This window comes from Dama dama, chromosome 19 (genome assembly GCF_033118175.1).
Source record: "Dama dama isolate Ldn47 chromosome 19, ASM3311817v1, whole genome shotgun sequence".
Lineage (NCBI taxonomy): Eukaryota > Metazoa > Chordata > Mammalia > Artiodactyla > Cervidae > Dama > Dama dama.
The window spans coordinates 25,232,522-25,304,610 of NC_083699.1; the positions used below are offsets into that span (position 1 = coordinate 25,232,522).

The 72,089-nt window shown below is 41.0% G+C and overlaps 1 protein-coding gene across 1 annotated transcript; it reads right to left on the minus strand.

Moving 5' to 3' along the window:
* Nucleotides 1–10,428: 10,428 nt before the first annotated feature.
* On the minus strand, nt 10,429–30,015 carry TNFSF10 (TNF superfamily member 10). The gene is made up of 5 exons (XM_061168348.1): nt 29,798–30,015; nt 22,234–22,371; nt 19,227–19,269; nt 14,954–15,055; nt 10,429–13,118 (listed from the first exon to the last, which is right to left on the minus strand). Exons 1-5 carry the CDS (start codon nt 29,924–29,926, stop codon nt 12,667–12,669), a joined length of 864 nt encoding a protein of 287 aa, XP_061024331.1. The 5' UTR covers nt 29,927–30,015; the 3' UTR covers nt 10,429–12,666.
* Between the last annotated feature and the right edge of the window lie 42,074 nt (nt 30,016–72,089).

Sequence of the window (72,089 nt, forward strand, 5' to 3'; positions counted from 1 at the left end):
ATGAAGAGCTGACTCATTTGAAAAGACCCTGATGCTGGGAAGGATTGAGGGCAGGAGGAGAAGGGGACGACAGAGGATGAGATGGTTGGATGGCATCACTGACACAATGGACATGGGTTTGGGTAGACTCCGGGAGTTGGTGATGGACAGGGAGGCCTGGCGTGCTGCGGTTCATGGGGTCGCAGAGTCAGACATGACTGAGCGACTGAACTGAACTGATGTAGAATAGGGGTCTTTAACTTGGGAAACCCACAAAGGACTTGGATAAATAATTCTGAACAGCGAGTGTGGAAGAGTTTTGCTCGGTCCTAAAAAGAGATACGAGGTAGCTTTTAGTTTTGTGAAGGACCTGAGTCTACTGCTGCTATCCTGCAAACCAGCAGTGGAAAGCCAATATTATGAGCAAAGTGCAGCAGAAAAAGGAAAAGACCTGGCTCTTCAGTGATGACAATGAGCCGCTGACTTAACCAAGACCGGAATCACTTTACCTCAAGCTTTTTATGTTATTGGTGCCAATTGAGGTCGTCTTTTGTTAAAAGCTTCTGAAACCACACTAAGTGAAATGCTCACTAATAAGTTGCTTTGGGCTGATTTCATTTGGTTTCCTCCACTTGTCTAAGCAGGTTAAGAAGGAGGAGCATGATGTTTCTTCTGTATTGATCTCTCTCTCTCTCTCAGAGATGCCCTGGCAAGTGATTTTAGGGAACCTATGAAGACTCTATGGATTGCAGACTTATTTTAAAAATATTAGGCCAACCATAATAATAAGGCAGAATAAGCCAGAATGTTTTATACTTCTAGGACAAGTCTAAATTTATATATACTTTACAATGCTGGGGCTCAGTCACTTAGTGGTGTCCAACACTTTTGCGACTCCATGAACTGTGGTCCACCAGGCTCTTCTGTCCATGGGATTATCCAGGCAAGAATCCTTGAGTGGGTTGCCATTTCCTTCTCTAGGGAATCTCCCCAACCCAGGGATTGAACCCACGTCTTCTGCATTGGCAGGTGGATTCTTTACCATTGACCCACCAGGGAAGCCCATACTTTAGAGTACATGCAGGCTGGTAAATCAATCACTTTAAAATTTGCACCAGAGATTTTATTAAAATAATGAAGTCTCTTAATAAATATAGAAAAATTTTTATGAGATAATTTTTTCTCATTGTTTCACTCACATTTTCAGGTGACTTGTTGTTACTTAATTCAGCATTCCTTACTGTCAAAGCAAAATATGACAAGCAGTTTTTAGTAGAGCAGTTGTGTCCTTATTGTCCCAGCTTTATTAGCAGGAAATATTTTCAGTCTGTTACAAAGCCTCTTCTCTAAGGCTGTGTATGTCAAATAAGTGCTCTAATTCTTTTTTGTTTGGGCTCATTTTTGAGACCCCAGAATGTGGTAGCTATGACTTCATATTGCAGTCACAAAGAATAATAAAGTAATTATCTCGTTAGCATAAAAATATGGAAAATCAGATCTATCCAACACCAACGTATGTATGCTAGTACATTGCACAAAACACAGTATTTTAGATGAGGTAGTATCACAGGACTCTGTTTATGTTTGGGGGCAAGTGTCACAGAAGGAGGTTATGTTCATAGTCGAGCTGGTGGAGCTTTGCTAACACTATTTTTGTTTGTTTCCCAGAATTACATAGAGGCGCGTCTTCACCCAACTCCTTCTGTTCTAACATAATCCAACCCCACGGCAGTTCAACACTTGAGCTGTGGAATCAGACCAGCCTGAGGTCACAACCTTGCTGATTAGCTCTGTGATCTGTGTCTTCGTATGTAAATAGATGATTATCCCCATTACTATAGGAAATAAGGTTTCTATAGGAAATAAGGGAGCATACAAACAAGCGTACCCAGAATACAGAAAGTGCTCAATACATGGTCCCTTTTTCTCTTTTTTATTATCTCCCTAGAGTGAAAGCTGGCCCCAATATGAAGGCTGCCCAAGGACAAACAGCACCACATCCAACTCACACTTCACTTTCCAGTTCTGAGGGTGAAGGGCTTTTGTGCTGTATTGCCTCTCAATCTCCATCCACTTTCTGCACCCCTCCTGGAGAGGGTCTGGAGACACAAGCATGGGAAGCTTAGAGGAAAGGGAAAACTTACAACAGGGGAAGCAAAGGATGCGGAAACCAAATCATCAGCCTCACAAGGTATTTTCAGGATACCTTCAGTTCATTTTACAGAGCAGTCAGGAACAAATTCAACAAATGGAATCAACTTCTCAAGGTAGAAAGAAAACTTAGCTTTTAAGGAAGTCTGTGATGAGTCTCTTTTTTAAAATAAGGACTCTTTGGCCATCTCTTGAATTTACCTGGTTCATAAACTTGGGCTTTTGTATATTGATTGATTTTCACTCAAAAGGGGAAGTATTTAAACCCTGTTTTCTATAACACTTACATATCTATTTTATCTGGGTCATTTTAATTTTGACAAAGATACGACTTTGTAGATGATTTGAAGAATAAATAGAAACTTACACTGGAACTCAGCATAAAAACAATGATCATGAGTTTATAATCCTAGAATTTTTCTTATTTTTAACTTTACATATTTTAAAATGAACTTATTGAGTCCTTGGAACCAGCTAGGCAGGGTCTCGGGGCTTCACATATATTAACATTTCCTCACAACTCCCCATGCAAGGTGGGTGCTCTTATCTGAGACACCGAGCGCCTGCCACATGCCTTCTTGCCCCTTCACTTTGAGTTTTCTCCAGGTAGAGAATTTGAAGTCATTTGAAATCATTTAATCTCTGCCACTTTTAATCATTTCGATCTTTGAGGAAAATGAGAGAATCTCGCCACCTGGTGGCTGCTCCTGGTATGTGACCCTGAAGGGGTCCCTTTTTGGTCTCAAGAAGAGGAAAGAAAAAGCCTTACTGCTCCCATCTATTCAGGCACCTCTCACAAACCTGAGCAGGCCTCTCTTCTAGGGAATTGTCTTTAAAATTGTCTTTAAAAACCACTTGCCTTGTTCTGCCCAGATACAGCCTAGTAGAAGCTGAAGTAGCAGTTTTTCCCTCTATTCTTCAAGTGAGGAAGTTTCATGGGACAGAGTCCAGCAATGATGGGCCAGAACACCCCTGATTTTATTTCATTTTCAAAAAGATAAGATATTCAGTATTCATACTTCCTTTAAGAAGAGATTCACAGTTGGCCAGAAAATTGTCAGTCTAAAATATCTACTTCATAGCTGCCTCCTATCTCGGGTTTTACCTCTAAAGCCGAGAAAGATACATGTAGGTATGCCTTGTTTCAAACAATTCATGGAATTAAAATGTTGCATATAAATTGAATTTTGGAATTTCTCACCATAATCATTATCTGGGTACATTGTTTCCTTAAACACTTAATTAATAAATCACAGCTTTTGAAATTCAGTTTTCTCAATTCTAGATAGAGGCTCTATTCATGATTTCTAATTGTCTGTTGATGGACGTATGCTCAACTAGCTGTATCAGAGTCACTTGGGGAAATTAAAACACAGACACAAAAAGATTCCTGGGCCCTTCTTCAAAAACGCTGATTCAGTAGGTCTGTGGTGAAGCCCAGGAATCAGCATTTCTAAACGTTCCCCAGAAGGTTCTGAGAAGCAATGAGCTCACTTTCACTGACTGTAATAAAGAGTGCTGGTGCTTTACACACAAATTAGATCGTTTTCACTCACCAGGTTGGCAAACCAGAAGAGTAGGAGTCCATATCCCTTTCTAATGATGCCATGAGGAGCACAGCGGTATTGTTTCTGCTGCCCAGTCTGTAAACTGCAGCAAAAGGTTTAAAAAGTAATCAGTTATTTTTAGCATCTAAAATGTGAAATCAGCTTGTAACCCCAATTTAGGACCAAGGACAAAGAAGTTCATTATTTTAATAGGATTACTAGTAGAGACAAACAACTGGGAAGGAACTGATGGTGGACTAAATTAGGATCTAGTCGTTCAATGAGGTATTATGCAGTATTTAAGAATCAACTAGGCCTGAATGTTTTTTACACAGTGTATGTGTATGTGTGTGTGGGTGTGTGTGTGTGCGCGTGCACACATGCACTCAGCTGAATCTGACTCTCTGTGATCCGCTGGACTGTAGCCCACCAGCCGCTCTGTCCATGGCATTTTCCAGGCAAGAATACTAGAGTGGGTTGCCATTTCCTCTTCCTGACCCAGGGGTTGAACCCACATCTCCTGTGACTCCTTCATTGGCAGGTGGATTCTTTACCACTGCACCACCTGGGAAGCCCACAAATACTGTTAAATAAATGAGTTGCTGAGTTTTATATACACACTCATACATGTGTGCATATATATATGTATATTCCCATTCATAAAAGAAAAAATTCACAAAGCTGGAATATTGACTACATATACTTGTGTGAGTAGAAAGATGGAGCACATAATTTTATCATTGAAATCTTCATGGTGGGAGGAGTGCAAGGATTTTTAACTTCTTTATACATTTTTACATTTCACTCATCACAACCAACGTGAATTTTTTTTTTTTTTTTGGTAATCCAAATTGGTTTATTTGGTAAACCAATAAAGTATTTTTGTGCTTGTTTTTGTTTTTATTGGCTGTGCCGAGTGGCCCGTGGTACCTTAAATCTCTGACCAAATATTGGACCCATGCCCTCTGCAATAGAAGCATGGAGTCTCAACCACTGGCACCAGGGAAGTCCAATAAATTATTTTTTAAAAACACATTGGTGGATCAAAAAGTAGTATATTCTTCCTCCAAATTTCTGGTTTGGCATGTTTACCATTACCATTCAGATAAAATTTAAATTATAAAATACTAGTAATACATGTATACCGTATGAAAAATTACGCTATAGAGAACCAACGCTGTGAACCCATGTCCAGATTAAGAAATAGCACATTACTATTACCTCTGATGCTCCCTTGAGATCCTCTGTACTCCTTCCCCTCCCTTTTCTCTGGAGCTGTCTTCTTCATACTGGTGATTTTCTTTATGGATTCATACATGTTCACCTTAAACAATATATATCTGGCTGAGTAATATTTCATTGTATGCATATATCACATTTTGTTTATTCGACCATCTAAATAAAAATGTATGTTTGGATTGCTTCTTCCTTTGGTCTGTGGTAAACAGTGCTGCTATGAAACTTTATGTCCAAGTATTCATTTAAAAGTATCTGTTTTCAATTCTCCTGAAAATACACTTATGAGTGAAATTTCTAGGTAATATGGTAATGTTACGTTTAACTTTCAGAGAAATCACTATTTTTTTCACATCAGTTGCACCATTTTAAATTCCCAACAGCAAAGTGTGATGGTGCCAATATATCCACATTCTCACCAACACTTGTTATTACCTGTTGTTTAATAGTAGCCATCCTAATAGGTATACGTTCATGTCTCATTGTGGTTTTAATCTTTCTCCAATTTTTTATTGTGTCATCTGTCTTTTTGTTAGAGCTTCCCTGGAGGCTCAGCTGGTAAAGGATCTGCCTGCCAATGCAGGAGACACAAGAGATGTGGGTTTGATCCCTGGGTTGGGAAGATTTCCTGGAGAAGGAAATACTGGAAATACTCCAGTATTCTTACCTGGAAAATTCCATGGACAGAGGAGCCTGACTGGCTATAGTCCATGTGGTTGCAAAGAGTCAGACATGATTGAGCCTTGTCTTTTTGTTGTTAAAAGAGTTGTTTATTTTGTCCACTATAAGTCCTTTATCAGAAATGTGATTTGCAAATATTTTCTCACTTTCTATAGGTTGGCTTTTCACTTTCTTGATAGTGTCTTTTTATGTACAAAAGTGTTTAATTTGATGAAATCCAGTTTGCCCATTTTTTCTTCTGTTGCTCATACTTTTGGTATCATATCTAAAATCTATTGCCAAATATAAATAAAAGAGAAGACTTGCCTCTATGTTTTCTAAGAATTTTATAGTCTTTGATCTTATGTTTAGGTCTATGATCCTTTTAGGGATTCCCTGGTGGTGCAGTGGAAAAGAATCAACCTGCCAATTCAGGAGATGCAGCTTTGATCCCTGGGTTGGGAAGATCCCCTGGAGGAGGAAATGGCAACCTACTCCAGTGTTCTTGCTTGGGAAGTCCCATGGACAGAGGAACCTGGCAGGCATGGGGTTGCAAAGAGTCAGACTTGACTTTGCAACTAAAAAACAACAAAATGATCTTTTTAGAGTTAATTTTTTATATAGGATAAGGTAGAAGTCAAGGAAATTTTGATAGCAATTTCATTAAATATGTAGATTGCTTTAGGTAGTAAGGATGTTTTGACAATATTAATTCTTCCAATCCAAGAACATGGGATAACTTTCCATTTCTTTGTATCATCTTCAATTTCCTTCATCAATGTTTTGTCAAACAATAGTCAGTTGTTTCTTTATTGATTTTCTGCCTGCTGGTGTTCCATCCACTATTGTTAAGTAGAATAATGAAGTCTCTATCATTATTGTATTGTTATCAACTTCTCCCTTCAGATCTATTGGTATTTGCTTTAAACGTTTAGGGGTTCTGATGCTGGATATGTACATATAATTGCTCTATCTTTCTGTTGAATTGAATTTTATCAGCATATAATGACTTTGTCTCTAGAGACAGTTTTTGACTTAAAGTCTATTTTGCCTGATACAAGTGTAGCCCCATGCTGTTTTTGGTCATCTTTGCATGGGATATCTTTTTTCATTTCTTCACTTTCAATCTATGTATATCTTTAAATCTGAAGTGAGTCCCTTGGGCTTCCTTGGTAGTCTAGAAGTTAGGAATTCACCTTGCAATGCAAGGGGCATTGGTTCAATCCCTGGTCCAGGAAGATCCCACGTGCCTTGGAGCAGCTATGTACAAGTGCCACAGCTGTTGATTCTCTTGTGCTCTAGAGCTTGTGCTGTAAAAGAGAAGCCACCACAATAGAAACCTGAGATACTGCAGCTAGAGAAAGCCCTGAGCACATCAACAAAGACCCAGCACAGCCAAAAAAATTAAAATAAATAAAAATTTTTTGTAAAGAAATGGCCATAAAAAATAAAGCGAATCCCTTGTAGACCACATATTGCTAGATTTTGTTTTTTAACTCATTCAACCACTTTTTGTCTTCTGATTAGAGAATGTCATGCCACAAATTGGGTAGTTCATAAATAAATTAATTTTTCACAGTTCTGGAGGCTAGAAGTTAAGATCAGGGTGCCAGCATGGTCGTATAGAGACCCTTTTCTGGGTCACAAACTTCTCATTGTATCCCCACATGACTGAACAGGCAAGGGACCTATCTCGAACCTTTTTATAAGGACATTAATCTCATTCATGAGTGGACCCATCATGACCTAGTCAATTCCAAAAGACCCTGGCTCTAATACCATCACATAAGGTATTAGGATTTCAATAAATTTTGAAAATTACATATGAAATTTTGGAGGGAAATAAATGTTCAAATCATAGCATTATATCCCTGGCCCCCCAAAATTCATGTCCATTTTGCATGCAAAACATGATCATTCCATCTCAACAGCTTCCAAAGTCTTAATTTCTTCTAGCATCAGCTAAAAAAAAAATCTAAGTTTAAAGTCTCATATAACTATCACCTGAAACAGATGTGCATGAGACTCAAGGTATAACTGATTCTGAGATAAACTGCTCTCCAGATGTGAATCTGTGAAATAAAAAAAATTATGTGCTTCCAAAAAAACAATGTGAGACAGGCGGTAGGGCAAACTCTCCCAGGCCTAAAGGGAGAAACAGGAAAGAAGAGGGTGGCAGGTCCCAAGCAAGTCCAAACACAACAAGGCAAACATAAAATTTCAAGACTTGAGAATAATCTTTCACCAGATACTCTCCCTGCTAGGCCCACTGGGATATGGAAATGACCTTCTGTGCACACTGGGGTATACCTGCCCCCATGACTTTGCTGCAGGCAACCCACGTGGCAATCCTCACTGGCTTGACTGGCATGCTTGTAGCTGTCTCTGTCTGGAACTGCACACCAGAGGCTCTGCTGACTTGGGATCATGGGAGAAGCCATATCCACTGGGCATTTTCCTGGCAGGGATTCTCTGCAGTAACCTCATCCTCTCTGTGGTCTTCTGCCAGGGTCGAGTGCCCACAGTTCTAGATGGCTCCATGCCTTGATATCTGGGCAGAGGCAGACGTCTCTGAGGGCTCTGCTGGGCAGGGGCCTGGCCTCCACAGCTTTGGTAGCATCGTTCCCATGGCTTTGGGTGGCTCCATCCCCACAGTCACCGGCAAGGGTTGTCTGGCCTGTCAAAATCCAAGTGATACAGTCCCAACTTTTGAGACCAAAGAGGAAGCCTTAATGATCTCTAAATTGTCTTCGGGGTCCTTCTTCCCTTGTTTTGAGGAATACCATATATCCATAGCTCAATAGCTCTATGGGCCTTTCCTATAGAGTATAAGAAGTCTGACTACTTTCTTTCATTCCTTCCTATCTCCTTCCGCTTCAGGTCAAATGGACTGTTTTCCTTTTGGGTGGCTATAGTCATTATTCACATTGTTCAAAAATTTACATATGGTTCTGATACTGTATCAGTTGAAGTTGGAATGAAATTTGAGACTTCCCAGGATGTTTATTTAAACTGCCAACTGAATTCTGCACATGCAAATGTAACCTTTTCTCTTCTAAATTTTGCCTTAAAATGTCACAATGAAAGGTACTTATGTTGCACAAAGTTTGTGAATTAAACGACCAAATGCCTGGATTGTTTGGAAACAAAGGACTAAAGAAGGAGAAAGTTAAGATTTATAGAAAAGCAAATAGTAACCATTAAAGCCAGAGAGTATGATCAACAGATACATGAATAAACAAAATGTAGTATCTATTTTCCAATGCTGTAATATCATTCAGTCTTTCTTTTTTTTTCATTTATTTATATTAGTTGGAGCTAATTACTTTACAATATTGTAGTGGTTTTTGCCATACATTGATATGAATCAGCCATGGATTTACATGTGTTCCCCATCCTGAACCCCCCTCCCACCTCGCTCCCCATCCCATCCCTCTGGGTCATTCATTTAGTCTTAAAAAGAGATGAACAGCAAAAATTAATACAACATTGTGAATCAACTATACTTAAATTTTTTTAAAGAAAGTCTGACGCATACTTCAACATGGATTAAACCTTGAAGACATTATGCTAAATCAAATAAGTCAAACATAAAAGAACAAATACTGCATAATTCTACTTACATGAGCTACCTAAGATAGTCAAATTCATTAAGAAAGTAGTATGGTGATTACCAGGGCCTGGAGGAAAGGAAATGAAGAGTTATTGCTTAATGGTTACAAAGTTTTAGCTTGGGATAATGAAATGTTCTGGACATGGATAGTACTGAAGGTCACACAACAATGTGAATGTACTTAATGCTACTGAACTCTACGCTCAAAAATGGTTAAATGATAAATTTTAAGTTACCTATATTTTACCACAATTTTTAGAAAATGGATGGAATGAGTGCAAGAACTGACAACCAATCCAATGCAGGGTTGGGGGGAGGGTGGGAAGTGAGCACACAAACAGACCCCTGGGAGCTTGGTGTATGATGTTAGACCCTAAAATCAATGGGGAAAGAGTAGGCTAGCCACTGAACAGTGTTGGACAACTGGTCACTGATATGGTAAAAGATAAAACTATATCCCTTCACCATTCATGAATTAAATTATTGTTGAGTCCTACTATCAAACTATGAAACACTAAACTTCAAGATTTCAGAAAAAAAAAAATATTAATGGTGACATCTGTGTGACATCAGTAAAAAAAGATTTCTTAAACATGGTGTGGAAAGCTGTATAAGCTTCCTAGGGCTGCTGAACCAAAGTGTCAGAGCAGGTGGTTTTCAACATCAGAAAATTGTTCTCTTACAGTTCTGGAGGCCAGGAGTCTAAAATCAAGGTGTCAGCAGATTTCTGAGGCTCTGAGTGGAATCCTCTCCTGCTTCTTGAGCTTCTGATGAGGACTGTCAATCCTTGGGGCTCCTCGCTTGCAGCTTCACTTCAATCTCTGCTTCTGCTGCCACGAGGACTTCCTCCTGTGGGTCTTTCTGTTACTAAATCTCCTTTAAATAATGAGGCCACCAGTCACATTCTATGAAGGACCCAACCTATTCCACTACGACCTCATCTTTACTAATTATATCTGCAACAAACTTATTTCCAAATAAGATCACATTTCTGAAGTACTGGGGAATAGGACATTGACATTATCTTTTGTGGGGACAAAATTCAGTCAGTAACAAAAGCATTAACCATAAAGGGAAGGACTGATAATATTTTAATCACATGGTACAAAAATGAGCAGTTTCTTTCTTTCTTCTGTAAGACATGTTAGATAAAAGATACCGTAAAAAAGACATTAGAAGTTCTTTTCCCCATTGTTACTAATCTTGTTACTATAAAATGTTAAGTACAAAATACACAAAAACTACATATTTTAAAGTCATTTTTATTGAAAAAGTAACATATTTTTATTACTTTTTTATTGGAAGGTAGTTACTTCACAGGGAGAAGGCAATGGCACCCCACTCCAGTACTCTTGCCTGGAAAATCCCATGGACAGAGGAGCCTGGTAGGCTGCGGCCCACGGAGTCGCTAAGAGTTGGACACGACTGAGCGACTTCACTTTCACTTTTCACTTTCATGCATTGGAGAAGGAAATGGCAACCCACTCCAGTGTTCTTGCCTGGAGAATCCCAGGGATGGGGGAGCCTGGTGGGCTGCCGTCTATGGGGTCGCACAGAGTTGGACATGACTGAGTGACTTAGCAGCAGCAGCAGTTACTTCACAATTGTGTTGTGAAGTCTCTGTGAACTTGCGTTGGTCTCTGCTTTATAACAGTGTCAATTATTCATAATTATATATGTACCCCTTCCGTCTTCCCCCAATCCCACTGTTATTGGTCATCACAGAGTGTCAGGCTAGGCTCCTTGTGTTACATAGCAGCTTCTCACTAGTTATCTATTTACACGATAGTATATAAATGTTAATGCTCCTTTCTCAATTTGTCCCAGTCTCTCCTTCCCCTCCTGTGTCTACAAGTCCATTCTCTACACTACACCTCCATTTCTTCTCTGTAAATAGGTTCATTAGTACTCTTCTTCTAGATCCCATGCTGTTCAGTCACTCAGTCGTATCTAGCTCTTTACAATCTCAGGGACCGTGGCCTGCCAGGCTCCTCTGTCTATAAGATTTCTCAGGCAAGAATACTGCAGTGGGTTGCCATTTTTTTTCTCCAGGTTAGATTCCATATATATGCGCTAATGTATAATACTTGTTTTTGTCTTTCTGACTTACTTCACTCTGTATAACAGACTCCAGGTTCATCCACCTCACTACCATTGACTAAGACTAGTTCCTTTTTATGGCTGAGTAATATTCCATTGTATATCTATATACATCTTCTTCATCCATTCATCTGTCAAAGGACATCTAGGTTGCTTCCATGTCCTGGATATTGTAAATTAGTGCTGCAATGAACATTGGGGTAGATGTCAATTGTGGTTTTCTCAGGGTATATTCCCGGTAGTGGGATTGCTGGGTCATATGGTAGATTTATTCCTAGTTTTTAAAGGAACCTCCATAATGTTCTCCATAATGGCTTATCAATTTATATTCCTACCAACAGTGTAGGAGGATTCCCTTTTCTCCACATCCTCTCTAGCATTTACTGTTTGTAGATTTTTTGATGATGGCTATTCTGATTGGAGTGAGGTGGTACCTCATGGTTGTTTTGATTTGCATTTCTCTAATAATGAATGATGTTGAACATCTTTTCTTGTGTTTATTGGCTATCTCTGTGTCTTCTTTGGAGAAATGTCTGTTTAGGTCCTCAGCCTAATTTTTTATTGGGTTGTTTGTTTTTCTGATATTGAGCTGTGTGAGATGCTTATATATGATTAAATATCAATTACAGGAAAAAAAAACTGTGAAAAACTCAAACTGTAAAAAACAAATGAGAAAAACATCAAGCAAACAACCCAACCTTACACCTAAAGCAACTAGAAAAAGAAGAACAAATAAACACCCAAAGTTAGTGGAAGGAAATAAATCATAAAGATCAGAGAAGAAATAAGAAATGAAGGAAACAATAGCAAAACCAATAAAACTAAAAGCTGGTTTTGGGGAAGAGAAACAAAATTGGCAAATCATTACTTAGACTCATCAAGACAAAAAGGGAGAAGACTCAGATCAAATAAAATTAAATAAGACTCACATCTAAATAAAATTAGAAATAAAAAAGGAGAAGTTATAACAGACAATGGAGAAATACAACGGGATTTTCTTATTTCCAAGTTGAGAGTCCAGGACAGCTACCACAGGGTCTGACAGTATGCCACTCCCTTTGCATCCTGCATACAATGACCATGACCTTTCAGTCTTCTGGTATCTTCACAAGAGTAGATGGTAAAGAAGCAGAGATGTTAATTGCCACACAAATGTTTCTAAATTGAAAATCTTCTAGATTTCTGGTGGTAAGGTGGGATGCCCCAGAGGCGGCTTCCCAGTTAGCTAAGTGGTAGAGAATCCAGGATACCCAAAAAGCTTGTGTTGTAGATCTTTTGGTTGAAGTTGTTCTGCTCAGGCTGCCTTATTTTCACCACATTTCTGAAGTATGGAAAAGTGAAAGGTCACTCTGGGGGCACTGTTTTTTCTTTATAGATCCTTTAGCCAATTAAAAAGGCTCCGAAAAAACTGGCTTCTTGGTCCAGGTCAATCAATCGCTCATTAGTTACAGAGACAAAAATTCGATCATTTTCCTTAAGCTCAAATATTCCTCCTTGATAGATGGAATAGAGTCCATATTCTGAATCTTTAGACCAACAACTATTTCTAGCACTTTTCATCAGCAGTATAGGGTCAGGATAGCTTGTGTATTTGTAAATATATTGTACCATTTGTTTGATTTTTTTTCTGTTCTCTTCTGTTGAGACAGTTCCCAAACCTTCCTCATGTTCCTGAAATCGAAAGTATGTTTGGGAATAGATGTAATAAAATCCTGTGTATTGGATAACCAGCTCTCCATTCCTTAAGATCAATTTATTCAAGAACGAATGTCCTTTTCTTGACGACTCCCAGTAAACTATTTTATGGCCCACAGCTTTTTCATTCTTGGAGCCTGGGATGAAGTTTGGAGAAAAATAAAATTAGCTTGTAGTAAAGCAAGGAGTTTCCCGATAGCTGTGACTAGACAACACTTTGGTTGAAACTGTAAAGAATTTTAATCTAATTTAAAACTTCACACACACACACACACACACACACACAAAACAAACAAAAAAACTTCACGCTCCCTCAATCTTCCCAGGAGTCTAAATCCTAATCATATAGAAATCTGGAGGCTCCCATGCCACTGTGACCTGTTTGAAGTCCCCTATTTTGCTGTACCCTGACTGCCACACTCAGCTCTGAATGGTACCATGGGAATACTCCCGGGAAGAATTTCCGTCCAGAACCCCTGGCTCCTTGCCTGTGCTGGTGAGCTCAGATTGACAATGTAGAAAGAAACCAAAAAAACATGTCTGCTCCTCTAGCCTAGAGTCCATAAATTCCTGCTACTCTTTTAGGTCTTTTTGGATTCCTCCTTGGTCTTTCTCAGTAACCCAGTTTCACAAGCACCTTCCAAGCAGCAGGCATCTCGAGTCCAATAAGGCAAGGTACAGGATTTGGCAAAAATGCCCAGATTTAAAGATCTTCAGATCTTTGGATCTTTAAATCCTGAAAGGTTGTGAATGAAGATGGGCCTTACTGAGATAGAATATTCCTTTAAACTTTGGGCTCAACTCTATGATTGGTGCAAAATTTAGTTTTTCAAGAGTTTAAAACAACTACCGTATTATTTGATGAATCGTAAATAGGAATAGTGAAATAACAATCTCACAGATAAGCAGAACACATCAATTAACTCCAAAAATACCAGTTTAGGAATACCATGAAGGCAACTGCCCAGAGTAAAACCAGACAAAAACCAACCAGCCAACAAAAAACCCCAACAAACTCTTTATTCATTAACTGATGCCTGAAATACCTTTAACCTAGGACAAAATCTCTCACAATAATAAAAGCACCACTTACTGAGTACTTACAATGCACTTGCATTTTGCATTCATCTTCACTCACTGTTTTGTGAGTTAAAGGTTATCTCTACTTTTTATGTGAAGAAAATGAAGCTTGGGACTTCCCTGGTAGTCCAGTGGTTAAGACTTTGCCTTCCAAGTCAGGGTGTTTGGATTTCATCCCTGGCTGGAGAGCTAATCCCACATGACTCTTGGCCAAAAAACCACAACATAAAACAGAAGTGATATTGTAACAAATTCATTAAAGGCATTAAGAATGGTCCACTTCAAAAAAATCTTTTCTTAAAAAAAAAGAGAGAGAAGGAAAATGAAGCTTGATTGGGTTAAGTAATTTCCTCAAAATGAAGAACTTGGTAAGGAGAAGCTGGGATTCCCAAGTGGGTGTTTAGATTACAAGACTCACACACTAACTTCAGCAATATATGGACACCTGTTCTCCAGTTAAAATTAGGCTTAACCTATTTGGCAAAGTGGTCAAATATTGGCCATTTTTTCTTCTTCTGGTTCAATCTAATGCAAATGTCACTAGGAGGGTTTGGTAATTCATTGGAAAAGTAGATGACTGATTTAGAACCTTTTCAGAGGAGAAAGATTTGATGAAAGAGTGAGAAGTTACTTTTAAAAATAAGAAAAGCAAAAATGGGGGCATGGGAAACTCTAAGTTCTCTCATTTCAGAATTTTCTTGAGGCTAGTTGTGCTGGGCAGTAACTAAGCTACTTATCTTGTAATCTTGCTTCTGAAGAGTCAATCTGAGACTTGATTACTACTGACCATTTTCTAGATAGCCATATAAACATTTCAGATATGAGAATAAGTTATTCAGAACAAATTCTTCCCTTCCCTGCCTTTAAACCATATATTAATCATTTCTCTTACCTAGAACTGGCAACGTGCTTCTTTTCCGAGTGTTTCCAGTTATATGAGCAGCTACCCTCTTAGGACCATTTCCTCTCTCTAGGTAAGGATCATATTGTTTTTCTAAAAGAGAAATGACAAAGAATCATCATCACTTATCAAACTACTTCGTAAATACATTGCTGTTCACAGTACTTGTCAATCAAGCATAGTAAACACACTGGGCTCCCAAAGTTGATTATATGGGTTTCCATAAAACCAACCTACATTTTAGTATTATGAGTAGTCTACTTCAGCCTATGTTTAATTCAAAAAGTACTTTAGATAGGAGGAATAAGCAGTATCTTAAGCTGTAATTTATTGGCATCTCAGGGGTAAGGTTCTACTAGAATATAACAAAGTGAAGATCCTGACACTTTTACTAAACAACAATAGTAACAAAACCATGGACGCATAGTACTCCTGCTGAGGCATTAAAAGTGCACAGATATCCAGGTGCTGGCAACTTTCCACTTTGAGGTGTATGTAGGAAAAAGCTGATACTAATTTTCATCATTTCAATTATATTTTCCTCTTTGCTAGCTACTACCTACTCTAAAGGAACAGCAATTACAAAACATCATTCACTATCTCAGATGGGGTTTATGGCTCAACTTTCTTCATGGCCACAGGATTCCACGGTTTATATGTCCATAGATGCCACAAACTGGTATCCAACAGTCACTTCCCTTACCTCCCAAAAGGTATATGAAACGACATAATGATCATGATAATCAGTGTATGAGCATATAAATCATTGATTCACTAGATCACAATAAACAAATCACATTTACTGACCACCATCTGAAGTACTCTAGAGCAGACTAAATGACTACAAATTCAACAAATTACTCTTTTAAAAATCAGCTAAAACTTTCCAGGAGGCTTATGTTGGTTGTTAAGATTAATTGTATGGTTTCACCAAACAAATATGTCCACGAACAAGGCAGTGCTTCCATGGGGGATTCAAAAATTAATCACTGATAGTATAATCTAAGCCTTCAAGGGACTTACAGGGTTTAGGGAAGATACAAATTAGAAAAATTTGACCCATATGAAATAGAAAGAAAGGGTGATGAAAGGTTCCTATTTGTTGGAAAGCGGAGTCAGGGGAGGTTTTGGACTAAGGTCCCTTCATTTACTTACTCTAGCAAACCAAAGTGCCCATTACATCCATGCCAGGCACCCTTCTAGGAACACAGAGAAATAACTATAAACAAATGAAAGCAAGAAAGCATTTGAGGTGCAGGACAATTATTTGAAATGAGGGAGGATGGAGAGGCTTAAAGCCCACAACAAAGGGAGAAGGGCTTTCACAGAGATCTAGAACAGTGTCCCCAAGACAAGACACACACAGCATTCCTGGGATACAGGCATCAGAGGAGTTCAGTTTCAGGCTTGAATGAGGAGTTAAACTACAGAGGATTTGAATGTTAGGCTAAGAGATTTGGATTTTACAGACATGAGAAGACTCTGAACAGTTTTAATCAGGGAAGCAAAAAGATATGTGTTGTGCTTTAGGCTAAACTAACTCATAGTAAGTTCTGATGGTAGAAACAGAGAGGACTAGAGATTGGTGGGTTAGCAAAAGTTGTAATTGAGCAGGTCTGAGAATAGGAAGCTTCCATCTAGACTAGTAGTAGAGGAAACTGAAATGAGGTGACAAAATTCCATAGGGGAGAAAGAAATAGGAAGAAGACTTTATCTATCTGGTATTGTTACTTATTCAGGATAGTGGGCATTTGTACTATATTGAAGACCCAACACAGCATGGGGATGTATAGTCAATTACATGTTACTCTCAGAATGCTCAGCTTTCAAAGTTGATGTGTTCATTTACTTTGAACCTCCAGTGATAAATAATTCATAGTGTCTTGACTGCTCCGAGACTTTAACACTTTGCTTTAAAACATTCGGTAATGGAATCCAGTTACAAATATCTTGCATTTGAGGTCAGTGCAAGGATATAGGAAAGCCTAGATATAAGAGCAAATTTTGAAGAGAGGAAATTTCCTGCAGACTGTAGCAAACAACTCCAAGATACCCTATGAATATGCATATTTGAGTGTCATGGATACATTTTGGAATACTGAGAAGTATGTGATTTCCACACCTCACTGGGATGAATATAAAAAAGAATATTTTTCTCCCAGAACTGAAAATAGTACATACGTCTTATGTAAACCATGGATCTGGTGTTCCTCATTAGAAGAGTTGGAGGGACTTCCCTGGAGGTCCAGTGGTTGAGAATCTGCCTTGCAATGCAGGGGATGCAGTTTGATCCCTGGTTGGAGAACTAGGATCTGCATGCCATGGAGCAACTTAGCCCATGTGTCACAACTACTGAGTCCAAGCACCACAACTAGAGAATCCATGTGCTGCAAGGAAAGATTCCACATGATGCAATGAAGATCCTGTGTGCCATGACTAAGATACAAGGAAGCCAAATAAATATTTTAAGAAAGAAGAGATGGCATGTTCATCATTCCTGCTACTGCCTTTGGCTTTGGGGAAATGACCAGAACGAATGCTCAGATCCTGGGACCAGGTCTTGTCTTCATATTTAATAAAGGATGGTGGGGGTTATCAAGGAGATCCAACCAGTCCATCCTAAAGCAGATCAGTCCTGGGTGCTCATTGGAAGGACTGATGCTGAAGCTGAAACTCCCAATCCTTTGGCCACCTCATGTGGAGAGTTGACTCATTGGAAAAGACCCTGATGCTAGGAGGGATTGGGGGCAGGAGGAGAAGGGGACGACAGAGGATGAGATGGCTGGATGGCATCACCGACTCGATGGACATGTGTTTGAGTAAACTCCGGGAGTTTGTGATGGACAGGGAGTCCTGGCATGCTGCGATTCATGGGGTTGCAAAGAGTTGGATGTGACTGAGTGACTGAACTGAACTGAACTGGGGGTTATCAAGGGATGAGGAAGCTGATTGTAATGGGAAAGGATAGCTGAAAAGTAGGAATACATCATTAACCAAATATCTATTTTAAAAACATTGTTTCTTCTCTGCCAGGATGGTGTACTCCAGGACTTTAACTCTGTGGTACATGTATGGAGGCCTGTATGACCGTTAGTAGGGGAAAATGGGGTTATGGTGAGCTAAATGTGAAGAAGCAGCAAATTTAATTCATCAGTTACATTTACTTATGTCTTGATTAACAAAATCTGTATTAAGAATTTGTATGTAGACAGAGATGGTGGTGGGACAACACTGTGAATGCACCAATTGTCACCAAATCGTATGCTTCAAGATGGTTAATCACATGTTATGTGAATTTCACCTCAGTCAAAACATGCACGCGCACACACACACACACACACACACACACACACACGCACATGCATGCCAAAGTTGGTGCAGGTAAGGACCAGGGGGATAAAAGAGAATCTACTAGGTTTGAGATATAGAGGTAAGTCCAGGTATAGAGAGGTGAGAGAAATAGGCATGTTTTCAGTCTCTGTAGATCTTTCATGTAGTAAGGAATCAGAACACAGAGAATATATATATATCTTTTTTTCTTTGATTTATACACATGTACTTATCAAAGGAAACGAACAAAATAAGTATGACAGAAAAACAGGATGTGGGAGAACTTTCTTAGACAGCTGGTCAGAGAAGTTCTCTTTGAAGAGGTGATGAGGATGAAGGATGAGAAGGAGATGTGAAAATTCAAGAATGGAAGAAGCCAGGCAGAGGACCAGAGAAGCCAGTTTGGTCTTCTCTGAAAGACCCACTGAAAGGGGATGTGGGTCAAGAGCAGTTGGCCGACCATCAGTGGAGATGGCAAAGGTGTGGGGACTGCAGAATTAGAATTTTGGGTGAGAAGGATTGTTGGGAAAGAGACGATGGAGCAAAATTTTTGCATAAAGAAAGGCTTAGAGCCTAGGCATGGACAGAAGCAGAGAAGATGGGTAACTTTAGACCCCTCATTTTTTTTCCAGCTATGCTCCAGAAAGCTACACGCATTAGAAGGTAAAAACAAAGAAAGGAAGGAGTTGAGATGAAAGGTAAATCCACATCGGAAGAATAAAATTCCCATGAAATAAAGTTCATACCTGAGGTGGGCCTCAGATTTGGTTCAAATGCCAATGCCAACAGGGAAACAGACTCAAGCACCTTGAGTTACTGAGCATCACTCAGAGGTGGGATGTTTGGGTAAGAGTAGAGAGCAAAAGGATGGAGAGGTACTCACTTTTTCAGGAGGCTGACACTAGAAAATTAAAATAATAACAAAAAATAATACCTGGATTTGTAGGAATCATTTCCTCAAAGGTTCTCAAAATCATCTGCAAATAGTATTGAATAAAGCTGGTTAATTCCCCTAAGCATTTAAACTGATTATTGAATGTCTATGGCTCTTCTTGCTGATGTCTAACAGGAAATTTCTGCATTTAAGATATCAACTTAGGCAGCTTTAAGTTGTTCAAGCAAAGAGCATGTAGGGTAGGGTGGGAGCTGGGGTAAATACGGAGGCAGCTGTCCTTACTATTGATGAAAGGATGGTCCTCTGTCTGAGAGACTTCTGTTTCTGGATGAAGTCTTTGAAATGCCATACCTGGAGCACCATAGGAAGGCGGAGTCATTTTTCTCCAAGTGAGGTCAGCCTAATGTGCCCAGACTTCCTTGTGGCTAATAGACGTGATGGTCATGTCACCTCACTTTCTGGGAGGTATGTCTGCATGCAAGCATGTGTATAAGTGCATTGTCTGTGTGTGTCTGCACACAAGCATGTATACAAGTGCACTGTGTGTCTCTGAATGTATGTGTGTGTTAGATTCCAGAGGCTTTAAATTATTGGACATACCCAAGACAGAAGGTATAAGGCACACTCCCTTTCTCTCATGACACCCATAGACATGCACACCCCATCCAGTGGTGACCTGCTAGCACCATGTCACTCTCTCATTTCTGAGAATGTGGCTGAGACATTCTCACCATAAAGAGATCTTACCAAATTTCCATCTCTTACTAAACACCTCATATCATTTTCTTTCCCCACTTGCTAACCAGTGGGGAAAACCAGTAAGAAAGAATGAAATTGAGCCCTTCGGTTCAACGAGCCCACCCTGACCTGGCTCACCCATGGGTTTAAACTCCTCTCTACTCAGTTCTTATGCCCACCTTTCCAATCACCATTGTTAATCACATAACTGTCAGAAACCTCCTCTGTACTCCAGCCCCATATTTGCATTTTTCTTTGTCAAAAGCCCTGACCACAGATAACAGCTTGGGGCTCCTCTAGGGCAAAGGTCACTGGTGTGTGGGAGGGGAAGCAAGGGCCTCAGCACTTTAGCTCTGTCACTGGCCTTCTGAGCCAGAAAGAAAAAAGGAGGAGCAGGAAAAGGAAAAGGCTAATTCTTACAGAGTAGTAGGCAGAAAACAAGAAAGATTATAATGAGACTTCCCTGGTTGTCCAGGGGTTAAGACTCTGCCCTCCCACAGCACGGGGCACTGGTTCGATCCCTGGACAGGGAGAAAAAAGATGCCCAAGAAATAAGATGCCATGTGGCACGGCCAAAAACAAAAGCGCACAACAAAAAAACAGAATGATTAGAATATACGCAGAGGGACTGGATTAAAATTTGTTCATTACCAGCCCTGGGAAACTTTTCTCAAGTTACTGAACTGATATGGACTATTTTAATTTCTTTCTTTCTTTATTTTATTTTTTTTTTTAGAAAAAAGAAGATAATAATGATTCCTTCCTCACAGCTGTTTGGGGATTAGGGGAGATATTAATAACATGCAGAATGTCCATTAAGGACATTCATGGGAAATGATCTGTTTGTTTATGTGGTACCTGGAAATATGGGGAAGTCTTCCCCCTCCTACCCTACACTCTGTCCTGCCCTGGTTGCCCTCCCTTCTCTGGTTTGTGGCAGGATGTGAGAATGGGGGGAGAGGGGAAGAGCAGGAAAGAGACCAGTAAAACCCACCCAAACTGCTTCTCTCATCTCCCCACTTCCTGCCCCTGCATCCAGCCCCTCCTCAGTTTCCAGATTTCTACTCAACCACTGAGTTTCGCTCCTCTGCCACCAGTGGGTTTGCCAACCTCTCTGATCCCAGGGGCCGTGGGGTCCCACTCCTCAGCTTCCTCAGGACCCTTCCCCAAACCTGCATCTTCCCTGGTCCTTGTCACTTGGGGCGATGGAGTTCCAGCTGCTTCAGGACTGCCTGTGTGCAGCGAGCATCCCACCTGTGTTTCCAGGGCAGCCATGGAGCAGATGAGTTTCTAGGACAACCCGGTGGAAGTCTGATTTTACTTGTCATAGAAATAGCATCACAGGGGATGTCTGGGCTTTACTGTGAGGGCTGCTTAGGGTTATAAATCGGAGCCTACTCACCAACATAACACTGTGTCTATAGAAAGGCATACTGAGCACCAGACAATAGATTTATAATCATTTCTTTAAAACACATCCTCCTGTTACTCTGGGAGTGTCCCCAGTAACTGTTGAAATAATGATTGTGTATCATAGTTTACAGGGTATTTTCATATTCGTATTCTCGGCTGACCTTTCCAGATATGCAAAAGGTAAACATTACTAATGCCATCTTATAAGTAAGAAAGCAGCCTGAGAAAAGAAACTCTGTTTGACCTGTCATGTCACTCAGAGTATAATTACATAATCACATCTAGTGAAATAAACTGTTAGCTACCATAACGTTTCTGCTAGAGAACCTATGTAAGCAATTTTCACAAGCAGAAAATAATACTTTGTATGTGTAATTTACTGTGAATTGAGATGTCATCACCTTCAGTTTCTCAAAGTATATCTTTTTTCCCTTTTCCTTTCCTCTTTCTTCAGCTCTATGTGTGTACAAAAATAAAAGACTTAATTCCAGAGAACAACAATGTGGGAAAAATATAAAATATCATTATTTGGGTTTCTTTTGTCTTCTGAATAACAACAACAAAAAAAAAATACGCACATCCTTTATTAGTGTGTGACCTTGGACATATTGTTCTGTCCGTGTCTCATTTCCACAAGGTAAGATAAAATATTTAGACTAGATGAGGAAGCTCTCTGGAAGAGAGGAATAAACTCTAGAGCAGGCTTCAATCAGGACCCACTGTGGGGTGGATCCCACCTTTTCCTAGTTCTGTGAATTTGATGACAGTCACTTTAACACTCTGGGTTCCAGCTTTCTCCTTTATAAAATGAGGACTCTAGACTTCATGATCTAAACTATTCTTTCTCCTCTGACCTCCTATGCCCATTGGTAAAGTGACACCATGTTTCACCTACCTTTTTAACAAACAGATGGAGCTGTGACTTTAGTTCCCAGCAGGGATTGATCATACTCTCATCATCGCTGGAGTCCCAGGAACTGTCAGCTTCCTCCAAGAAGCAAGCCAAGCTACTTTTGAAGTATTTGCCCTGCATCTGGGTTGAGATGGATATAACATAGTATTACACACAAGTGCTTTTTCTTTTTGCTCATTTACAAGTTAAAATAACAGGAACTGATGACATGTTCAGAGAAGTCTTAGTACCTCGGATGAGCTCGTTGCCTGAAGTAGAAGTAAGCATGCGGTCTTCCATCCTTTGAATAAAGGTAAACAGTTGGATGTGGGAGAGAGGAAACAGGTGTGGGCCAGGCATCTGGGGTCACAACGCCTTTGCGGCTCCTGCCTTTGGATAGCTGTGTGTCCCTCAACAAATTGCCTCCTCACTTCAAAATCTCTCCTTCATTTGCATTTCAAGCTGGTCCCCTGTGGTGATCTCTGAGGTCCCTTCCTGCTCGGACATGGTATGACTCCCACTCTACAGTTGGAAACCCACGAAGGTACAGAGTAGGCAGTGGAGTCTGTTTACATTCCAGGATCCCCCACCAAATTAATCAGCCCTTTAGGGCACAGGTCATGTTCTATTTCTTGATCTTAGCTTTGACCGTCTTGGTTGTTTTTATTGTTGTTCAGGGTGACGAAGTTGGGTCACCCTCTCTGCAACCCCATGAACTGCAGCACGCCAGACTTCCGTGTCTTTTACTCTCTCCCTGAGGTTGGTCAAACTCATGTCCATTGAGTCCGTGATGCCATCCAAACATCTTATCCTCTGTCACCTCCTTCTTCTCTTGCCCTCAATCCTTCCCAGCATCAGGATCTTTTCCACTGAATCAGCTTTTCACATCAGGTGGTCAAAGTATTGGAGCTTCAGCTTCAGCCCTTCCAATGAATATTCAGGGTTGATCTCCTTTAGGATAGACTGGTTTGATTTCCTTGCTGCCCAAGAGACTCTCAACAGTCTTCTCCAGCACCACAGATCAAAAGCATCAATTCTTGGTGCTCAGCCTTCTTTATAGTCCAACTGTCTTAGCAGATTCTAGCTACTGTTGTGATGTCTGCTCCTCTGGATAGCAGAATCAGGACTACATTGCCATTAGATATTTGAATCTTGACTCATTAAAAGTTTACACCAGTTAGGGATTTACCTGCAGAGACTTGAAATACCATTTGAAGGTTTGCTCCCTCATTCTGATTGAGAGTAAACATTTACAATGACTAGATCATTGTCTGCAAAGTTTGCACTTGATATCTCACACACACACACACACACACACACACACACACACGCACAACTTACACACATACACTCCAATCCATCTGGAACACTCCAGGATGACAACTGATTAACCTCATGAAGAAAAACAGAAAGTTCATGCAAGTTCAGATGGGTCTTTTTTCCTGTTTTCATTTTTAACAACTGGAATTCAGATATTATTTCCATATACAAATCCACTGAAATCCCTTTCTCTGGAGAAATAAGTGGGGAAATAGTCATTTTATCTGTTATTTGAATGAAGGGGACTTCAAAGCTTGAAGGAAAGATCGAACGTAAGAATGATATGCTCCCTTCTATAGAAAGACAACCTTATTCCAAATCAAAATAACTTAAATACTGATGAGAACTTTCAGTGAAAGTCATGTGGGTCTATACTGTCAGCCACGTACTCCTTGGACATTTGATCAGGTCTCTCAAGCATAGAAGTTACAAACCTGACTTAATTCCTTCCCCACTGGCATAGAACATTCATTTACTTTTAAGTAAATGCTTATTTTCTTTCTTCCTTTTTAAGATTACAGGAGTAAAACATTTACCTAGGAGAATTTTCTTCTGCAATTTATGTGGGAGCTTGAAAAGCCTTTCCAAGGAAAGAACTCAATTTAGAAATATAAGAGCACGTCTAGCAAACTGCAGGGAGGATCAGAGAAAAGAGCTGGATTTAGCAGCAAGGCCTTAGGAAAGTTCCAGAAGAACAGTTTTATTAGACATTGTCCAGTCCAACAAGACTAGGTATTCCTTGGTCAGGTACTGATTTGGTGAAACTGAATAAATAAGCTTAACTGGGATTTCCCTGGTAGTCCAGTGGTTAAGACTCTGAGCTGCCAATGCAGGGGTACATGTTTGAGACCTGGTTGGGGAACTGAGATCCCACATGCTGTGGGGTGCAGCCAAAAGATGTAAAAAAAAAAAAAAAAAAGCAGGCTTAACTAACTTTTGTAACCTGTTGGGACAAAACAATGTGACTGACACAAAAAGGAGAGAGCAACTCGTCTTCTTACATCATAGCGATTGGACAGTGCCCAGGAGGTGGGGTCAGGGTTGGGACAGGGCAGAGTTGAGAGATGCTGGGATCAGGTGGTCAGGGTAGCTGACAGCCCCTGTGAGGTCTATTGGAGCTTGAGCCGGTGAAAGAGACCAGGGGCCAGCCCATATCAGGATCACCTGCTGGCCTCTGGAGATCCTCTGGTAATTTTCCAGAAACATTTTCAGGAGGTGGGGAAGGATCGCCTTGAAAACTAAGGTCCTAAGGAGACATGGGAAGGAGTCTGACAAGCTAGTGTGACTCCACTGTTAACCCAGAATTAATGAAACCTGAAGATGTTGAGGATATACAGGCACCCTGGAAAACAGAAAATTATAGAATACTTTTCTAAAAGTAAAACAAGTAAAAATCCTCCTTGATCCACCCTCATTTCACCTCCTAGTTGACCTTTGCAGTATCTCTTTTTTATAGGGTTAAGATCAGACTGGGTGTGGGCAATTTTTCATATGGTTTGGGCTTCCTTTGTGGCTTAGCTGGTAGAGAATCCGCCTGCAACTCAGGAGACCTGAGTTTGATCCCTAGGTTGGGTAGATCCCTTGAAGAAGGGAAAGGCTACCCACTCTAGTATTCTGGCCTGAAGAATTCCACGGACTATACAGTCCATGGGGTCGCAAAGAGTCAAACACGACAGAGTGATTCACTTTACTTTTTTTTTTTTTTTTTTACTTTACTTTTAAGACTATATAAAAACGTCATTTTCTTTAGATCTGTATGACAATCATATGGATGGCATAGACCGTTTTACAACATTCATTGTAGAAAACTGATAAAATATAGAAAAATAAAAAGGAAAAAGAGGGACCCATAATCCTATCATCTAGAGATCACAACTTATTTTTCCTCCTAGATATTTTTATGCTTACGTATTGATTTCTGAACAACAGAAAGCTGCAGCCACCCTGCACCCCTTCCGCAGGTTTCCTATTTGGTAGTTTCTTTCACATACCTGGGCCAATACAGGTGAATGACACATGGGCAAGGGGGTGCTGTGGCTATTCCAGGAATGATTAATGATGCTTAATCTCTCTCCCCACTTCCTTTCCACACCCATTCACACTTTGAGAAGGAATTTCCTACAGCACTTCTGTGGCTGGGACTGTTCTCTTGCTAACCACGTCTGCATATTGGGGGCAAGGGGATAAGTGTGCTTTTTTTAATTTGGACACTTCTAGAAGGAGAGACAACTCTAGCACCGGGAGCCTGCTCTCCTGTTCCGGGAGCCCTTGGTTTTAAGAAGTGGATTCCACTCAGCTGCCGGTGGTGCCATCACAAACACCGTGGTCATCCAGGCCAGGTATAACCAGCCCTTGGCAGGGCTTGAGGTCAGCCGTGTGGACTTCTTTGCTGGCTGGCTGGCTCAGAGACCTCAAGGTGGCAGTCCTGACCCTCTCTGCTGCCCAGCCATTAGTCTCTGACAATCAGTTTCTGCAAACCCCAAATAGCATAAAGGATCATTTATGGAGCCGAGGGGATAAGGGGCTCCTCCTCCTTTTTCTTTGCCATCTATGATGACACAGCAGTAGGTAATCCCCTTGTCAAACTTTCTCAGAGACATAGACTTCAGAGGCTAAGCCCATATTTATTGTTTGTGCTTACTGGCCTTGAGACTTCATTGTGACGGTTCAATCCAACATCCCTCAGCCCTACTGAACCCACACTCCCTATAATCCTTACCCACTGTATCTTCTGCAAATTTTCCCTTGCTAGAGTAGAACCTGTGATCTGATTTAGGACATTAATACTTGTGTTGAGTATGCTTTTCCAAACTCTACACAGTCATTCAAAGAGATTCAAATTCATTTTCCCTTGCAAAACTTTCTGGTGAAGAGAGTGACAACTTCAAGAGACTGCTCCATGCTGACTACAACTTATTGAGCACCTATTTAATGCCTTGGTTCAAAATTGGGTTTTACCTTTTATCTAACCTCCCTGAGCCTTAGTTTGCTCATCTATAAAATAGGATAATTATATTTACTTTATAGAATTGTTATGAGGATGAAATAAAACAATATTTTGAAAGTTTCTGAAACATAGTATTTGCTCAATATCTCAATTCCCCTGTTTTTTATACTCTTAATAAATTCTTCTGTGCATCTGTACAGAAGTGTACAAACATATAAATATTTCTGTGCTTAATTGTTCAGTCATGTCTGACTCTTTGTGACTCCATGGACCGTCGCCTGCCGGGCTCCTCTGTCCGTGGGGATTCTCCAGGCAAGAATACTGGGGTGGGTAGCCTATCCCTTCTCCAGGGGATCTTTCTGACCCAGGAGTTGAACTGGGGTCTCCTGCATTGCAGGTGGATTCTTTACCAGCTGAGCTGCCATTTATATAAACATGTAATCAGAAAAAATGTTTGCAGGTGGGAAGATGTCAAACTTTGAAGCTTCCATTTTTTAGAATTAAAAAAAAAAGTTGACCACATACACAGATAATTGCATGACTTAGATCAGTAAAGAACCAGTTGGTTCAGTCTTAAAATGAGGCCAACTTTTAATATGAGCAAATTGAGGGAACCTCTTGTATATGGAGACACAAAATCACTATTTATACTGTGAAGTAAATAAAACTTAGGACATACTGGCTCCAAATTGGAGAACATAGCAGTATTCTAGTCTCTTGTGCAGACACAGAACTAAAAAACATGATTAGAGTTATGTTGGTTTTTTCCTTACAATTACAAACTCTTTGAAATTGCCCTATAACAAAGCTGACTTTACTGGTCATCTAACAGTAGTATCGTTTTCATAATTACTTGAAGACTCATTTGTTCCCTTAATTTCCAAATGCAATTCCCAGCCAAGTGAGAGCCAAGTTTATACTCCACAGGATATGCAAACTGCATTTATTTCCTGAACAGATAAACACTGTTTTGGCACAATTTATGTTTGTCTAAGACCCTTAGCCTTGCATGTCCTAGCCAGCTGACAGATTTGATGTTGCCTTGCCACCATGCATCAGGGTGCTGTGCTGAGCATGAGGAGGAGGTAAGCTAACCCCACTGACTCCCTGCTGTGATGGGAGAAGCATTACCTATGAGCTGAGCAGAAGACCTGGTTCCAGTTCTGCTTCCACATTTCTGCCTGAGCTCAGAGAAGTCATTTCTCTGGCAGTCTCAAGCCTCCTCTATAAAATGGAGGTGTCCAAAATTCCTTCCAGCTCAAAGTTCTCGGCCATATAATACACAAGTAGCCAAAATGTACACAGAAAATCCTACATTGTTAGTGGGAATGTAAATTGGTGCAGCCATTATGGAGGACAGTATGGAGATTCCCTAAAAAAACTAAAAATAGAGCTAACATATAATCTAGCATTTTCACTCCTGGACACATATCCAGAGAAAATTATAATTCCAAAGGATATATGCACCCCAGTGTTCACTCCAGCACTATCTACAATAGTCAGGACATGGAAGCAATACAATGTCCATCAACAGAGGAGTGGATAAAGATGTGGTACATATATACAGTGGAATATCACTCAACCACAAATAAGAACAAAATAATGCCACTTGCAGCAATAAAACTAGAGATTGTTATATTGAGTGAAGTTAAACCAGGTAGAGAAAAACAAATATCACATGATATCACTTACATGTGGAAGGTAAATGGTAGAAATAAACCTATTTAGAAAATAGAAGTTGAGTCACAGATACAGAAAACAAACTTATGGTTTCGAGGGGGAGGGATAAATTGGGACATTGGGACTGACATATACACAATTGGAAGGACTGATACTGAAGCTCCAATACTTTGGTCATCTGATGTGAAGAGCCGACTCATTGGAAAAGACCCTGATGCTGGGAAAGACTGAAGGCAGAAGGAGAAGAGGGCAACAGAGGATGAGATGGCTGGATGGCATCACCGATGCAATGAACATGAATTTGAGCAAACTCCAGGAGATGGTGAGTGACAGGGAGGCCTAGCATGCTGCAGTCCATGGGACAAAGAGTTGGACATGACTGAGTGACTGAACAATGAGAAAAATGTATAAAAAATATATAGTATATATAAAATAGATGAATAATAAGAACCTATTGTATAGCACAGAGAACTCTATTCAATACTCTGTAATCACCTATATAGGAAAAGAATCTGAAAAAAGAGTGGGTATGTATAACTGACTCACTTTGCTATACAGCAGAAACTGACACTGTAAATCAAATATCTGGCAATAAAAAATACACTAAATATGTGTGTGTGTGTGTGTGTGTGTGTGTGTGTGCGTGTGCTGTGTTTAGTCTCTCAGTCATGTTTGACTCTCTGTGACCCCATGGACTGTAACTTGCCAGGCTCCTCTGCCCATGGAGGTTCTCCAGACAAGAATACTGGAGTAGGTTGCCATGTCCTCCTCCAGGGGCTCTTCCCAACCCCAGGGATTGAACCCAGGTCTCCCACATTGCAGGCAGATGGTTTACCATCTGAGCCACCAGGGAAGCCCAAGAATATTGGAGATGATAGCCTATCCCTTCTCCAGGGGATCTTCCTGACCCAGGAATCAAACCAGGGTCTCCTGCATTGCAGGCAGATTCTTTACCAGCTGAGGTACCAGGGACTATATAGAAAGCCAAAAGCTGATGTTGGCTTATTTTCAGTAATTTTGCTTTCAAAATCCACTAGAACTAGCAACATTTGGAACACACCCCAGCATTATTACAGGTAACTTAGAGCCTGTCTTTGGGTTAAGCCTTGACTGTACCCTATGTCTCTGAAGCACATTTGTGAAGGTTGGTTACTCACTGAACAAGTGTTTAGTAAACACCTGCTATGTGGGAGCTCTGTGCTAGCTCCTAGAGGTGTCACAGAAAGCAAAAGCAGACGCAGTCCTCCCCGAGGCAGCTGCTCTCTTGCCCAAGAATTTGAGCCAAGAACTCTAAAACGTTCAGCAGAAAGCACATAAGGAATGGCGGCAGTTAATAATGTAACATACTGTTGAAGACAAAACCACCTCAGCAGTTTCGTTTCCTGCATCTGCTAGAAACTGGTGGAGCCAGTTCTGTAACTATACTTTGTGCGCATAATCCCTTCAATTCACTTTTGCAAAGTTCTCAGCAATGATAGGCATTAGCAGTTAGGGTCCCCGGGCAGGGCAGAGAAAGAGAGGCTTCTCTTCCTCTGTAAAGTCTTCACAGAGGAGCCAGCAGAGGCAGCCAACCAGCCGGTGCTGAGAGCGCCCGTCAGGGAGCGTTTGCACTGTACTGACCTGCTTCAGCTCCTTGTTGAGATACATGTAAAACACGGCCATCCCGAAAGCCTGCAGCAGCACTGTGAAGATGAGCAGCAGCACGCAGATCTGCCCAAGTCTGGAGCCCGGAGCCTGCATCAGCGTCATGGTCGCTGTAGGATGGGACTCCTGCAGAGTGAGTCAAGCAGCAGATTAGGACTGCGGTGGAGTGGAGCAAATTTTTTGTTTCACTTACTGAAAAGGAGCAAGTTAAACTGAAACTGAAAGCTGTAAAGAGGAGAAAACAAAGTACTTGAAATTCTACTGATCCTAAACACTAGAAGCTAGGGGGAAGCAAGGCAAGGCAGATCCACTACCCACTTCAGGGGCACATGGCTCTCTGTCTCTTTGGTTTTGGACTTCTAAACTCCAGAACTGCAAGACAACACAATTCTGTTTGTGCTACTTCATTGTGGCAGCCTTCAGAAGTGACTATAGCTTTCACTGGATTAGAAAAGTGAAAAAAGTTTTAAGTGTTACAATCATAATAACTGCAGTCCATTAATTAAAACAAAATCTGGGGCTTGTTTTAAAAAGGTCATTGTCAACACGGGCACCAGAGGCCAGTCCATGTTTCTGTTAACTATTCCATTCATTCACTATTTAGGCTAGAGTCTATCTAGGTAACCAGGTTTTATAAGTATGTGTCTTTCCATCATTTTCTAATTGTGTAAAAATTCTTCAAGTTCTTACATTTTCTTTATTTTGATTAGGTAGTTATTGGGCCACACCCCACCAGCCTACAAACTTGTGGTTGCCCAGCCTCCAGACTGAAGAAAGAGGCTGGATACAGTGATGGGCACATCAATAGTTTAGTGGACAGGAGATCTTACATGTCTGAAGCAAAATGTCCTGGAGTGAAATCTCACCATGGCAGGCAGGACATGGCAGCAGTCTTTGCCCCTTGGGGGAGAAGGAGGCTACCATGTATGGGTGGGAGGGACAGGGTGGAAATTGATTTTAGGTGGGCTCATCAGTTACCAAGGAAACCAGGAGATGGGGTGGGGGCAAGCACTCAGGCAGTTAGTCACTGATGAAGCCCTGTAATTAGGAGGATTGGATAGTCATGTGATTGAAGCAGGGCCTGGTCAAGCAGGGGATGAACAGAGAGCAAGAGAACAGCCATCCTGAATGGCTTGACAGTACACTCCACCCCTGCACACCTTGCACGACCCTTACAATCTTGGTCCACCCCTCTTCTGTGATATCCCTGGGCTCAGGTCTATACAGGGGCACTGCAACCAGACACCACAAATGCAATACAGACAACGGCAGCTAAAGAGTAGCAAGAGTCTAAGAGGTGGGCAAACATTCGAGCCAGCTGGTTACAGGCTCAAGTTTTCATGAAAGTACAGAGGAGGACAGCGATGGCATCCTGCTATAGACCCAGCAAGCAGGCTCATTTCCCAGTGAGGCCACCACTTTGCCCAGTCTGCAAACAGATTGCCTCCACTCAGACTAAGTATGCTTACAGACACAAGACAGGGAAAATTATGACCATTAACCAACATACAAGCACTATCCTGAGATAGTGCCACCCCTGCCTGAGGTTTCTGTCCTGGGGGGTGGTACCATCCCGCCTATTCACCCGCAGTCCCCAGAACCTGTACTGAATCCTAGAGAGACCCTCAGGGTTAACATGATGGTGTCTTCCTCCAGCTGGATCCTGGATTAATTACCTTATTGGTCTTTGGTGGAGCAGTTAACGGACAGGTGAGATCTATAAATCCCTTTCTATGCTATTTCCCATGAGGAGGCAAACCCAAACCACCAGGGACTCACATGCCAGTCCTAGGGCTGGCTTATAAAATGTGTTCTCCTGGGGTTAGATCCTGTGGCCCAGACAAAAGCAAGCTTTGTCCTAATGGATAGTCCTAATAGCAGTGTGCCTTGAACTTGAATGGTGTGACCTTCAAGTGGCCTTTGGATTCAGATGGAGTGGTCACTGGGACCATTGCTCCTGGGGTGTGTCCACACGTTGAGAGCGGGTTTCCCGTCTCACTTGTTGCTGACGTGGCCCCACTCATCCTCTGGATTAGCCTAGCAGCACTAGGGCTGTAAGGATGGTGGAAACACTGGTGCAGGTCATTTCCATCAGCCCCTTCCTGAACTTCAAGGCCAGTAATGTGGGTTCCTCGGTCAATACCGATGTCCCTGTGGGTCCCGTACATCACACACAGCTCCTCTGGACCCTGTATTGAGGATTTTGCATCACTCCACGACTCAAGTAGGCCTTTTGTAATGTCCTGCCCTGGTTGTGACAGGCTGTAGATATACATTGCTGCTGCTCCATCACACTGACTCCTTGCTCTGCCCCCTTCCACAGCTGGGACCGGAAGCCCAAGAGCACTCATTATTTAGCTGTTGCCATAGGCCCCAACCAAACCTTTCTGGATAATAGGCCATGTCCAATTCCCAAGTCTGTCCCTAAGTTACCACCCCTAAAGCCTAAAGCCTAAACAACATCCCCAGTTGTTTAGGGTTGGTGCGTTGGAGGGGTTTATTGGTATTTTGAAGATGATCCAGGTCCTTGTCTTCTGTTTGCAGTCCCCAGCCATCCCTGTGCAAGTTGGATGAGCCACGAGTGTGGGGTTGCTACTTTTAAAGTGGAAAGAGACCCTGGGGTTTACATGATATTGTCATTATGATGGAAGACAACTGCCACAGGGCCCCACATGCTAGTTGACAGCCTCTCCGCAATCATTCCTCCAACCTTCTGTTCCTGGCCTTGTTTCCCTACATCTCTACACTCACGAGAGTTTCTTTGGCCTTCTGGCTGACTCATCAGATGTTGAGCTGCAGGCCTGAAAGCCTTGCGATCGAAGAAAGAGCCCAGAGACAGTGACAGAGATAGCAATAGTTTATTGGAAGGAGGATCTTACATGTCTGAGGCAAAAACTCTATAGTGACATCCCCACTTTGGGCGGCTGGCAACAGGCAGGTGATGACAACAGTTTCTGCTATTTAGGGCGAGAATGAGGCTTTGATTTATAGGGGTTTGATGTCAGGTGGGCTCATCAGCTACCAGGGATTAAGCCCTATATTAAGAGGAGTGAATAGTCATATGAGTGAAGCAGGGTCTGGTAGAGCAGGGGATGAACAGAGAACAAGAGAGCAACCTTCTTGAAGGATGACCATACAGTAGTCCTTATACACAGTAATGGGATACAAAGTACTTCACCCTCACCTGGCCATGAATTGTCCTGTTCTCCACCCCGAAGACAACCATTATTAACAGTTTTTATATATCTTTTCAATAAGATTCCATGCATTTATAAATATATATACATATATATATAATGTATATGATAGACTTAAATGGCAGCATACTCTATACATCATTCTGAACCTTGTTTTTATCACTTCATATATCTTGGGAATTCATTCCGTATTTGTAGGATTTTTTTTCTATATAATACTCTACTATATAGATACTTTAAAAAATATTTAACTGGGCTTCCCTGGTGGCTCAGTGGGAAAGAATCTGCTTGCCAATGCAGGAGAATGGGTTCGAAATCTGATCCAGGAAGATTTCACATGCCAAAGAGCGACTAAGCCCAGGCACCACAACTATTGAGCCTGCACTCTAGAGCCTGGGAAATGCAACTACTGAGCCCAGATACCATGACTACTGAAGCCTGAACACCCTAGAGCCCATGCTCCAAAATAAAAGAAGCCACCACAAAGAGAGGCTCATGCACCACAACTAGAGAGAAGCCCCCAAAGCCTGCGTGCACCAATAAAGATCCAGCATAGCCAAAAATAAGCCAAATAGTTCAAAAATAATATTAAAAAATATTTTTTAATATTAGAATATATTTAACCAGTCTCCTGTAGATAGAGATCTAGGTCGCTGCCAATATTTATCTTTATCACAAATGATGCTCTAATCGCTGTATTTTTATTCTCTTCATCAAGCCCTTTCTTTGCCATCCCATGTGTAACTGCAATCTGCTGTTTCCTGTTCTGGCCCCAAGCTTGCTCCCATGCTTTATTTTTCCTCACGGCACTTTATGTTTTCTGGCATTCTATTTATTTCACTCGTTGATTGCTTGTCTTTACCAACTAGAATTTAAGTTCTATGAAGACACATGTTTTTGTCTCTTTAGTTTGCAGCTGACTGGCTTGTATCTGAGTGCATAGTTAGTGCTCAGTAAATACTGAATAACTGAATGTTTTAATTAAATGCCGCCAAAGAAAAACATACATGGTAGCTAAAAGGTACGTATCTTCCCTTCAAGGCAAAATAAGTCATAGTGTAACAGAGCAGGACCCTTTGGGGGCCTTCCCAGAACAGACCACTCCCCCCATATGTCCTCCACCTGCCTTTTGTCTGTAGAACTTTGGTCAAAGATTAACAAAGTGAGAAAATGCAGAAAGGAAAACAGTCAACCAAGATAAAATAGTAATACTTCAGCCATTAAACAAAGTCAAGGATCTTCAGTTTCTTTTCAAGGGTTGTAGATAATATTCTGAGCCATGTTTTTTGAGCTGTTTTGCAGAAACTGAAACCTCCACCAAGTAGAAGAATTTAACTGTATGCTGCCCACAACTATGTAGACCCAAGACAAGTCAGAACTAGAAGGTTGATGATGTTGACTCCCAGTTACCTCACCACCAACCCATTGGAAGAATGTGCATGAGCTGACACCCCACAATCCTCCCTCCCTCCCTCGAACTGGCTTCAAAAACTTTTCCCTGAAAGCCTTGTGTGTGTGTGGGCAAGGGGGAGGGAAGTTCAGGATTTTAAAACACATTATTGACTAAAGACATATCAATACATTTTTAGAGACTGATACAATTAGCATCACTACGTGAAATCGGTAGAGCTTAAAATTGATCAAGTGTTCATTATGCAATTTATGCTTGTTATCATTCATGTTTTATTCCACTAGCTTTTTGTTCCAACCTTGTGTTGCATATTATAAATGCAAGTTTATTACACATAATAAATGCAAGTTTATTACCATTGAATTTTCAAAAAAGAGACATTGAGAAATCTTGAGTCAAGAATTTTTCCGTGAATTTTATGTAGATACTTTCCTTGATTGTCTGAGCAACATATATATTAATGCCTCAGGAGACAGTTCTTCAGAATATATTTCTGACTCAGGTGATGTGAATATTAGACCAACAAAAAGTCAAAAAACCTTAGTGATTGATTCTGATACAAAAAGTGAAAATGAAACTCAGGGTGCTGGAGAAGACATTATAGATGTGTCAAGTGTAACTACTGAATGTAATAATCTGCAAAGTGTTAGTGAAATAACAAGATTTTTGGTCAGCCAAAATAAAAATTGCTGGCAAAAGATTTGGTTTCTACAAAAATCCCCTGATCAATGATTTAAGCACTAGCTGCCCTGGATTCTTTGCTTAGTGCCCTGCAATAAACGCTACACTTTCCTTCACCCCAAACCCAGAGTCAGTAGATTGTTTTTACTGATCATGGGGCAAGCAGACCCAAGTTTGGTTTGGCAACAATAGTTTCCAGACTAATCAGCCGTTTGTCCTCTTTGTCTTCTATTAATTTTTTCAGTTCAGTTCAGTTCAGTCGCTCAGTCATGTCTGACTCTTTGCAACCCTATGAACCGCAGCACGCCAGGCCTCCCTGTCCATCACCAATTCCTGGAGTCCACCCAAACCCACGTCCATCGAGTCGGTGATGCCATCCAACTGTCTCATCCTCTGTCATCCCCTTCTTCTCCTGACCTCAATCTTTCCCAGCATCAGGGTCTTTTCAAATGAGTCAGCTCTTCGCATCAGGTGGCCCAAGTATTGGAGTTTCAGCTTCAACATCAGTCCTAATTTTTTACATTGCGCCAAATGAGATTTTTTAGTTTGATGTAGAGTTGATATACTCTGTGAACCCAGGAATGTTTCCATTAAATTAAGCCTATTTGACCTGGGATAATGTCTCCTGATCTGTCTAAATCAGTAAGCCAAATAATGTATACTTGAGTCTCTGTGTGGTTGTACATGGTGGCCCTCCTGTGCTGATAATATCATTTACATGCAATTTCTTCCACAGCTGTTCATTTTGCATTTCCAGAAGAGTGAATTACTATGATATTATTTCTGGTAATTGCAAAGGGTGCAGAAATCTCAAGTTATCTTGAGAAAGTCATTACAGGTTTAATTTGTCCCAATTACCTTCATAAGGAGTTAAGATGTGGGAACTTGTGTTTGTCTCTTGCAGAGGGATTGACCTGCATTTCAATCAGGCCCCGACACTCAAGAGTTTAAAAGTGTCATTGACTAATTTTTCTTTGGGAGGGAAAAGAGGGATGCTCTACAGTAAAATAAAAAAAGAGAGACAGAAACAGCATGCTGGATTGGCCCAAGGAGTACTAGTGATATTCCTGAAGGTTCTCTCCACTCTACAGCAATGTTAAGGACCAAGGAGGTAAACACACCTTGAAAAAATTTTTGATATTGAAAAGGATAGCTGAGGCTTATGTCAAACAGCCCCTTTCTCAATCCTTGGGGGCTTTTGGGTCCTGCAGATGGTCTTTTGCCCAGTGAGAGTGCCAATTCCCAGGTTCCCATGTTGCATCTCATCCCAGCTGCCACAACAGACTGGGATAACATGGCAGGGAGCAGATCACAGCTCTGACCACTTTCTGAGGCCACCCTGGTCTGGAGATGCCCACTGCATCAGGAAAATCACCTTTTGTCATCTCTGCAAGGATCACACCCTGGTTCCCACACACGCCAGCTCAGCAGTCTGAACTGACTGTGTCACTGGTTGAGATGCCGTCTGGTGTGGGGATTAAGCAAACGACCCCAGGGGCTCACGCTGCTTGGGATCACATCTTGGCCCGGTTGCCTCCCATTGGGTCACTCTGGCTGGTGACACTCCAGGGCTTGATTCTAGCTTCAGCATCTGGGAAGTGAGAATGATGACAGAACCTACTCAAAAGTTGTTGGGAGGATGAAATAAATTATTCATGACTGGCTTCCTGGGTACAATTAATAAATACATCCTGTAACCTTTCTAGGCAAGAAGGTGAAGCCACAGCCTGCTCATGCTCTTAAAAATTAAACCCTAGTTAGTCCTAAGTAAAATTTTATTGACAGTGATAGAAAGACGAAAGAAATGCACCTGAGTAGTTTAGACAAGCTACACTCACACCCAAGGATTAATGAGGTAAGAAATGTAGAGCATTCAGCACACCCCTGACATGTATAGCCCCCAGTACAAGGCAATAATTGCTAAGGTCAGGAAAAACTATCAGGAAGTTGGTGAAATTAATTTTAATTATGGATGTATATTAGCTTCATCTTCTTTATGTTGGTTATCATTTACATATATAAAAACTTATCAACTCTAAGTGAACTGTTTGATTATTTTTGGTAATTGTATACAATGTGTAACCATCACCATCATGATATAGAATGGCTACTTTGCCTTAGTTTTTCCATTTCTGGATAAAGAAGATGTGGTACATGTATACAATGGAATACTACTCAGCCATAAAAAGGAATGAGATCATGCCATTCGCAGAGATGTGGATGGACCTGGAGATGATCATATAGAGTGAAGTAAGTCAGAAAGAGAAAAGCAAGTATTGTATATTAACACACATATGTGGAATCTAGAAAAATGGTACAGGTGAACTTATTTGCAAAGAAGAAATAGAGACACAGACACAGAGAACAAATGTATGGACACCAAGTGGGGAAGGGGAGTGGGATGAACTGGGAGATTGGGATTGACATATATATACTATTGATATTATGTATAAACTAGATACCCTGGTGACTCAGATGGTAGAGAATCTGCCTGCAATGCAGGAGATACAGGTTCAATCCCTGGGTGGGGAAGATCCCCTGGAGAAGGAAATGGTAACCCACTCCAGTATTCTTGCCTGGAGAATTCCATGGACAAGAGGAGTCTGGCAGGCTATAGTCCACGGGGTGGCAAAGAGTCGGACATGACTGAGCAACTAACACTTTCACTTTTCACATAAACTAGATAACTAACGAGAAACTACTGCTTAGCACAGGGAACTCTACTCCATGCTCTGTGGCGACCTAAATGAAAAGGAAATCCAAAAATGGGATAAATGGGATAAATGTATACATACAGCTGATTCACTTTGCTGTAAAGCAGAAATGAACACAACATTGCAAAGCAACAATACTCCAATTTAAAAAAATAAGGTTTTTCTATCCCCTCTGCCTGAGTTCTTTTTTTTAGGATTATTTAGCACCTGTTATGCTGCAGGCATGGTTCAGGGTGCTGTGGGAAACGTCACTGAACAGCAGACTACAATCCCTGCCCTCCTAGAGCTTACATTCTAGGGAGAGGAGGCAGGTGACCCACAACATACAATATAATCAGTACCCCCATCCCAAATCAAAGGATGAAGATTCTGGCCTATAGGGAGAGGAGAGGATTTTGCCAAGGTCACACAGATAGTTAAAGTTGAGCAACACAAAAGTGGGGGGCAGCTAGGGGCTGCGGTGAACTGAGCATGCATGTATCAACTAAAAAGGGGTCCCTCCCTCTCAACCCTGGACACTTATTGCCAGGAGAGCTCTGAACAGGAAATCAAAGCACATTTAGGTTCTTCTTGTGGGCCATCAGTTGGGGTCCCCTGGAAAAATGGTAGGAGGTATAAAACACCACCTCATCTTTAATGCATTTAGAACACACTTGGGATATCATATATATAAATTTTTTAAAAAGAGTTCTTTCCCCTCAATCCCCATTTTTTGGTTCCAAGGAAAAAATTTGATTGCTACATTTTTCTTTCCTTTCGTGAACCTTGGAAAATTCAGGCTATGAATGGCTCTTTGCCTGGGTTCTGTTTGAAGACACTAGATACCTTTTCTAACACCTGGCCTTTCTAACACGAACTCTCTTGGTCATTTTAGAAAAGTCATTTTACCTCTCTGGATGTATTTCTGCTCATAAATAAAGAATATTGGAACAGGTTTGTTTCTAGGGCCTCTTGCAATACTTTCAGAAAGTTAGGCAGTGTGGTAAGCAGGAGTATCAGACTTGAGTCCCCATTCTTGACATGGCTGACCTTAGTGGGTAAACAGCCTGTGGTCTCATCAAACAGGTTTCCAGCTCCTCTCCTGGAAATGTGTAACCTTTTTTATGTGTAAGTATCCATATCTGCAATATCTGGCTCATTTTTAAAAAAAAAAAAATTGAGGTATAATTGACACGGTAATTGTTTTAGGTATATAACATGACAATTCAATGTTTGTTGAAATGATTGAAATATTGAAATACTGCAAAATGATCACTGCAATAAGTCTAGTTAGCATCCATACCACACATAGAACTTTTGAGATCTACACTCCAGGCAACTTTCAAATATATAATACAGCATTGTATTTTTGGTCACATAATTTGCAAATATTTTCTCCCATTCCATTGGTCATCTCCTTTTCATTTTTTGATGGCTTTGTTTGCTATACTTGAGGTGTATGTGCATGGTAGCTACTTGCCTAGAAACCTTGTCATCCTTTTATAATGAAAGTAAGGCTCAGACCAATTTCTCCCACATATGAAGATACTACTAAACAAACATTTATTAGCAAACAAATAACCATATTGCCTATTCTGCAGCTTGAGGAAGCCCAGTCCTTCCCCTCTCTTGACAAAAGTGCTCCCAGGCTTGTCTATCCACTGAAATACGTGGGGACTGCCCAAGCGAGCTGTCCAAGCGAGCACTACCTGAGGAGGTGTAAATACTGATTTATGGGTCCTGATGTAATTGGTTCAGACATGGGGGGTTTTAATCTCATCAGATGATTCCAATGGACAACCAAAGTTGAGAAAAACTGACCTCTAAAAGTTTTAGATTCACAGACTGTCACCCTGCACGAAAGGTTTGTTGAAGGCAGCAGTGACTATATTTCATTGGCTGGATTCTGTTATCTTTTTAGCTGGCACTAGGCAATCAGAATCTTAATTCACAGCTAGACATAGAACATAGAGTTAGGAATTTAGTATAACATGTTGTCCTTAATGGCTTCCCTGGTGCTTCAGGTGGTAAAGAATCTGCCTGCAATGCAGGAGATGGGGTTTGTAAGGCTTTAGTCTAGAGCATTGGCTGGCAAACTACTGCTTGCAGGTCAAATGTGATCTACTGCTTCTTTTTGTATGACCCCCAAGTTTAGAATGATTTTAATTTTTTTTCTTGTTAACTTTTACATTTTGGGGCGGGATGGGGGGCTCTTTCCCTGATTTTATTTATTTATTTATTTATCTGTGTCATGTAGGCTCTTAGTTCCCTGACCAGGGATTGAACCTGTGCCCCTTGCAGTGGTAGCATGGAGTCTTAACCACTGGACTGTCAGGGGAGACCCAACTTTTACATTTTTTAATGGTTGCAAAGAAATCAAAAGATGAATACACTTTTGTAAACATGACAATGATAAAAACACAATAGTCCAACTAGGCTAACTTCTAAGCCGCCTAGTTGCCTGACTAAGCTCTCAAAGTTATCCCCAGCAGGATCGGAGCCACCTGGAAGTCTGTAAGAAATGCACATTCTCAGGCCCCCCACCCCAGCTGTCCTGAACCAGAAACTCTGGGAGCAGGCTCAGCAAGCCCTCTGGGTAAAGCTGTTGCACGCTGAAATCTGAGATCCCCTGCTCTAGAACAATCCTTCTATGTGCATAGGAATCCCCTCTGTGGCTTTTAAAAATATACCTCTGGGCATTCTTATTTAGTAGGTTCAAACCATGTGGCTGAGGTCTCTCTGCTTTTAAGAATTCTTAGCTAAAGGGATTTATAACATTCCTACCCTAATAATAATAATTCATAATTATTCACAGGAATAATTCATAATTCCTACCCTAGGAATAATTCATAATTCCTACCCTAGCCCTAAACACATGATACAGATTACCTTCCCCATAACAACCCTGTGAAGGGAGACCATATAATAAGGCCTGTTTTAGTTACTAAAATGCTGAAGTTTAGAGGAATTAGGTAAAATTTCCAATGTCACACACTAAGGGCAGACCCAGGATTCTAACCTCACTCATTCTGACTCCAGAGAAATCAGCTTCTTAAGAAACTGATTTTCACATGAAACTCTGCTCAACATTATGTGCCAGCTTGGATGGGAGGGGTTTTGGGGGAGAATGGATACATGTCTATGTATGGCTGAGTCCCTTCACTGTTCGCCTGAAACTATCACCACATTGCTAATCGGCTCTGTGGTGGTTCAGTCGCTAAGTCGTGTCCAATCCACGCGACCCATGGATTGTAGCCCACAAGGCTCCTCTGTCCATGGGATTTTCCAGGCAGGAATACTGGAATAGCACTGTGTTTGCCATGTACACCCCAATACAAAATGTTTTTTGTTTTTAAAATAAATAAATAAATAAAAATTAAAAAAAAAAAAAAGAATGCTTTTGTTGAACTGGCCCATCTCACTTTAATTTAGGGGGAAAATTCACTTTACTCTCTTAGAGAGAGAACATGCAACTCTTCTGTAGTCATTTTAGCTAAAACCTTCATCTCGTTTCCTTTCCCAGGTTCCTGGAGTCTTAACTGTTGTTCAGTCACTAAGTTGTGTCCTGCTCTTTGCGACCCTGCGGACTGTAGCACGCTGTCACGCTCCTCTGTCTTCCACTATCTCCAGGCGGTTTGCTCAAACTCACTGAGTTGGTGATGCTGTCTAGAGCATCAGTGTCTTAACTACAGAACTACTTTTCTACTTTGGGCTTTAACTTGGCTACAAGAGGGAGGAGACATGTGTATATCTGTCACTGATTCATGCTGATGTTTGGCAGCAACCAACACAATTCTGTAAAGCAATTATCCTTCAATTAAATAAGTCAATTAATTAAAAAAACAATAATTTCCAGAAGAGAGCTCTTTATAATCATAGAGTATTTCCACTTGTATGTTTGTGTGACAAATGACTCTGCACTGTGCTCAGGTGTTCTGAGAACTAACTTCTTTATTTTACCTCTGTGTAATCAGTTTATTCTCTTGAGGGCTTCCTATGAAGAAACAGGGTGGGGGAACATACATGTTCATTCTGTTTAATTCTTAGTCCAGTGGTTCTTAACCGAATGCACATTAAAATCACCAAGAAGTCTGTTGAAAAGTGTTGCTACCTGGGCAACATTGATTAATTAATCAGGTCCTCATCTATTGTCTCTGTTACTGGGAATTGTGGGGAGCAGGTTATCAGATATTGAGGGGGACACAATAGGAGACCTCCCCCTCTGCCCTCAGCATTTATGCAGTCCCTTCTCACTCACCCAAGTCCTCCTTGTTCTCTCTCCTCTTTCTATCATTCTATCATCCCCTCAGCTAAAGAAGGGGGATTTTAACTTCCCCTGCTATATAGCCTCATTCTACCTTAGGGCTCCAAGCTTCATGGTCCTTCTGCTGTAGGCAGAAGGGCTAGTTTCTAAATGATAAGAGAACTTTTGATGATTGAAATCTCCATCCTTGATTTTTCTTATGCCCCTGTGAGATGTGGGGACAGAGTGGGGTGAGAGTGGATAAAGTAGAAATCCTCTCTCATAGCTATTGTCTTGCCACATAATCTTATTTTTAAATGTCAGAGTCTAAATATAAATTCCTTTGTTCTCTTCACTTTCTGGAACAAATAATAGTCTCCTCCCCTACCACCCCTATCCCCACCCCCATTCTACCTCCAACAAAGGAGCTTTGATATAAACAGAGATTTTAGATTTATAAATATAGATACATTGTAGATACAGACAAACACACTTGGGTCAATCCAGAGAGGTAGGGAGTAATTAACACTCTCAGAAATGCAGAAGAGAAAACCAGATATTTTCCAAAATATTTTCCCCCTCACATTCTGTGTCTCATGGCTACTAGTCTTCTTTTACAGACTAGGAAATAGAGGTCAGGGAAGTTCATCAGCCCTCCGAGGTCATACAGTTCATTACACTCAGAATCAGGATCTAGCCCATGATCCAGGCTATTAGGAGTTATACATTTACCTGGCTGTATATAGGGTCCCTATATCTTGTTCCGGAGAAGGCAATGGCAACCCACTCCAGTACTCCTGCCTGGAAAATCCCATGGGCAGAGGAGCCTGGTGGGCTGCAGTCCATGGGGTCTCGAAGAGTCAGACATGACTGAGTGACTTCACTTTCACTTTTCACTTTCATGCATTGGAGAAGGAAATGGCAACCCACTCCAGTGTTCTTGCCTGGAGAATCCCAGGGATGGAGGAGCCTGGTGGGCTGCTGTCTATGGGGTCGCACAGAGTCGGACATAACTGAAGCGACTTAGCAGCAGCAGCAGCAGCATATCTTGTTCAGCATTTCCTGACTATTCTAGATACACTGAATTAACATTTCTGGCAGTGGGCTTAGGAATCTGCATTTTCAGCAAGCACAGACCCCTTGGAACCTAGAGTTTAGGATGCCTGCTCTAGGGTGAACCTCAGCCCTGAGTTCAGTCACCCCCAAATCATCACTTCCTACCCTCACCTTCAAGGTGTGGATGAATCAACTATCTACATTTAAGAGAATATTTTTCAAATCTTAATTTTTCCCCTGTCAAAATGCCAGATTTTAAAATGTAAGCTCCTTTTGGACACAGGTAAATTGCCAAGGTAGCATTTTTTCCACCTAAAAGTTTTAGACATTATGTGAATCTGAATCTTTTTAAACGTACTTACAAACTTTAGGTCCTAGAATGAATGAGTTTTTTGAATCAGAAGAAAGATAACTAGAGTGCTCAAGACATAGCCAGGCAGAGAAGTGAGAAGAGATATAAGTTAGCAAAGAAAAGAGGTAAGACTTCAAAGAAAAACTGTCTTAGAAACATTGTTAGAAACCAGAAGTAGAATTATGGTTATGACACTTGTTAAAGGCAGGAAATACCAACAGAGTGATATTAAATGTGCAGGAAATCAGCATCTATACCGCGAACAAGAGAACAGTAAGGATGAGAGGCCAAGTATAGTCAGGGCAGGAGAGAAGGTAAGGGGTAGGATGTTTAGAGGGGATGCAAGAGTCAGGGAAGGTTCAGTTCCCTCTGTCTTTTGAGGCTCTGAATGTATTCAAATTTGAAGAAAAGGCTAAATGGGGTCTCACAAATTATGGTATATTTTAAATGATGTTAGTAAATTAATGCTTTTAACATGGAAGAAAATTGATTGAAAATTGATGGATTGTATGTCTAAGTTTATACGAACATTGAACTGTCCACTGGAGTTTCTCTGTGAATGTGAAGTTCAAGGCCAACAGCTCTCTGGACTCTCAAAGGTCTGGGAAGGGAGAGTCCTATTCAGGGAGATGTCAGGGAGAACTGGACAAGCCCTGAAGTGGATGTGAATCTGATCGTAACCCTCCCCTGGCTAAACTCAGCAAAATCTTCCCCTTGTCCTGAAACACTGAAGAAGGGATAGGCTACCCACTCCAGTATTCTTGGGCTTCCCTTGTGGCTCAGCTGGTAAAGAATCCGCCTGCAGTGTGGGAGACCTGGGTTTGATCTCAGGTTGAAAAGATCCCCTGGAGAAGGGACATGCTACCCACTCCAGTATTCTGGCCTGGAGAATTCCCTGGACTGTATAGTCCATGGGGTCCCAAAGAGTCGGACATGACTGAGCGACATTCACTTCACTACTGTCTTATCTGCCCATCTGGCGAATTTCCTTAAAAGGTCAATTGTTTCCCACACTAAATTTTGCAAAGGGTTGACTCTGTTCATATTTAATTAGAAAGGGAAAACAGAAGCTGTTGTTACTGGGAGTGTCCTGTGAAGATTTGTAAAGATTTTTTAAAATGTCTCTCTCACATAGGATTTTATTATAAGGGCTGTAATTGCCAACACATTTGTAAATAGAGCACAGACACCTTGTACACCTCAAGAGGACTTGCTAGGCAGAACTTTGCCATATCAGTTTGGGTCCTCAGCTATCTTGAATCCTAGAAGGTTTCTAACCTGGATCAGCAGGACTTTGAGTGGTAGAGTGTGGGCAGTTGGACAGAGGTGTCCAAAACACATATCCAGTCTTCTATCTGGCATGATACGGAGGAAGGAAGAAATGATTTGAGGAATATAGAAAACTTTCTGCCCCAATATAATGTTAGTAAAATAGACAAGGGTCAGAGGCATGTATATGGGAGTCAATCAATGTGCATTCTACTGCTACACTGATGTATTGAAATACATCCATAATATACCAATTATATTCATGGTTCTGCCATTTTCAAGACATGCAGCCTTGACGAAATCATTCACATTTTAATGCTTTAGTTTCCTTATCAATCAAGCAATAGGATTTACTAAAGGGTGTTAAGGATTCCAAGAGAACTGGTTGAGGCAAAAAGCAAAAACAAAAACCCACAAAAATTTAAAGTGTTTACTTGGGAATTGTTAGATCGGCTGCCCTGGAAACACAAATCCCAGAAAGCACTTCAGTTGGGTTCAGCTGGACCTCAAAATGGGGCAGGTTTGTAAAGGTAAAAACCCACAAGGTTACATGAATTGTTTGTCTAGAGTCATGATTAGAGCTGGCAAGAAGTAAGGTGCTTGTTAAGCAAGGACTGGTTTGCTTTCCAAATGATTAAAAAGCGGCAGAGGGAGGGTTCTGTGTGGTGGTGTGCAGCTGCTAGCAGATATTATTTTAAAAATGGCTGATGGTATCCTTGACTTTGATACTGTTCAGAAAATTCAAGTTCTCAGTGATGTAGGAATGTGTCTGAAACCACATCCACCCAGCTCCATTGTAGATGCACAAACAATAGTTACTCTACTTTGATTTTTAAATGATCTTAAATATGTCAACAGGGGCCCTTAACATCCATAACAACCTGGTCATTTTATGATTCTATCATTGCCTCATCATGGAGACATAATAGAGATTCACTTCTTTACCTGAAAACAGTGTGTCTAAGACCTCTTCTGACAAGACTTCAATAGCTATAAGCCAAAAACTATTATACCATTACTTAGCAGAGAAGTCTGGAGGGCAACAGTCTATAGGGTCTCAAAGAGTCAGACATGACTGCAATGACTTAGCATGTACACACACACACACAGCCATTAGCTAACCCTTTGATTTGACTGAGGGATAAGAATGGGGTGCAGGTTGGTGTAGATTTCATTATTGTTTGCAATTCTTTATTCCACTCTCTAGTCACACCCTTTCCCATGTGCTTTGCAGTTCAGTAGAGACTATATTTCTCTGCATTATTGATGTTGGGCTTGGTTGTGGACCATTGGGATATTAGTAGACCTAACATGAGAAGGCTTGAATTAGAATTGCACAGTTGGTCTTGCCATCTTGACCACTGTCACTTCCATAAGATGACAAGCCCTGAGTAGTCCAAGGAGAATGAGAGATATATGGAGCTGAGCTAGACTCAATCTACATTTTCAGAATTAAGGTCAGCTGAACACAGCCTAGATCAGTTGACTCTCAGGCAACCCACAGACAAATGAGCAAGAATAAATGTTGTTTTAATTCACTGAGTTGTTGGCCATAGCACGTTGTAGCAATAGATAATAGAATGTAAGACTGGGCATCATTTAGAATACTTTTAACTTCAATTAATCGAGAATGCCACTTAAGAGAGCATCAGCAAAATTTCAACTGGGGTTTTAGTGGCAAGGGGCTGACCTGATAGCTCAGTTGGTAAAGAATCCACCTGCAATGTAGGAGACCCCAGTTTGATTCTTGGGTCGGGAAGATCCACTGGAGAAGGGATAGGATACCCACTCCAGTATTCCTGGGCTTTCCCTGTGGCTCAGCTGGTAAAGAATCCGCCTCTCAATGCCAGAGACCTGGTTTAATCTCTGGGTTGGGAAGATCCCCTGGAGAAAGGAAAGGCTACCGACTCCAGTATTCTGGACTGGAGGAATCCATGGACTGTGTAGTCCATGGGGTCTCAAAGAGTCAGACACGACTGAGTGACTTTCACTTTAGTGTCAGGTGACTGAGATCAAATCAGACAAACTGAAACAGAAAAGGCAATTTATTAAAAGGCTATTAGATATCTAGAATCTTGGTGGGAGCAGGGGTTGCTGAAAACTCATATTTGGAGATGTCAGACTCAGGATTATCAAAATCTAGCCACAGTTTTCTGGTTGCACTATAACTGCTATCGTCACAGGATACATACACCGCAGATGTCACCTACCCTAGATGCTAATGATACTGCCATTCCTAGAACCTGAACACAGTGGCCACCAACCAAAACCCACAGAACAGAAATGTCTAGCCTCTGCTCTAACTCCATAATTCACCAGTTGATTCTGATTCATGTGTGTGTTTGTACATCTGTTTGGTTCATGTTGCACCCTAACTTCAAGGGAGAATGAGAAGGTGATTACATATCTGACATCATCAATTTCTCTGATGAGAAGCGGGCTAGTCATAAAGTCAGGAACTTCTCACACAGGAAAGAGATGACATGCTGGAAAGCCAAAGCAAAGAAAAACACTCACTTCAAACAATGGAAATTATTAGTTAATCTAACACTACGTCTAGATGTAGGGCAGTTTTCCCCAGTGCTTGACCATGGAAATCCACAGTGTCATTCAGACTCAGGTTCTTTTCTCACATCCTCCACAGTCTGGTTTTATCCTAAGGCTGCTCCCCTCAAAATTAGTTCTTCGGTTTGAATGTTTGTTTTCTCCCTTCCACTTTATATGTTGAAATCCTAGTCCCCAAGGATGATGTTATTTGAAGATAGGGTTGTTGGGAGGTGATCAGGTCATGAAGGTAGAGCCCTCAAGAATGGGATCAGTGCTCTTCTAAAGAAGGCCCCGGACTTCCTAGATGGCTCAGTGGTAAAGAATCCACCTGCCAATGCAGGAGATGCAGGTTTGATCCCTGGGTCAGAAGATCCCCAGGAGGAGGAAATGACAACCCATTCCAGTATTCTTGCCTGAGAAATCACATGGACAGAGGAGCCTGGCAGGCCACAGTCAATGGGGTCCCAAAAACTCGGACATGATTTAGTGACAAAACAACAACAAAGAAGGCTCCACATAGCTCCCTTGCCCCTTTTTACCATGTGAAGACACAGAGAGAAGCTCCCAACTCTGAGTCAGGAAGAGGGTCCTTATCAAATGTGACCATGCTGGTGCCTTGAATTTGGACTTCCCAACCTCCAGAACTGTGACCAGTAAATTTCTGTTGTGGATAAGCTACCCAGTGTGTGGCATTTTGCTATAGCAGTTCAAACAAACGAAGATAGTTATATAATGGACACCAAAGAAATTGGGCTTGTTTACTACACGCAGAGAACTGACAGAAATGAGAGTTTCTTTGAGATTTGTTAGGTCTGCAGTCTGGGAGACACAGATTCAAGAAGAACTTGAGTAGTGTTCCATTGGACTAAAAAATGGGGGAGGCTTATTAAGGCAAAAACTGCAAGGTTGCAGTTAATTACATGAGTTATTTATCAAGAATTATAATTGGAAGACTTCCCTGGTAGTCACAGTGGATAAGAATCAGCCTGTCAATGCAGGGAACACATGTCTCAGGGCAGCAAAGCCCATGCATCACTACTGAGCTCTAGAACCTGTGAGTTGCAACTACTGAATCCTGTAGAGCCAGCAATACGCCCTAGAGCCAGCAAGTCCCAATTACTGAAGCCTGTGTGCCTAGAGCCCATACTCCACAACAAGAGAAGTCATCACAATGAGAAGTCTGTACACTGCAACTAGAAAGTAGTATCTGCTCTCTGCAACTAGAGAAAGGCTACCTGTAGCCACAAAGGCCTAGTGCAGCCAAAAACAAATAAATAAAGCACCGTGCACATGTCCCCCCTACAAATCCCCCAAAAAGAAGAATTATAATTGGAGCTGATAAGAAGGGTACTTTTCAGATAAGGATTGGTTGGAGTTTGAAATGGTTGAACAGTCACAAGGGGAGACCTTGAAACCCGAAGGTTGCAGGGGGCAGGTTTTTTGAATATGACTGGTGGCATCCTTGAGTCTAGTACAGCTAAAAGGAATTTCAAGTTTCAATGATGCAGAGCTCTGAGACCAGATCCTCAATGGCCACCAGACTTCATTTTTACATACCTGAACTGTGATAACTCTGTTATACTTTCAATTTGCCAGCAGGCTATATGCCATCTTATTCATCTCTAAAAGAGAGAAAGATATGCTTTTCCTGCACACTCTGTTGGAGAAGGCAATGGCACCCCACTCCAGTACTCTTGCCTAGAAAATCCCATGGATGGGGAAGCCTGGTGGGCTGCCGTCTATGGGGTCGCACAGAGTCAGACATGACTGAAGCGACTTAGCAGCAGCAGAAGCAGCACACTCTGTATCCTCTTTGATCTTTTTTCAATTATAATAAATTTAACATATAATAAAATGTACAGATTTTTAGTATAAGAGTTTTCTTAGTCAGGATTCTCTGGAGAAACAGAACCAATAGGATGTGCATATTGAGAGATTTCTTTTAAGGAATTGGCTTTTGTGATTATGGAGGGAATCTGCAAGTCCAAAGTCTGCAAGGTAGCCTGGGAGGCTGGAGGCTCAGGAAAGAGCTGTTGTTGCAGTTTGAATCTGAAGGCCATTAACTGGGAGAACTCCTTCTTGCTTAGGGAGGTCAGTCTTTGCCTATTAATTACTTCAACTGATTGGATGAGGCCCACCCCCATTATGGATGGCATCTGCTTTACTCAAAATCCACCAACTTAAATGTTAATTTCATCCCCAAAACACCTTGACAGAAACATCTAGAATAATGTTGACCAAATATCTGGGCACTATAGCCCAGCCAGGTTGACACAAAAAGGACATTGAGTTTGCCATATGAAACTGTAAGCATCACTCCAATCAACATGACCAGAAAATGATCCTGCATCCTTTTCCAGTCACTCCTTACCCAACCCCCATAGCAGATATTTCTGAATTCTATCACCACACATTAATAGTCAGCTTAGAATTTAATATAAATTGAATCATACAGTATGCATTTGTCTGGCTTGTTTTAGACAGCAAAAGGAACAGAATGTGTTATGTGTGTGTGTGCATTTGTGTGTATGATGTAATTAGCATTAAATGCACAGATCTAGATGTTCAGTTAGGTAAGTTTTGAAAGAGTTGCATACATCTGTGTAAACTCTACTCAAAACAATGGAATATTTTCATTGCTCCAGAAAGTGCCTTTACACAGCTTCCAGTTAAATTCCACCCATTCACCCAAGGAAATTTCTTTCTTGCTTTTTTTTTGCTTAATATAATGTTTTTAAGATTTATCCTGTTTTTTCTATATTAGTAGTTCCTATTTGTTGATGAGTAGTCTTCCATAATTTGCTTATCCTTTCTCTTGCAGTTGGTCATTAGGACTGTTTTCAGTTTTGGGTAATTATGAACAAAGGTGCTTTTCATGTTTTCAGTTCAGTTCAGTTCAGTTCAGTCACTCAGTCATGTCTGACTCTTTGCGATCCCATGAACCGCAGCATGCCAGGTCTCCCTGTCCATCACCAACTTCCGGAGTTTACCCAAACTCATGTCCATTGAGTCGGTGATGCCATCTAACCATCTCATCCTCTGTGGTCCCCTTCTCCTCCTGCCCTCAATCTTTCCCAGCATCAGGGTCTTTTCAAATGAGTCAGCTTTCCGCATCAGGTGACCAAAATATTGGAGTTTCCGCTTCAACATCAGTCCTTCCAATGAACACCCAGGAGTGATTTCCTTGCATGTTTTCAGATAAGCCTTTTTGCACAAAAGCTTTTCCTTGGATAAGTTCTTAAGAATATAATTTTTAGTCACAGCATATGTATTTAAGTTTTTAAGAAACAGCCAGCAGCTTTCCAAATTAGTTGAGGAATTTCTCACTCTAATAAGCAATATACGAGAGTTTCAGTCGCTTCATATCCTCACCTACATTTGATATCAACAATTTTTACAATTCTAGCTGCTCAAGTGGATGTGAAGTAGTGTCCCGTTATGGTTTTCTTTTGCATTTCCCTAATGACTAATGATGTTTAACATCTTTTTATGTTGACCTTTGTGGGTGCGTGTTGCTCATTATTTTGGCCACATGTTCTTCTTAGGGAAGAACTGAAATTCTTCAGTTAGGGAAGAGTCTGAAATTGTTCTTATAACAATAAACATTAATTAACAATGAGAAATAACTCCTGCAGTCAAGGGTGGGATTAGTTTCCTCTGAGGAAGGGAACTGCATGGAGCATGCAGAATAAGGATAGATAAATGAACAAGATCAGAATTTTGTGAGGAAGCAAAAGATGTTTCATAGAGAGGAGAGATAATAGAAGACAGGAGGGCCAACTAGTGGTTCTCAACTCAAACTACACATTAAAAGCATCCTTTTTAAGAAACCAATTGAAATCCAGTACTTTCTGGCTGCACTGGGGCAGAGCTTGGACTGCCAAGGCTCTGGGTGGCCCTGGCCTCATGGCTGTGGGTGGTCCTGCCCCTGTGGGCTCTGTGCCCAGGGGTGTGCCCGAAGCTCCTGTTGCAGACCTGGTGGCTCTACCTGTCTGGGGCCATGGGGCTGACCCCACCTCCATGACTGCTGAGTATTGCCCGAACAGGGGGCTCTCTAAGTGGCTCCCTCTTTGGGAAAGAGTTCATTTGAGCCTCTTTTATAAAAATGCTAATTCTATACATGAGGACTCCGCCTAATGGCCTCCCAAAGGCCCACCTCCTCGTACCGTGGCTTTAGGTAGTAGGCTTCAACATATGCACTTGGGAGGCATACAGACATGCAGACTATAGCACCAGAGAACTTGTTTAAAATGAAAATTCCTGGGTTCATTTCTAGTAATTCAGATTCAGTAGGTTTAGAATGAATTCTAGGAATCCACTTAAAAAAAAAAACAAAACACAGATTTACTAGGTAGCTCTGAGGCAGAAGCTTTTTAAATAAGATGAGTCATTTTTAATAGCTATCATCAACAAAATCCACAAACAATAAATGCTAGAGAGGGTGTGGAGAGAAGGGAACCCTCCTACATTGTTGGTACATGTGTAGTGAATGTAAATTAGTGAATGTACATTCGTGAATGTAAATTGGTACAGCCACTATGGAGAACAGTATGGAGGTTCCTTAAAAAACTAAAAATAGAGCTACAATATGACCCTGTAATCACACTCCTGGGCATATATCTGGAGAAAAAGATGATCTGATGCACCCAAAAATTCATTCCAGCACTTTTTACAATAGTCAACACATGGAAGCAACCTCAATGTCCATTGACAGAAGAATGGATAAAGAAGATGTAGTACGCATATAATGAACTATTACTCAACCAATAAAAAGAATGAAATAATACTATTTGGAGCAACACGGATAGACCTAGAGATTGGCATACTGAGTGAAGTAAGTCAGACAGAGAAGGACAAATATCATGTGACATCCCTTATAGGTGGAATCTAAAAAGAAATGATACACATAAACTTATTTCTAAAACAAGTCGCAAACTTAAAGAATGATGTTATGGTTGCTGAGAGAAGTATGTGGGGAAGGGATAGTTAGGGAATTTGGGATCAAAATGTACACACTGCTTTATTTAAAATGGATAACCGACAAGGTCCTACTGTATGGCACATGAAACTTTGCTCAATGTTATGGAGCAGTCTGGGCGTGAGGGGAGTCTGGGGGAGAATGAATACATGTATACATATGACTGAGTCCTTTCACTGTTCACCTACAACTATCACAACATTGTTAATCGGTCATACCCCAACACAAGATAAAAAGTTTTTTACAAGAAAGGAGCCATTTTTAACCATTCACAAATTTTCCCCTGTATGTATATGCACCCAAGGACCCCTTGCTGCTCTGTAACCCTACAGGACCTGCAGCTTTCATGCTGGGGTACACTAGTGGACTCTGCATTACTGAAGGAGTATTCATACGTCCACATGAAACACGAGAAGGATCATGGGAACATCCACACGGGATAATGGATGGCTACAAAAATTGGATAAGACAAAAGGAAAACACCTGTCCAACTGGACACTGAAGAGGCACATAGAATTGTTCACAGCAGACATTAGTGGAACACAGAGGAACAGCCACGTGGATAATGGATAAGCAGACTGTGTAGCACATGGAAGGACCACACGGGAACGTCCCCATGAGACACTAAAAGGTAATATGTATCCATAAGGGGCTCTGGAAAGGTGTGTGGGTTCTGCATACTAATTTTTTAATATATATATTTTCTGTTTATTGAACAATTGATTTATAATGTTGTTAGTTTAAGGTTTACAACAAAATGATTCAGTTATTCATACTTGTATGTATAACTGATGCTTGCTCCTTGAAAGAAAAGCTATGACCAACCTAGACAGCATATTAAAGAGCAGAGATATCACTTTGCCAACAAAGGTCCATATAGTCAAAGCTAGTCAGTAGTCAGTAGTCATGTATGGATGTGAGAGTTGGACCATAAAGAAGGCTGAGCAGCAAAAAATTTATGCTTTTGAACTATGGTGTTGAAGACTCTTGAGAGTCCCTTGGACTGCAAGGAGATCAAACCAGTCAATCCTAAAGGAAAGCAATTCTGAATATTCATTATTCATTGGAAGGACTGATGCTGAAGCTGAAGCTCCAATACTTTGGCCACCTGATGAGAAGAGCCAACTCATTGGGGAAGACTCTGGGAAAGATTGAGGCAGGAGAGAAGGGGAAAACAGAGAATGAGATGATTGGAAGGCATCACTGACTCAATGGACATGAGTTTGAGCAAGCTCTGGGAGATAATGACTGGACAGGGAAGCCTGGCGTGCTGCAGTCCATGGGGTCACAAAGAGTCAGACATGACTGAGCAACTGAACAACAACAATGACTATATATATATATATATATATATGTTGATGATGATGATGATGTGAGGTTGCTCAGTCATGTCCAACCCTTTGCAACCCCATGGACTGTAACTCACCAGGCTCCTCCGTCCATGGGATTCTCCAGGCAAGAATACTGGAGTGGGTTGCCATTTCCTTCTCCAGGAGATCTTCCTGATCCAGGGATCGAACCTAGGTCTCCTGCACTGCAGGCAGATTCTTTACCAACTGAGCTACCAGGGAATACCTCCTATAGGATAAAAGCAGAAACAATGTGAAAGTGAAACTTTCAGGACCTGTTGCTTCACCTTCCCCACCCACACAAGGTACAGACCCCAGCCTGGACCCCATGCTGTCACTCCTGTGGGAAGTTTGAACCCTGCCATGCTCCTAACTCCCCAGGATACAGCTGTCTTCTTTCCCCATTTCAGAGCAGAAGAGCCACAGACTCGAGTAACAAGCAAGAGTTAATTTTGACTCCATGCTGGATCTGTTTCTTTGACTTTGACCCTTGTTTTTTGCTGCTTTTGTTATTATAATCATACACAATGGCCTGCCTCAGAGAATCCTGCCCCCCTGCCTGACCTTTAAACTAAAGTGCCTTGGTTTAGCTCACAGGGAGATAATCCGACCCTGCCCGCTGTGAATGACTATAAGAAGGAAGAGACTAACACAACCCCCTGCCTGAGGCTTGCCATTCTAGGAGATATTGCAAGATTAAATGGCCTTTCTACTTTCTTTCCTCACCTCCCCTTTCTGTGATCCATAAAATAACCTAGCATCAAGACCCAGGGAAGATGCCTTCTTGATCTGCTGGCTCTTCGAATAAAGTTAATATTAAGAATAAATATTCCTTGCCTCAACACCTCGTCTTGGTTTCATTGACCTGTCATGCAGTGAGCAGAGTGAGCTTGGAGGGTAAAAGAAGGTAAGTAGTCCTGTAAGACTGTTTAGACATTATGGACATAAAATGTATTTACAACCTAAAAGTTGAGAGTTACATTTTACTGAGTGAGTGGGAATTTTTAGGACTTCAAGTCTGAGAAGGGCTTCGCTTGTGGCTTGGCTGGTAAAGAATCCACGTGCAATGTGGGAGACCTGAGTTCAATCTCTGGGTTGGGAAGATCCCCTGGAGAAGGGAAAGGCTACCCACTCCAGTATTCTAGCCTGGATAATTCCATAGACTGTATAGTCCATGAGGTCGCAAAGAGTCAGGCATGACTGCACGACTTTCATCATCATCAAGCCTGGGAGACAGCATCTCAAATAACCCAGAGTAAACTGCTCCGAGAAGGGGGCAGGGGGGCGGGGAGCCAGGTTGTATAGAAGTTTTACAACAAAGGGCAGGTAGTCAGAACATCAAAAGATGATTGTTAATTAAAGAAAACCAGATATCCCAAGTTAAGGAATTTAGTACTTTTCTATGTATGGGAAGACGCAAGAGTCTATGCTCATTGAAATCATTCCTTTGGTATGCGCCTCAGCTATAAGAGGCAAGTATCCTGTGTTTTCACAACTTAAGTTTCCTCAGGGCTCGATGCCTCACCATCTATGGTGGCTGCAGCTGCTGCTGACTGTGACATCCTTTGCCTACTGATACGCAGGAAACACTCCATGTCTCAGCGTGTTTGGTCATGCCTTTCAGAAGGAGCTATGTGTGCTCTGGGCAGGTCTGTTAACTTTCCTGATGGAAATTTCTCTTCTGGAAAGCTTTAGTTCTAGCAGCTGTGTGGCATTCAGGGTAGGCCCAAGGATGCAAATGAGATATATGAGTGGTTTCCCTGCCTTCTTCCAGGCTTTCTGCCTTTAGCCCTGCAGCTCAGAACACTGACAGGTTCAGTAAGTTTAACCCCACTGCTAAGTCACTTCAGTCGTATCTGATTCTGTGATAAATAAGGACCAGGAAGTTTACGTGATGGGAGGAGGCAGAAGGCAATACAAGTGTAAACTCCTGGGGGAACCGTTTTTAACTCTTTATTTTCTATCAGACTACAGGTGATTGACAATGTTGAGTTAGTTTCAGGTGTCCAGAAAAGTGATTCAGTTATATATATACATGTATCTGCTCTTTTTCAAATTCTTATCCCATTTAGATTTTTACCTAAAATTGAGTAGAGTCCCCTGTGCTATACAGTAAGTCCTTGTTGGTTATCTATTTTATATACAGCAGTGTATACATGTCAATCCCAAAGTCCCGAACTATCCCTCCCGCACCAACCATAATTTTGTTCCCTAAAGTCTGTGAGTCTGTTTTGTAAATAAGTTCATTTCTATTTTTTTTTTTTGGATTTCCCATATAAGCAATATCATATGATATTTATCTTTCTCTGTCTGACTTAATTCCCTCAGTAAAATCTCTAGGTCCATCCATGTCACTGCAAATGGCATTATTTCATTCTTTTTAATGGCTGGGTAATATGCCATTCTGCGCGCGCGCGCGCGCGCGTGTGTGTGTGTGTGTGTGTGTGTGTGTGTGTGTGTGTTGAGAACTGTAAAAAGGAATGGATAAAGATGTGGTGTTATACACCTCTGTCGATGGACATTTAGGTTGCTTCTATGTCTTGCCTATTGTAAATAGCGCTGCAATGAACACTGAGGTTCTTGTATCCTTTCGGACCATGTTTTTCTCCAGAGGTGTGCTCAGTATTAGGATTGCAGGATCATATGGTAACTCTATTTTTTGTTATTTTTTTAAAAGAACCTCCATACTGCTGTGGGAACAGTTTTCTATCCTTCTACCCATACATGTAGAATCTTGCTTCATTCTTTGTCTCTTAGTTTTCAAGAAATCTGTGACACTTTATTGCATTTGAAACTCATCATAGGTTGGATTCCCTCACAAGATTGTCTCCTACATAGTCAGAGACCCATTCTAGTGTCTTTGGTTTCCAGTGCTATGAGTTTTAGCACTCAGTAAGCAGTACCTGTTCTTATGATGGGATGAAAAGAGAGAGAGAGAGAAAGAGACAAAAGGACTGGCAGAAGCCCCAGGCTGTGGCACTGGTGCAGCAAGGGAGTGGGCATGTGTGGATGCTGGGAGGGCTTCCTGGAGGAGGTGTGCCTCGTTGGCAGCCCTGGCCCTGGAGTGCAAGCCTGAAAGTTCAGTCAGGGAGAGGGAACAGTGCTGAAGAGGGTGAGAAATTTCCATAACACATCCCATGTGACAGTTCAGCCTACACCGGGTCCCAGATACCACAGCTGGGCAGTGTCCCAGGAAAAGCTGGTGGAGAATCTAAGGCCAGGAAGTTTTTTTTAAGTTGATGACAAGCATATAAGTGTAGGAAAGGAGGTTTGGGGCTAGTGTGACTTTTCAGTACATTAGTTCCTGCCCCTTTTCTGTTCTATCATGGGAAGGCAGAATCAAGCCTTGAATACCTGCCAGACAGGTTGTGAGACTGCTTGAGGGCTGAGACTTTTGGTATTGATCTCAGCATTAAGGTGGCACTAAATAAATGTTTAAGAAAGGCAATGCTAAAAAATGTCCAAACTACTACACAACTGCACTCATTTCACATGCTAGCAAGGCAAAGCTCAAAATCCTTCAAGCTAGGCTTCAACAATACATAAACCAAGAACTTCCAGATGTACACGCTGGATTTAGAAAAGGCAGAGTAAGCAGAGATCAAATTGCCAACATCTGTTGGATCATCAAAAAAGCAAGAAAGTTCCAGAAAAACATCTACTTCTGCTTTATTGACTATGCTAAATCCTTTAACTATGGGATCACAACAAGCTATGGAAAATTCTTAAAAGGGACGGAAATAGCAGACCTCCTTACCTGCCTCCTGAGAAACCTGTATGCAGGTTAAGAACCAACAGTTAGAATTGGACATAGAACAACAGACTGGTTCAAATTGGGGAAGGAGTACATCATATTGTTACTCTGTTTATTTAACTTCTGTGCAGAGTACATCATGTGAAATGCCAGGCTGGGTGAGGTTCAAGCTGGAATCAAGATTGCTGGGAGGAGTATCAATAATCTCAGATATGCAGATGACGGTACACTTACAGCAGAAAACACAGAGGAACTAAAGAACCTCTTGATGAAGGTGAAAGAGGAGAGTAAAAAAGCTGGCTTGGAACTCAATTTTCAAAAAACTAAGGTCAGGGCATCCGGTCCCACCACTACATCTGGTATCGTCTAAAAGAGGAAATTCTACTACAAACAACAATGAGAAAATAATCTTCCTCTCTGCATTCAAGAGTCTGGGTAAACAACCTTTGCCTGTCTGTAAAATGGTAGTCTTTGAGCTGAAGGATATTTTCTCCACAGCAAAATGTATGAGAAGAATAAATTTTAGATGGTTATATCCAGACACCTGTTGACTGTGCCTCAAAGGCTTTTAGGTCACTTCTACTGAACACAGAGGAAAATAGGGCTGTGTAATTGGCCAGGAAATAAAGATGCTTGATCTGTTTGCACCTCCATTATATAACTAATGGAGGTCACTATGTCCAGTTGGGGAGCAAGGTTAATCAGCCTGTCAGACATACCCATGGAGACTAGGGCTGTTATTTTGCTTGCCCCTTGAGTGAAGAGGATCACAGTCTTATTTCTTTTGGATTATGGCAGCCAATTTATTGTTTCCCAGGAGGTTTCTTTTCCTCTCTTTTTCATGAACTCCTCTCTGACTTCTCCTACCAGGTAGCTCTGCACAGGGACCAGTTCCTCTTCTTGACCAAGAATCACTCAGCAAGCAATGATGTGAAGACCTCCATGAGGGGATGTGAAGAGGGATGCCTGGAATCCCATGACTGCACATTAAAAGTGTCTTTGTTTTCCAAAGTGAAATTAATTTAGAATATCTGAGGAATAGTTATTTGTAAGATATTAACAGTTCTAAGATTATTATAAAATGCAGCAACTTTGTCTCTCAGGGAAGACTTCTGCTGTCTGAAAAGCCAGGCTGATGGCACATGAATTGTATCCAGTATCTGTATCACTGGCAGTCAGTCTGTGTTTAGTTAATGCAGGGTTTTATAGCTGGTAAAGAAGTTGGCATAGAGTTTGATCTCAGAAGTGAAGTAAACAGCTTGTTTGGTGCCTCACTGTTGATCTAACCAGGTCACTCCCTGAGATAGTAAACTATTGAAATTTCAGATCCTGGACGGTCATCTGGTGTAGTGATAAAGACCATGGATTTTGTAAACAGGAGATTCTGGGTTTGATTCAGGGCCCTGTGGTTACTTCCTCTAGGACTTTTTTTCCCCAATTATTTTTATTAGTTGGAGGCTAATTATCTTACAATATTGTAGTGGTTTTTGCCATACATTGACATGAATCAGCCATGGATTTACATGTGTTCCCCATCCTGAACCCACCTCCTACCTCCCTCCCCCTCTAGGATTTTTTTTTAAAAATGTATTATTTATTTTTGGCAGCACTCTGTCTTTGTTGCTTTGTGCTGGCTTCCTCTAGTTGCAATAAGCGGGGGCTCCAAAATCACTGCAGATAGTGACTGTAGCCATGAAATTAAAAGACGCTTACTCCTTGGAAGGAAAGTTATGACCAACCTAGACAGCATATTAATAAGTAGAGATGTTACTTTGCCAACAAAGGTCCATCTAGTCAAGACTATGGTTTCTCCAGTGGTCATATATGGATGTGAGAGTTGGACTGTGAAGAAAGCTGAGCGCCGAAGAATTGATGCTTTTGAACTGTGGTGTTGGAGAAGACTCTTGAGAGTCCCTTGGACTGCAAGGAGATCCAACCAGTCCATCCTAAAGGAGATCACTCCTGGATGTTCATTGGAAGGACTGATGCTGAAGCTGAAACTCCAACACTTTGGCCACCTGATGCGAAGAGCTGACTCATTGGAAAAGACCCTGATGCTGGGAGGGATTGGGGGCAGGAGGAGAAGGGGAAGACAGAGGATGAGATGGCTGGATGGCATCACCGACTCGATGGACATGAGTTTGAGTAAACTCTGGGAGTTGGTGATGGGCAGGGAGGCCTGGCGTGCTGCGATTCATGGGGTTGCAAAGAGTTGGACACGACTGAGCAACTGAACTGAACTGAACTGACTCTTTGCTGCGGCACTCAGGTTTCTCACTGCAGTGACTTCTCTCTTGTAGAGCACAGGCTCTAGGCATGCAGGCTTCAGTAGCTGTGGCACATGGGCTTAGTTGTCCCCTGGCATGTGAAATCCTCCCAGACCGGGGATCAAAACCATGTCCCCGGCATTGGCAGGAGGATAATAATCCTCTGTGCCACTGGGGAAGTACCTTCTGGGACTTCTTTAGGTTGTAGTTTTCTCATCTATGAAGTGGGAATAACGCTAATATTTATGTCATGTGAGTTGTGTGGAGGTTAAAGAAGACAAAGCATACAACTGAGTTAACACAATGCCTGGTACTTACAAGGACTCAGGGCTTTTAGCAGGGCTTTCTTAGCTACCAGCCACAGCAGACATAGTACCTAAGGACCACACAATTTTGAAGCGCCTGGGAAAATGTTTTAATTTCTTTAAAATTGGAAGGAAAAATATGAATATGATAATAATGAATCCACTTGGGTTACAATTTGTCTTTTTACTAATATGGTCATAAACCATGTTTTTTAATATAAAATAAGGAGCCTGGGAAAGCAGAAGCACCTGGGGCCCGGGAAAGTCATAATGTGACTCCAGCCATTAGCAGTCTTATTTGTCACAGTAGCAGGAGCCTTTGCAGCAAAATTGGGGTAAACAAAATGATAAGGTGTGACTGAGTCCTTTACAGGGTGGGTTGTGGTTAATCTCTCAGTGAAAGCAATTCAGTGATTGTAAAATCAGTTTCTAGGAATAGTAGTAAAATAGCTCTAAAGATGGGGGGAAATAGACATTTCTTTTGATATCAAGACTGCGCCATCACTGAAGAACGCATTGTCTGGAATGACTGTGTGTGACTGAATCACACTGACTCTGTCCCCGATCCTCCTGGATCAAGAAGACCCCAGCTGGGCTCTTCCCTTGCCTGCTGTAGCTCCCACCAGTCACATGAGACCGGGTTCAGCAATGCAGAGCGGAAACTTTATCCACTGATCAAGGATGGAGAAGGGAAAGCTCATGCTCTATAGCTATCTTCTCCTCAAAGGGAGGAAAGCGGGGGTGGGGTGGGGGTGCAGATTCTGAGCGGTGAAAGGCAGGTGCATCATCAGAAGCTGAGGGAAAGGGCAGAGGTTTCCATGAGTAGCTAGGGCATCACGGTCCCTCAGGCTCCCTTGCATAAGGCACTCTATGTGCCTAGAAAAGTACAAGCACTTTGATCAGATTTCTTAGCATGATAATGAAGCAAAGGGGCTTTGAGGAGACACCTGGTTTTTCTCTGCACAGGAATTGCTGTTGCAGTTATGTTGGATCCATTCAGGGCAGTTGACTGTCAAGTTTCCTCTGAGGTGTAATTGATAAACATCTTTGACAAACATCAGGTGTTTTGGAACAAGACTAGAAATAGGTTAAAATAGACCTTTCAGCTCCCTGGGGCTTCCCTGATAGCTCAGTTGGTAAAGAATCTGCCTGCAATGCAGGACACCTTGGTTCGACTCCTGGGTCAGGAAGATCCCTTGGAGAAGGGATATGCTACCCACTCCAGTATTCCTGGGCTTCCCTTCTGGTTCAGCTGGTAAAGAATCTGCCCGCAATGCACGAGACCTGGGTTTGATCCCTGGTTTGGGAAGATCCCCTGGAGAAGGGAATGGCTACCCACTCCAGGATTCTGGCCTAGAGAATTCCATGAACTATACAGTCCATGGGGTCGCAATGAGTCAGACATGACGGAGTAACTTTCACTTTCACTTCACTTTTTCAGGTCCTGGGATATGTATGGGTAACAACCTCATATTGTTAGCCCCACATGAGACCCAAAGTCCTACCTCTCCCTCTTTCTTCTCATGCCTGAGCTTTAGACTAGTTGCAGGGAAGCTCCCAAGCTGGAGATGTGACCTATCAACTTCTACCCTTGCTTTCATCTGATATGAAATCTGGAAAAATACCTTTAGCTGATGCAGATGATTAATGGTTATGAGACACCCTGCCGGAGGTGGGGGTGCTTCTGACTCTCACTGGTAGTCAGATTCTATCTTTAGTCTCAGCCTCTTGGAATACCCTTGTATCTCTTTCAAAGACATGGAATGCAGCTGTGAATACCTCTGGATCATCTTCTGCTCCATCCTGCCTGCACCTAAGTTACTCATAATAAATTCCAAAATTGCACTTATGGAGTGGCCTGTTCATTTTTCAGTCTCAAATTCCCTTCTCAGTTCAGAGGAGATTATTTAATATTCTCACCTTGGTGCAGACAGAAATAGTCATGCTTACCCTACATATTCAGTGGAAGAAAATCATGTTCTATACCAATTGTATCGAGGAGTAAAACACACCAGATATTACTGTATTTTGTTTCACTTATGAACACATAAATGTCATTTCTTTTAAAAACAACATAAAATGTCTATATTTTATCCACATTATGTTTAGTCTACTTTAGTAAATTTCTATTTTAATTAAAACTGATTGTCATATATAGAAAGAAAAGTACTGTATGATCTCACTTATATATGGAATCTTAAAAAAAAAAAAAAGCTCATAGAGAATGAGATGAGATTTGTGGTAAGAGGAGGATATAGAGAGAGGGAATTGGGAGAAGGTGGTTAGAAAACATAAACTTGCAGTTATAAATAAGTACAAGGGGTGAAATGTATAACTTGATGACTAGAGCTAACTCTGCTGTATGACATATAGGAAAGTAGTTAAAAGAGTGAATCTTTAGAGTTCTTACTCATTACAGGGAAAGATTTTTGTTCCTTTTTTTTTTAACCCTATCCTTTTTTTGTATCTATATGACAAGGTCTATGTTAACAGAACATATTATAGTAATCATTTTATAGTATATGTAAATTAAACCATCAGGCTGTATGCCTTAAATTTATACACTGATGTGTGTCAATTATTTCTCAGTAAAACTTTGAAAAATTGGATGTTATAAAACTACATGTTTTATGAAACAAAAAAATTCCTGCTAAACAAGCAATGGGACACATATTTGTTTTTGCTGGAAAGTGTATTTATATCTGAGCTAATGAGCTTGTTTTTCCACTGATCAAAGACAAGGGTTATTGGTGGGATTAAAATAATTTCCAAACTTACTGAATATAATCTTGCATGTTAACCACCTATAAAATGAAGGAAGATAAAGGAAAGGAATGAATGAAGACCATGTCGGCTTAGGCCTCAGTGATTAGGGACAGCAACATTGTGGAAGGGTGTTAGGAAAAAGAGCAACTTGGTAATAGTAATTTTTCTCATTTGAATTTCTCCCCAGAATATCTTTAGTCTATGATTCCATTTAATGTATTTTAACATCAAAATGATTTCTATTAAAAAAGTGTTTGTCAGTTCAGAGTTGATTAGCAGTTTTAAACAACTGGATGGATTCCTGGTCTTAGTTGCTTTCCCAGAAGTTTGTCTCTTCTCCCATTATCTGTAGAAAGATGTGGGTGGTTATTCCTCATATAAACAAGTCTCCTGGGTATTAAACATTTTTCTGTAAAGGTCTATTGCCTTGTCCAGTAACTTGGATACTCCAGGTGCTCTCACTGCTCCCAGAGAAAATAGCTATCTTGACTTATGTGATACTTAGTTTCTTGCTTTAAAAAATACGTAGTTTTACTGCCTGATTTCTATGTAGAAAGAGAAAGTCTCTGCAACCCTATGGACTATACAGTCCATGGAATTCTCCAGGCCAGAATACTGGAGAGGGTAGCCTATCCCTTCCCCAGGGGATCTTCCCAACCCAGGGATCGAACCAGTGTCTCCTGCCTTGCAGGCGGATTCTTTACCAGCTGAGCTACCAGGGATGCCCTGAATTCTATGTACATGGAATCATATATTAAATGTTCCTTTGTGAGTTTTTTTTTAAAATTCAATCTTATGTTTAAGGTTCATTCATAGTGATCTATGAAGCTGCAATTTGATAAAATTCTCACCACTTTAAAATATTCCATTAAGTAAAAATTCGATGATTTAACCACTTAATTGTTAAAGGCTTTGGGGTTGTTTTTGAGAGTGCTGCCATGAACATTCTTATACACACGTGCTCTGATGCACATGCCCATTTATCTGTATTGTATTATAGGTTGTGTTCATGTCACTTTAACAGGGAAAGTTTCTAAATGCTGTACCAATTGGTAATTCCATCTTCGGCAAAAGACTTCCTGAAAGTTCACCAATACTTGACATTGTATGAGTCTTTTTTATCAGTCTGTTTGATGCATCATGGGAAGCTGTTGTGACATAAAAGATATTTCCTTACAATAACACTCAGTATCTCTTGATGTGTATTATTCATTTACAGATCCATCTTCTGTGCAGTGACTGTTCAAGTTTATTTTTTAACATTCTCTTTCTGTGGGATTATTTTATTATTAATGGCTCATGAAATCCATTATGGCTTGTGTTTTATGTCTTATTTAAGAAACCCTCTCCATCTCCAAATTGTTAGTATGGTATGAAATGCCATTTACTTAGGTCTTGACATTTATGCTTTCAATCACCTGGGATTTATTATTATTATTATTTTGGGGCTTCCCTGGTGGTTCAGACAGTAATAAATCCACCTGCAATGTCGGAGACCTAGGATTGATCCCTGGGTTGGGAAGATCCCCTGGAGAATGGCATGGCAACCCATCTCAGTATTCTTGCCTGGAGAATCCCCATGGACAGAGGAGTCTGGTGGGCTACAGTCCATGGGGTTGCAAAAAGTCAGACACAACTGAGCAACTAAGTACACACATTATTATTTCTTGGTATGGTGTGTGGTAGGATGTCTCAGTTCCTTTTATATGGATAGCCAACTCTCTCGGAATCTTTTATTGATAAATCCACACTTTTCCTATCTATCTCAAATACTAACTCTGTCACATACTGAGCATCTTTATATGCATAAGTCTTTCGAGTTCCCAGTTTTGTTCATTGATCTATTTGTTTATTGCCATGGGAATGCCACATTGTCTTTGATAGAATGCCCTCTCACCTTCTTCAAGATAGTCTTGGATATTCTTGTCTTTTCTTTGGTTTTCTTAACTTCAGAATTAGGAGTTAGTACTAGATCATCCCTGCGGTTCTCTTTAGATCCAAAAGGTGTATTATATTCTATATCACAGTATGCTGTATAATAACATGGTTGCTTTTCTTCATGATACCACTGGATATACCAATTATTGCCAAACTACATTAATCTTTTAAAACAATTTTACATGGTTCTGTGGTTATTAAATTAATGCCTGTCCTTTTCTTGAGGATTTTAATGCTCTTAGCCTCTAGCACCGTTTTAGAATAATGGCATTGTGATATACAAGTATTTATAGAGTATTACATGTGTCCAGCAGTTGCCTGGGGTTTAGAGGAAATGCAAAGAACCATGCATCACTGTCTGATGGGGAATAACACATACTTTAGCTGGGGAGACATGGCAGTGACACAGTGCTACCTTTGACTATATTTGGATTTGGTCAACAAATTTTCATTATCTCAGGTGTTGGTGTTTCTGTCCATTATTTGTAAAACGCCCCCTTTAGGCCCTCATATTTGATGAATTGCCATACAACAGCTGTCTCTATACCCTGCCCATCAGAAGGCTGTCAAAACACAGATAATCTCCTGAAACTTATATAGTATTGTATGCCAACTATGACTCCATTTTTTAAAAAACATGTCAATCTATACATAATAGGGATTCCAGGAAGAGATCACAACAGTGTACAACTAGAAATCCACCACAGAAAGAAAAATGAGAAAAGAAAAGATTACATGGAGACTAAACAACATGCTACTAAAATACTAATGAGTCAATGTGGAAATCAGAAGATACCTTGAGACAAAAGACATTGAAAATACCACCATAAAAAATCCATGGGATGCAGCAAAAGCAGTTTTAAGATGGGTGTTTATAGCAGAACTTTATGCTCAGTTGTGTCTGACTCTTTGAGGTCCTATGGACCATAATCCACCAGGCTCCTCTGTCAATGGAATTTTTCAGGCAAGAATACTGGAATGGGTAACCACTTCCTGCTCCAGGGGATTTTCTCAACCTAGGGATGGAAGCTGTGTCTCTTGCATCTCCTGCATTGACAGGTGGTTTATTTACCACTAGCGCCACATGGGAAGCCCCAGACCTCCCTCAAAATACAAGAAAAACTTTAAATGAAGAGCAAACGAAACCATAAACAAAATGAAAAGAAAATCTACAGAATGGGAGTAAATATTTGCAAACAAAGCAACTGACAAATAATTAATCTCGAAAATATGCAAACAGCTTATTTAGCCCAATATCAAAAAAACAAATGACCCAATCAAAATATGGATGGAAGACCTAAATAGACATTTCTCCAAAGATGACATAAAGATGGCCAATAGGCACATGAAAAGATACTGAACATCACTAATTATTAGATAAATGCAAATCAAAACTATAATGAAGTGCCATCTCACACTGGTCAGAATGACCATCATAAAAAGGTGCACAAATAACAACTCCTGGAGAAGGTGTGGAGAAATGGCTACACCCCTACACTGTTGGTGGGAAACTAAATCTGTGTAGCCACCATAGAGAACAGTATAGAGTTTTCTTAAACTAAAAAGAGTTACCATATGATTCAGCAATCTCATTTCTTAGCATATAACTAGAAAAGATAACAATCTAACTTGAAAAGATACATGCACCCCAATGTTCATTGCAGCACATAAGACATGGAAGACATGGAAGCAACCCAGGCGTCTGTCAATGGAAGAATGGATAAATAAGATGCGGTACATATATACAATAGACTCAGCCATAAAAAGGAATAAAATAATGCCATTTGCAGCAATATGAATGGACCTAGAGATTATCATATGAAGTTAGAGAAAGACAAATATTGTATGTAGTGGATCATATAAATATTGTACGATAGCACTTATATGTGAAAGTGAAAGTTACTCAGTCATGTCTGACTCTCTGCTACCCCATGGACTATACAGTCCATGGAATTCTCCAGGCCAAAATACTGGAGTAGGTAGGGTAGCCTTTCCCCTTCTCCAGGGGATCTTCCCACCCGAGGGATCGAACCCAGGTCTCCCGCATTGCAGGTGGATTCTTTACCAGCTGAGCCACAAGGGAAGCCCACTTATATGTGAAATCTAAACTACTTTACATGTGAATACACAAAACAGACTCACAGACATAGGAAACAAACGTGTGTTTACCAAAGGGGAAAGAGGTAGGGAGGGATAAATTAGGAATATGAGGTTAACACACACACAACCCTCTGTACAAAATAGATAAACAAGGAGGTTTTACTGCATAGCACAGGGAACTCTATTCAGTATCTTATAATAATACGTAGTGAAAAAGATTCAGGAAAAAAAAATATATATATGTATAACTGAATCACTTTGTTGTACATCTGAAACACAGTGTTGAGAAAGATGACCTTTCTCTGTACTATGTGAGGACACAGGAAGAGGGTGTCTGTCTGCAAACCCAGAACACCCTCACCAGACACCAAGTCAGCCAAAACCTTCATCTTGGAATTCCCAGCCTCCAGAACTGTGAGAAATAAATGTTCATTTTTAAGACAAAAACCCCAAATCACCACCACTACCAACAACAACAACAAAAAACCTCACACACACAAAGACAGATAACCTGCAGAGTGATTTGTCTAGGGAAAGAAAAGAAAAACTTGGAAGAGATAGTCTCCCCTTTAAAGAAACAGGAAACAGAAAAATAACCCACCACATCCCTGCCAATTAAAAAAAAAAAAAAACACCTTTGTGTTCTCTTTTTCTCTCTGTTGAAATCAGAGTCTCATTTAAGTTGTTTGTTTAGGAAGGAGCCTGGACTCTTGCCATAGTAATCTGCTTTGCTGCTTTGTATGCCATCCAAATGTTAGGTATAATGACAAAGGAACTGCATGAAAATAGTAATGCATCAAAGATCTTTGAAATATTTTGAACCTAAGTAAAAAATGCTGAAAGGGAGCCTCCTTCCCAAGTGAATGCTGCAGGGTGACTTTGCCTTGCCCTAAAGAGGCAGGGTAATTTTCCTTAGATTATCCAACTAGATAGAGGTAAAACCATGACTAGAATTCTGATTCTTAGACTCCAGATCGGCTCTTCCTCCACACTGTAGTGTTGTTTAGTCACTAAGTCTTATCCAACGATTCCCCCCTCCCCATGGAAAACCTCCAGGTTCCTCTGTTCTTGTGATTTCCTTGGCAAGAACACCAGAGTGGGTTGTCATTTACTTCTCTAGGGGATATTCCTGACCCAGGGATCGAACCCACATCTCCTGCTTTGGAAAGTGGGTTCTTTACCACTGAGCCATCAGGGAAGCCCCCTTCCTCCACATAGAAATAAATAAATCTGATCCATATAGCTTTTGGGGAAAGCCTGTGTGAGACAGGAAATGCACTCTCTCCTAAATGATATTAAACAATTATTTAAAATGCAGATAGCGATAGCATTTTCCTAGGAGTGCAGAAAGGGAAATCATGTATTTCATACACCACAGAAGTAAATATTTATAGTCTGAGTTCAAGGTTAATAAATATTTTTCAGGAGATAGGATTTTTGGCAGTACATCAAAAAATGTTTGATCTACATTAATATCTGTTATGGGCCTAATTGTGTTCCTTCCAAAGTGATATGTTGAAACCTAATCTCCAGTACCTTAGAAATGGAAATGGAAGCTTTATGGAGGTAATTAATGAAGGTTATAAGAATGGAGCACTAATCTAATATGTCTGATGTCCTCATAGGAAAAAGAATAAACCCCAGGGACGGGCACGCACAGAGAAAAGGCCATAGGAAGACACAGTGAGAAGGCGGCCATCTGCAAGCCACAGAGGGAGGCCTCAGGAGAAACTAAGTCTGCTCATATCTTAGATGTTTGGCCTCCAGAACTATGAGATTACGAATTTATATAGAAATATAAATGCCTGTTATTTATGCCAAACAGTCTGGGATGTTTTATTTATAGCAGCCCTAAGAAATAAATACAATATCTACTGAATCTACTTATCTAAAAATTACTCATTGTTCTTCTAAATGTTTTATTGTCTTAATTCTGTCTGAAGTCTCCTTTCTCTATTAAACAAAGTACAAGAACCTTCACCTGGCTGTCTTGGGCTTTGGATAACTGCTTTTCCTGATGTTGTATCTTGAGCCAGACTCTCCTATCTGAGTGGAGGCTCTTACTCTGGCCTCCATGTCCTCTGGGATTCCTCTCAGGAGTTCAGGGGATACTGTAAAGGTAGGGTCACCCAGACCTGAGATGCAGGAGGACTGCAGTTTTTCACATCAACACATAACATGTCATTAAGTAAACAAAAGTTAAGAGTATTTTTGTCAGAATATTATGTGGCCAAGGTACAAAATTGATGTTGATTTGGAAAACACTAGCAAGGCAGATGCTAATTTTCCTAGAATTAAAATAATAATTCTTTTTTTAAATGCAGAGATCTCTGGATTGTCAATAGGGATATTTGTCCAAAGTTATCTTGCTTAATTGTTTATCCAGTTCAAATTCTTCAGATATTACTCTCCACTTTGTGATGAGTAAGCACGGTTCAATTTTACTGAATCAGTATTTTGTAAAATGCAACTCATGGAGTTTCTCTGGGTTGTATTTAAAAAGAGAAAGGTTTCTGTTGCTTAATAATAGTAAACAGTCCTCTTTTGCCCCTGTAACCCAAGGCATTTACTTTTATTTATTTACTTGTCCTGATTGACTTTTGCCTGACACTGCGCTAAGTGCCTTTTATGAATTCTATCATTTAATTCTTTCAATGTATCTATGAGTCATGTGCTAATAAATTGTATATGTAAGAAACCTGGTATCAGAAAAGTTAAGTGATGATCCTAACTAATGATTCGTGGCTATATTAGGAATTGAACACAAATCTGCCACTTAACACAAAATATTTTACCAATTTTTTTTCTTTCTTGAGTGTCATATCATTCTGAGAAATGTTTTCCACAAAGCATACCCTAGAGAAATTTTAAAACTGGAGGAAAAAAATGATGCAAATATACCAGTTTTAATGGGTGACAAGTATCTTTTTATAGAAGCACAATTAAAATGCCACTAATTAAAATGTTGGCAATTTGATCTCTGTTTCCTCTGCCTCTTGAGAAACCTGTTTGCAGGTCAGGAAGCAACAGTTAAAACTGGACATGGAACAACAGACTGGTTCCAAATAGGAAAAGGAGTACGTCAAGCCTGTATATTGTCACCCTGCTTATTTAACTTATATGCAGAGTACATCATGGGAAATGCTAGGCTGGAAAAAGCACAGCTGGAATCAAGATTGCCAGGAGAAATATCAATAACCTCAGATATGCAGATGACACCACCCTTGTGGCAGAAAGTGAAGAAGAACTAAAGAGCCTCTTGATGAAAGTGAAAGAGGAGAGTGAAAAAGTTGGCTTAAAGCTCAACATTCAGAAAACTAAGATCATGGCATCCGGTCCCATCACTTCATGGCAAATAGATGGGGAAACAGTGGCTGACTTTCTTTTTTTGGGGCTCCAAAATCACTGCAGATGGTGACTGCAGCCATGAAATTAAAAGACGCTTGCTCCTTGGAAGGAAAGTTATGACCAACCTAGACAGCATATTAAAAAGCAGAGACATTACTTTGTCAACAAAGATCCGTCTAGTCAAGGCTATGGTTTTTCCAGTGGTCATGTATGGATGTGAGAGTTGGACTGTGAAGAAAGCTGAGCACTGAAGAATTGATGCTTTTGAACTGTGGTGTTGGAGAAGACTCTTGAGAGTCCCTTGGACTGCAAGGAGATCCAACTAGTCCATCCTAATGGAGATCAGTCCTGGGTGTTCATTGGAAGGACTGATGTTGAAGCTGAAACTCCAATACTTTGTCCACCTGAGGTGAAGAGCTGACTCATTTGAAAAGACCCTGATGCTGGGAAGGATTGAGGGCAGGAGGAGAAGGGGATGACAAAGGATGAGATGGTTGGATGGCATCACTGACTCAATGGACATGAGTTTGAGTAAACTCCAGGAGTTGGTGATGGACAGGGAGGCCTGGTGTACTGCGGTTCATGGGGTTGCAAAGAGCTGGACACGACTGAGCAACTGAGCTGAACTGAATTAAAATGTAATTAATCAGAAAGTCTTTTAAAGTAACGTGAATGGTGACTGTTTGGGGTCACCCTGGAAGTGGAACTTGAGATGGGGGTTCTTATGTAAGAGATATGATAAGAGAGTGCTCTCAGGAGAGGGAAAGGGTTCCCTGAGCATGCAGGACAGAACAAGGGAGGAAGCTAGGCAAGGATGAAGCCTCAGCACAGGCTTAGCTTTGAGCTGATCCCAAGAGATGCTCTGGAGCATGAATTTCACCACAGCATTTATCCCATAGCAGGACACGTGAAAGTGTTAGTCACTCAGTCGTGTCTGATTGTTTGTGACCCCATGGACTGTAGCCCACCAGGCTCCTCTGTCCATGGGATTCTCCAGGCAAGAATACCAGAGAGGGTTGCTACTCCCTTCTCCAGGGGATCTTCCCAACCCAGGGATCGAACCCAGGTCTCCTGCATTGCAGGGAGATTCTTTACCGTCTAAGCCACCAGGGAAGCCCATCAAGACATGGGGAATGTCTTTTTGTACTGTGTGTCAGTCAATGATTGGTTTCACATTGCTCCTATGGGGAGGAGAGATGGGAGGGCATAGCTTCTTGAGGCAGCTCCTATTGGCTATTCTTTGGAGACTGAACAGCCAATAAGACAGAGGGATGGTGACTGGGTCACCAGTTCCCTAAAGGAGATCTGAGACATCAAGAGCACCCACTCTGTCCTCTTTATGTCCTAGTCAAATCCACTTGCTCCTTATATTAATTTCACTCTGTCTAGGTATAGATTCTTTAGGGTCCTCATTGATCACAATTTCTGGGAAAATTTACAAAAAGATTTGATGGGATGAACTACAGTGTCCACTATTGCAGTTGGTCCTGGGACAGTAAGTGATGCTCAGTTATCTTCCTCCCCCACTGATATTAGTTGCCATCCTTGTCTACTAATACTTAGGCTGGTCTGGTTGAGTGTCCCAGACCATCATCTCTAGGGTGATCTGAGCCATTGGTGACTATGGCCAAAACAGTCTGTGGTTGCTGCCCATGCCCATATACAGCTAAAATTCAGCACAGAGTGCTAATATATGCCCCAGTAGAACACACGAGAACCAAATATATCCCCATTATGTAGCATAAGCTCTCCATCTTAGGGAATATCCATCAGTTACTCTTGTTGGTGTGCTCTTTTTGTGGCTGTTGCTCCATTTGTGCAAGCACCCTAAAATGACCAGGGTGCAGCTGAAGCTTCAAACTTAGTGGTACTTTTACTATGTGAATAGTGTAATTGACTATTGGGAAACCAGTATATTCAGACCCACAGAGACTAATGCTACAGGAATAGCAATTATAAATTTCCCAAATGAGTTTGGAAATGATGTCAAGTGGGGCCCTTCTGATTTCTACAT

Coding starts and splice junctions, on each gene's coding strand:
- TNFSF10 (XM_061168348.1), bottom strand. CDS start 29,926: ATGACGCTGATGCAGGCTCCGGGCTCCAGACTTGGGCAGATCTGCGTG. Junction 22,372..29,797: donor TCAACAAGGAGCTGAAGCAG/GTCAGTACAGTG, acceptor ATCTCAACCCAG/ATGCAGGGCAAATACTTCAA. Junction 13,119..14,953: donor AAGCACGTTGCCAGTTCTAG/GTAAGAGAAATG, acceptor ACTTCATCCCAG/GCTCCAAGAATGAAAAAGCT.